Below are 60,948 nucleotides of genomic sequence, written 5' to 3' on the forward strand. Positions count from 1 at the left end.
TACTCACTTCAAAATTTGTTTTTTTTATAGCCTAGCCTAGGTATCAGTTTTTTTTATAGCCTAGATATCAGGTCCCAAAAATATAGATATTTTTTTTATAGTTTTTTTTTATAGCCTAGATATCAGGTCGCAAGAATATAGATATTTTTTTATAGATGTTTTTATAGCCTTGATATCAGGTTCCAAAAATATGGATATTTTTGTATAGATTTTTTACTGCCTTAGATATCATGTAAAAAAAATATAGATATTTGTACATACGGACACGGTCAAAATTTGCGATTTTCCAAGACTTTGGGTCGATTTCTACTTATCTAAAAATTTTATGAATAATAATCTGTTATATTTTATAATTAAAATGCAATAGCTTTTAAATATCGTCGCAACTATTGATTGCCTAAGGTAAATAGACGTAATGGCAGGCCCTAAAAGATATTAGTAGGACCGTAACTGAAAATATGAAGTCTTTAATCATACGCAAATACGCAATTCAGGTTGTTTCATTGTCTGAATTAATGTTTTACGTTCAACTATTTTATCAGAGTTGTCAGCAAGATCTTTCACTAATTAAAACAGCTTGTTAACAAGAGATGTACGAAAATTAAGCTTCAGAAATGAACTAATAATTTCTGCCAGGGAAAGGAGAATCCAGAACTGGAATTGGTTTCCCCTGAAACAGTTATGGAAAAAGTTCCAAAGCTGCCAGTAGCAGAATTTGACAAAATTCCAAAAGCTACCAACACTTTAGCAGTACAACTTATGTTTTGACAACTTTGCTTTGAGCGAAAAGTGTTTTATATGTAAAAATGGAATTTTCAGACAAAATCTGCCAACAAATTTGAAAACTGCCAAGTACCATTGCTACTTTGCTACCCCACTTTTTGCCTGGCGGCCATGAAAGCCTTTTTTACCCTTTGTTTCGGCATGTTCAAATTCGATGTTTAAATAGTTGAAGATGACGTCCTGAAATAGTCTTTTTTTTGGATGGCAAAATGTAATTACAAAAATTCGCAAAAGTTTTCTTGTATCAATTACAAAAACAAAAAAAAAAGAATTAAAATAAATGAATAAATGAATAAAATCAAAAAATAGAGATAAATCAAAACAAAAATAATAAAATTAAATAAAAAATAAAAATCAAATCAAAATAATAAGAAGATTTCACAGCATTTTGATTTTACTTTGTTCATTTTTCCCTTTTGTCATTCCAATTTAATATTGAAAAGCTACGTTAGACGTAAAATAACCTCGAGTCTTTTAGAATTTTGATTTTGTTGTGCCGTCTGATTGCATATAATCTTTAATTATGTCTCTTCAACAGAAGACACAACAAGTAGACCAATAATCTGAAATTATTCTGTCAGTAATAAAAATTGGATAATTTCTCCTAGTGAAAAAAAAGGAAGAACAGGAAGCAGATATTTAAAAAAAATATAGTAAAAACAGAATAACCTTCTGTTTTTAGGCTTCTGATTCACTTGTACCATCTTATTACATTTTATCTTTGATTATCTTATTTCATCTTCTGGCTCTTTTCGTCGTATCAATGCAAGACCGTATCTAGGTTGGAGGGGCTTACTGGGTTTGAACTCCACCACTGAAATTATTTATGACTGGTAAAAAAAGCAACAAAGCTTCATATAAAAATGTCTTTTATATATGTTTATTTATAATCCACTTATATATAAATATAAATAGTGGAGTAAACACAAACGAAAATCAACAGTAACATTTCGCAAAAAAAAACAATAAATCACCAAAAACAATTAGACAACCGTAACACTAAATAAATAAAATTAATGAAACAAACGAATCAAGCCATGATGAGGCGACAAACGTCAATACGCTGTTCCCGCAATCTTTTTGTGTAAACCAGTCAGCTTTTCAGTAATAATCGGGAGATGAAACTTATTTATTATTTTTCTACCAAAGAGGAAGATAAAGAAGATATTTACAAAAACGGAAATGCCTTTTTGAGGTTTGACTTATAACCCCCCCCCCCCCATCCTCAAAACAAAAATTTTGGATTCGGCCTTGCATATCTGTGTATGGCCATGTTCGCTTTCTATATTCAATTCGAGGAATAAACAAGAATGAACCAAATGTACCATAATGGTCGGTCAATCATAATGTATCGAAGCTGTACAAAAAAAGCCATCGTGGATTAGCAAAAAATAAAGTAGAATGGAAAGTCTAACTAGCAAGTTTTTTCTTCTATTTTTTTATAATATTTTTATTTTTGTTTTTATATTTTACTATTTTTTTTTATTTGTGTGTTTTTTATATTAATTTTTTATATTTTTTTATTTATGTATATATATATATATATATATATATATATATATATATATATATATATATATATATATATATATATATATATATATATATATATATATATATATATATATATATTTCTATTCATTTGTCCTCTATTTTTGCATTCTTTTTATGTGTTACTTTGTTGAAGAATATGAAAGAAAGATAAGGGGTATCTAGAGACGTATGTACGTATTTCAGCGCCCAGAGGTAATATCTGTCTCCCTCGAATTAACGAAGTAGTTCGGCCTATGTTTTGTGAAATAAATGGCGTTTGTGGTGTCTAAACGGTACCCAAACGGATCCAGTACCCGGGGACAAGTGAATCCATTTGCCTCCTGTTTTAGTTGCCCTTATCTGGCTAATTGTCTCAAGAATTTATCCATGGGAAGTATCCATGGCATTATCCAGCCTGGCGTCACTTTCTTCCGCTGGATTTGCTTTCTAAAATTGAACGCTTTAACTTTCGGGCCTTACCTGCTTTATATTATGATACTGCCTTTCTTTTCTTTTTTGTTCAATGTTTGTTCGAAATATTGAAGCTCATTTTCATCCATATTAGATAAAATGCATTTATATCTAATGCAGCGATGAAGAACACACTCCCTTTTCATCATAAAGACGCACTGGTTTGATTGGGCTCGTATGTAAAGCTTTTTAGCTTTTCGAGTTATGGACACACCTCAGATCCTTTATCAATTTTTACGAAAATTACTTTGGAAGCTTCATGTAGTGCCGTGAAGCTCACATGGAAGTTATGATGAACTTCTTTTTCATCATAAAGACAAACAACAGGTAGAAAAAAAGGAATTCTTTTTTGTGTTTATATCTAATATGTTGTTATCTATTTCAGATTCATGCTATTGCTGATGATTACATTAGGCGTGGAGAGTCACTTATGCAAGAGAAGCAGAAAGAACTTATGGGAAAATAGGATTTATTAGTACAAAGTGTTTTAACGTGATCGCAAAGAATAATAAAATTGATATTCTTATGTAGATGTAGATTTAGATGAATCTGGATGATAGATATACTCGATATTGTTACCTAGATATATATGCTCAGACTCTAAAATTGCCAGCCATCTTATTTTTTTCTTTCTTGTTTTGTCTTTCTTTTCATCTTTTTTCTTCATTTCTTTTCTCTTTTTGGCAAGAAACAGCAAGCTCTCATAGGTTTTATGCAGGGAATTTTATTTTCTTTTGGGAATACTTTCAAATATATTTTTTTTTTTCAGGATTTTCTGCAAGGAAGTTTCTTTTTTTTTGTTTGGAAGTTTTTTTTTTGTTTTGTTCAAATATATTTTGTTTTTTTTTCAGGATTTTCTGCAAGGAATTTTCTTTTTTTTTTGTTTGGAGCGCTTTCAAAAATTTTTGGGGTGCTTTTAGGAAAATAGGTATATTGGTGGAAAGGACTTTAACCTCATTGTTACGAGCAGTAAACGAGATATTTTTTGTTTAATTAAAAATATAGATGTTTGTAGCATGGACGCGTTTCGGAAGGCTGAAGAATATTTTTCAATTTACTCCACAGGAATTGTCAAAGGATAGCCTGGGGAACCCGTCTGACTTACCGTATATCTGAGCGGTATGAAAGTGTGCTTTGATCCGACTTTCTGGGGCTATAATAAAAGAAATGTTGAGAGGGATTGGTCACATTTTGTGGATAAAAGATAACATACTGCCGAAGAGAAAGAAAGGTTGAGATGGCTAGGCCACGCTCTGCGGATGAAGGATAACAGACCGCGAAAGATTGTCCTTTTTGGCCAACTGTCCTCTTATACAGAAAGCAGGTCGTCCTCGTCTGGGCTGGGAGGATGCCATTAATAAATATTAAAAAGAAATGGAAACTTCCTGAGAAGGTGTAAAGAGGGGGGCCTTGAATTGATTAGGTTGGAGGAGGAACGTGCGTAGCTGCATTGGCCTCAGGCGGCTTGGTGCTGCAGAGACTTATTAGTAGTAGTAGTAGTATATTGCCGAAGATTGAGCGTTTCGGCCATTGGTCCCGGGTCAGATGAAAGGCAGGTGGTCCTCGTGGTGTGGGAAGATGTCATAAGGATGTATTTAAAGGCAATTGAAACTTCACGGAAGGGGGTAAAGATGAGAGGCTTTGAATAGATTGGAGTAGAGGAGGAGCGTGAGCAGCTCTGGATGACTCAGGTGGGTTAGTATTGGGGTATATTTTTAGGAGAAGTCGTAGTAGCAATTAATAGCAGAGACAGTTTTGTTGTGAAAATTGCGAAGGCAAATTACTCATTTGTCAGAACTGTATGGGGGCATTTCTCTGACCCACCATAATTGGAAAACCCTCTACTTTTAAAAATCAGCAATATTCAGAAACAGTAAGAAAGACCTGGAAGGAACTTCATAGGAGGCAACTTAGAGTTTTTTGTTGAATTTCAAATTCTTGCTTATATCTTTAAGTTGGGAAACTAATATACTAAAGAAAAGCATATTAATCTGAACAGCAAGTTTTTTTTTCTTTTTTTTTTGCGTTAACAATCACTCAATTTATTCGATCAATAGATTCATAACAACAAAGACTTCAACATAGTCTCCCCCGTAAGGCTCTATGGCCAGGAAAAAAAGACAGAGGAGAAACAAAAATGAAACGCGCATAAAATAAACATTTGTAAGGGTTCCCAACTTTAAGAGACCCGACACAAGAGAGAAAATAAAAATATATAATCATCCACCTAAAAAAAAACCTTAACCCACACACTAGGTCTATCTAGGACTAACTTGGCCTAACTAGTCCAAAGTAGGATCAACGCGTGAATTACAATTTTATTATTTGAATCTAGCGTAAAAAATCGGGGGCTAGTCCCTCGACGTATTAGTAATCTGTCTGCCTATGAAGATACATAGGTAGGTTTATTGAACAACTTGACGACAAAGTTATGCATTATCATGTACCCTCCCCCCTGAAAGTCTTTATGGCGCAGCCATTGACTACTTGTCGAATACAAAATCAGAGTGAAGTGTAATACGCAATAAACAATACAAATAAATATTTCCAACTAGGCCCAAAGATATAAACCCCACGGGATTATTAAAAAACTGATTAATAAATAAAACATTAACAATGATAATAAATTAAACAGGTAAAAAATCCTCGAATAAATCAATATTTTTTTTACAATGTTTCTGGAGGCACCAAACGAGTAATACTTTTCAGATGACAAGGGCAGAAAATTCCAGACAACATGAGAAGCAGTCTGATTTTACTGATGGACTGAACTGAATTCGAGTATTGTTGGAATTACCAAGTTGGCATTTAGAATAATCAAAGACAAGAGATGGACTGGTTCTAAGGGCCACAGGAACATCAACGTAAAGTTGAAGAAAGACAAAATAATCTTTTTAGACAGTCTACCGTTATTGAATTAACGGTATTATGCCCCCTGTTAGGTCAAAGAGACTCGAATATTTTTTTCAAGAGAAGCTTTCAGGTAGATTTCAAATATCAATGGATTACTTTCCGTCAAAGAAAAATAGAGTTAGGTTTACAGGTAAGTTCCCTGGTATTACCCTTGAAGTTCCGTGGTAAAACGTTTGTTTAATTTTGTTGGTTTTGTCCTGTGACATATTTTTTATCAGACCAAATTATTGCTTAAGTAATATCACTTATTGTTTATCTAAGATGTAATATATTATTATATTGTATAATTTATATTGAATATTTTATATTACTTTATATATAATATATATTAACTTTTATTAAGCAATTAATGAAAATTCTATATCTGTAGATAAAGTTTATCTATGTGATATAACTATTTATCTATAAAGTTTATCTCGAAGAAACTGAAAATAACAACAAATTTAGCCCACCTTGATTTAGAGAAATACACTTTGTCCCCTTCCCGAAATTTTTGGGAATTGAAACTACTGAAATTTTTGTGAATACTCACACCACCTATCTCGATTATGTTACAGGAGGCAGGTGTTTACTTAATTAGCTAAGTAATATCACCTTTTCGAAACCTTATTGGCCCATTGTGGAAAATTTTAAGCGAGTAAAAAGAACGAAAGGTTAAATTTTGCCTAATTGGTTCTTCTCTATGCAATTTTTATCCAGTAGAAAGAACTGAAAGTTTTCGATTCAGAATATATTTTACAAGTTGTCCCTCTGTTTCTCTTTGAGTTGTTTCTTGCAGAAACATAGGAAATTTTAGAAAAAAAGGTTTGTACTCGTAACCATTATATGCATACATAAATGAAAGTATGTTTTAATCGACATGTGAATGTAATACATTGAAGTATCAAAGAGGTAACATCTTTGGGGATGGGAAGCGTGACTAAAACGGGTAAACAAGTGTGAGTGAACTTTGTGCAAACGTAACGCTCGGAAGATTCAGTAGGTAATTACGGATCGAAAATTAACTGAGATTATTATAGGCTAGATTTCATACCAATTCAATTATGTTGATAACATGATAATTTACTTGGTATTTTTTATTATTAATTTTCCTGTCGCGACCCTTTTTTGCAATAAATATAACATTGTTTTGTCAGCATCCAAATACGGGTTTTTCTTACGCAAACGTAACGCTTTGAAGATTCAGTAGGTAATTACAAAACGCATCAAAAATTGAGTGAGATTATTATAGGCTAAATTTAATACCAAGTCAATTATGTTGATAACATGCTCATTTACTTGGTAATTTTTATTATTAATTTTCCTGTCGCAACCTTTTTTTTGCAATAAATATAACATTATTTTATCAGCATCCAAATAAGTTTTTCTTTGCGCAAACGTAACGCTTGGGAGATTCAGTAGGTAATTACAAAGCGCATCGAATATTAAATGTGATTATTACAGGCTAGATTTTAATACCAATTCAATTATGTTGATAGCATGCTCATTTATTTGGTATTTTTCATCATTAATTTTCCTGTCGCAACCCTTTTTTGGCAATAAATATAACATTATTTTGTCAGCATCCAAATATGTTTTGTTTTTTTGCGCAAACCTAACGCTTGGAAGATTCTGTAGGTAATTACGAAGCGTATCAAAAATTGAGTGATATTATTATAGGCTAGATTTAATACCAATTCAATTATGTTGATAACATGCTCATTTAATTGGTATTTTTTATTATTAATTCTCCTGTCGTGACCTTTTTTTTGCAATAAATATAATATTGTTTTGATAGCATCCAAATATGTTTTTTTTTGCGCAAACCTAACTCTCTATCACCTAAAACTCTGAAACCTAACGATATCAGAATTGATACCAATTCAATTATGTTGATAACATGCTCATTTAATTGGTATTTTTTATTATTAATTCTCCTGTCGTGACCTTTTTTTTACAATAAATATAACATTTTTTTGTCAGCATCCAAATATCGTTTTTTTATTGCGTAGTTTTCACCTCTCTACATGCTTTTTTTCTTCCCAATGTGTGAAAAAACATTATCTATATCCTTACACAAATTTCGAGTTGGTTACTGCTATCTAGTAATCACTGTCATCAAATCATATCCTTGACCCTGGAATTTTTTCGAGTAAACAATAATTCATCTTATCATCTTAAGGAAATTTATAAATTGCTTCCTATTTTAAATATAGCATCAATCTACTTTTATACATGACAGGCCCTATAATGAAATTACTACTTTTATTTTCCTTCATTATTTCAGTATGGTCGATAGATGTACCTTTAAGTGTCCCAGGATTTGGAAATATACTTGGTAAAACTGGAAAGAGCTACCTCAAGGATGAAACCTTTTACTCGTTCAGAGGGATTAGGTATGCCAAAGCACCAACGAGTGAAACACGGTTTTTGGTAGGTTATGCTTTAATTTTTTTCGGATGTTTGATATAGCATTACGAATAAAGCTGCACACAAACTCAAACCATGGGGAGGGCTATTTTTTTTTTGGGGGGGGGGGGCAATATATGAATTTAAGATAAGAATATAATTACACTAGCTTTTGCAGGAAAGGTGTGAAAGTCCTATCTTAATCTTCCGTACACATTTTCCTTATTTCTGTTCGCCTTAAGTTTGAATCGGTTGTTCATTGTTCTTTTATTCGTTTTAAGCTTATTTATTTCATTTGTTCTAATTTCTGCTTGTTTTAAGTTTGAATTTTCTTATGACTTTATTTTTGCTCACATAGGTTCTAATGTCGCTCTATATTTTCTTTGAAAACCTTTTTAGATAATTTTTTTAATTTAACACTTAAAAACATTAGGCTTCAAATTTTAAGTCAAATGACCTCAGCCCTAATATCCTATGACCACTGGCTGGATGCCAAAACCGTGAAGAAAATAAGTATGGACCTATCCATGAGCCGTCCTAGCCGAGTGGTTAGCGCGCTTGACTTAAAATCCCTTGTCCTCGAGGAAGAGGATTCCAGTTCTGATATCGCTGGCTATGTGGCTCAGAATGGGGGTCAGTGGCGGGATTCAGTAAGCCCAGCCAGAGTCGACCCAACTCTAAATAGGTGCCTGAAAAAATGTGGGGAACGTAAACAGGAAGGGCGTGCAAAATCACAGGATGGCTGCTCCCCCTCCATTGCATTTCTTGGCTGAAGGGCCATGAAACGGAGATCCACCTCGCCGGTAGGGACTGTCAAGTCTAATTCCGTATTCTTCAACCTTTTTTATCCACAAGATCCTTTTTCAGGCAAAGAAATCCTCCTTTTAGGGCTGCTTTGGTTATTTATAAAAATTAACCTGGGTAAACATGAAAATTCTAAATAAATTATCTGGTATCCAGAATTTCATGGGGTTATTTTTGCCATAACTGCAACCTCTTTTGAGGGTACCAATTTGTATACCTTATGGTAGAAATTTGTTACAATGTTTCTATACTTCACAAATATTTCATGTTTGAAGCTAAAATAATAAATAAATCGTTCTTGGTTACATATTGTTTTTAAACATTTTTTTTATTTTCATACATGATGGACGAGAATGAATATTCTACCTCATTTTACTTACTTAATACCTTAATAGCTTGGATTAGCATGCACTTGGTAATTTTATTGCTGTTGCCATTCTTAATTACCACGAATTATCATCCCTTTGTTAAACATCCAGCGTTCATCCTATTTTTTTTTGGATTTGCTCATTTTTCTCAAGTTTTATTTTGCCGTATTACAATAATTTACTGTATATTAAAGTAATCTAAAAAATTTAATCCAAGGGGATTAATTCTAATTTTGCATTTTCAGTTGTAGCATGAAAGCTCTTGATGGAATCATAATCTTGCATTATAAAAATTCTCAAAGAAAAAAAAATATTAAATACCAATTAAATAATGTGCAATATTTCAAAAGTCAATTTGAATAGCTCTATACTATCATTACTTAAACTGATTCCAAATTCCCAAAAACGAGCAAACACACACAAAAAAAAACAACTTCCAACAAAGTAAATATGATTAGTTTGCCAAACATGAGTAGCTCTCTTGTTGCCAATTTGTGTAGCTCTAAACAATGATTTACAGGCGCAAATTGTAAATGCTCATAAAATAAGAAAGCATAAGTTACCAAAAAGGTTTACCGGTTACAAGTTTATCAGTTTACGAAACAAGAAATTGACCTCTTGGTTAGCCTCTTGTTAAGTCTAAGGTTTGCGAAACAAGAGGTTAGTCAAAACAATTTGACTAACCATATATTATGATTTACAGGAACACTTTCTATAGAAACACAGACACACTTGCTATAGAAACACAAAAACACAATCCATATTCTCAAAAATATGAGCAACAAAAGATGAGAAAAAACTCGAGCAGAAGAAAAAACGAGGATATGTCCAGCCAGTGAAAAAGTAAAACGCAGTGCAAATATTTTGGCCGAGACCTCTACTTAGCCGTTCTCAGCGCAAAGATAGAAAAATAATTAGAAAATATACAAAAAACACATTAAAATAAATAAAACCAAACCGTAAAAAACAACGACTAAAATGAAGTTATACCTTTCCATGTAACTTTGAAAGGGTAACCGAAAAAAGTCTAATACCTTTTTAAAAGCCAATCGCTTATCAAGTTGATTATACCCCCCTCACCCCCCAAAAAAGTATTTTTCTAAATTTAGAGTGAGGCTGGCAAAAATTCCATTGTAGGGCATATGCCACCAGACTTGACGCCACCGAATATGCTCCATAATATAAGTAAACACAAAAAAATCTGCTATCTTCTTCCAGTAGAGATCCTTACAAATTGTTATTGTATCATTCCATAGGATAGATCCTTGATAATATTCTTTTAAAACTACTATAACCAAGGCATCACTTTTCTGTCGAGCTCCAAGTTCTTTCTTTTTCATAAAACTAAGAGAATTAACTGCGATGCTTGTAGTTTGGTGGCCAAAATGACTTTATACTATGATTTGCTGAAACACATTCAACCCACTCCAAAATATAAATCAGCTTAAAGAAATACCTGCCACTTTTTTCCTGGAGAGATTCTTCCAAATTTCTCTAGAGGTGATCCGCAAACTGGCGAACTCAAAGCTCTTTATTTTTCCTAAAATTCAGAGCATTGATTGAGATACTAGTAGCTTAATAACCAAAATGACTGTATACAATGATTTGCTGCAAAATATAAGTCAGAGCGAGGAAATTCCTGCCACCTTTTTTCCGCAGAGTTTCTTGCAATATTGTAAGTATAGTAATGGTACCATTACTATGTATCTTTCTAAAATGGTATCTTTCTAAGTCGCGAAAAATAGCTAAAAGAAAAATCGCTAAAGAGCGAAAAATACCATTACTATCTTTTTCCCACAGAGTTTCTTGCAATATTGTGAGTATATCTTTCTAAAGATAAGCTTCGATTTGGCTACTTCATAGACCTTTATTTTCGCAAAAATCAGAGGATAGATTAAGATACTAGTAGTTTAATGACAAAATGGCTCTATACTGTAATTTCCTGAAACACATTCCACCCACTCCAAGATATAAGTCAAAGCAAAAAACCTACAATCTTTTTCTGCACAGGCTCTTGCAAAATTATAAGTCTATTTGCCAACAGGTGCACACTAATCTGGTGGGCGCAAAATTTCTTATTTTTCTTAAAATGCAGAGAATTGACTGAGATGCTGGTCGTTTAATGAGCAAAATGACTCTATAGACTATTATGATTTGCAGTATTATAATCGTGTCTTCCACGGTATTCTAGAGCCTGGACGATATTCTAGACAAACTCCAAGAATTAAGGCCCATTTTATTACTGAGGCTTCATTTTTTCTTTTTTAGCATTAGAGAACTACCTAAGATAGTCATAATTAGAACAAGAAAGAAATCTTTAATGATCCAAACAATGGTAAATAAAACGCAAACATCTGGATTTCCCAAATTCTACTTATAAATACAAACTAAATTCATAAGGCTATAATTATACAATTAAAAAACAGTTTTTATGATGGAAATAAAGAACGAAATTGTAGAATATGTCTGTTTTTTATACACATATCAAACTTAAATAATTGAACTAATGCCATATCGGTACGTAATAAGGCCTAAAATATTAACAATGAAAAAAAACTATTGAGAACTAATACATTGTAAACCCAAAAAATCATTCAAATTTTTCCTTCTGGAAGTAAGATTAGTACAATAAGTTTTACCAATTCGGCAATCCACGCTATTTAATAATTTTTTATTGGCTAAGTTTTCAACTTTTTTGATTGTTGGTTTTGTGAATTTAATTGAAATGGCTATTATCGTTGGTATTCCCTGTCTAAGTTTTGTTAAGCAATTTTTCTACTTTCTCTCGTTTTAATATATCAACGAGATGACGATTTTACTAGCACTATCAAACAGTTCGTGGTAACGAACTGTAGTAAGGAGCGACCCGGCTCAATAGTAAACGAAACTCTAAAAATCGGATGCTTAAAGATTTCGATGCTTAAAGATACATCAAAAGAATCGGATTTTTAAGCTGATTTTAAATATATAAGTTTCATCAAATTTAGTCTTTGTCATCAAAAGTTAAGAGCCAGAGAAAATTTATCTTATTTTGGAAAATAGGGGGAAACACCCCCTAAAAGTGATAGAATCTTAACAAAAATCACATCATCATATTCAGCGTATTAGAGAACCATATAGCAAAAAATTCGAGCTCCTATCTAAAAAATGTGGAATTTCGTATTTTTTGCCAGAAGACAAATCACAGGTGCGTGTTTATTTGTTTGTTTTCTTGTTGTTTTTTTCCCAGGGATCATCGTATCGACCAAGTGGTCCTAGAATGTCGCAAGAGGGTTCATTCTAATGGAAATGAAAAGTTCTAGTGCCCTTTTTAAGTGACCGAAAAATTGTAGGGCACTTAGGCCCCCTCCTACGCTCATTTTCTCCCCAAAGTCAACGGATTAAAATTTTGAGATAGCTATTTTGTTCCGTATAGTCGAAAACCATAATAACTATGTCTTTGGGGATGACTTACTCCCCCACAGTCCCTGGGGGCGGGGCTGCAAGTTACAAACTTTGACCAGTGTTTACATAAGTAATGGTTATTGGGAAGTGTACTGATGTTTTTAGGGGGGATTCTTTTGGTTTGGAGGGTTGAGGGGAGGGGGCTATGTGGGAGGATCTTTCCTTGAAGGAATATGTCATGGGGAAGAGAAACTCAATGAAAAGGGCACAGGATTTTCTAGCATCACTATAAAAAAAACAATGAAAAAATAAACATGAAAAAGTTTATTCAGTTGAAAGTAAGGAGTAGCATTAAAACTTAAAACGAACAGAGATTGTTAAGCATATGGGGGTTCTAAAATTACTTTAGCATAAAGAGCGAGGTATTTAGGAGGAGATAAATACATCGCTCTTTATGCTAAAGTATTTTTAGCAATTTCAACTACTTATTCTACGGCCTTTCTGATTCAGGGGTCATTCTCAAAGAATTGGGACAAAACTTAAGATCTAGTATAAAGAGCGAGGTATTAACGAGGGGACAAACCCCCTCATATACATAATAAAACATAAGAATATAAAAGTTTGTTACGTAAGTTAATTCTTAAGTTACGCATATTTTTTACTAATAAAAACGTTTCCTTAAAAATTAAAAGTTCTAGTCGCCTTTTTAAGTAACCGAAAAATTGGAGGGCAACTACACCTCCTTCCCTACCCCTTATTTCTCAAAATCGTTTGATCAAAATTAAGAGAAAGCCATTTAGCCAAAAAAAGAATTAGTATGCAAATTTCATTTTAATAATTTATGTGCGGAGAGCCAAAATCAAATATGCATTTATTCAAAAACGTTCAGAACTTGAATGAAAAAAACTAGTTTTATTTAACTGAAAGTAAGGAGCGACATTACAACTTAAACCGAACAGAAATTACTCCGTATATGAAATGGGTTTTCCCCTCCGCAATCCCTCGGTCTTTAAGCTAAAGTTTGACTCTTTGCCACAATTCTAATTTTTAAAACAATTGAAAACTTTAGCGTAAAGAGCGAGAGATTGCGGAGGGGAAAACCCATTTCATATACGGAGTAATTTCTGTTCGTTTTAAGTTTTAATGTCGCTCCTTACTTTCAGTTAAAAAAACTTTTTTTTTTATTTAATATAGATAAGATTCAGTTGAATCCATCTACAGAAATGAATTCTTGATATTTGATGTTCAGTAAAAAAAAAGAAAAAACCTGTTAAAAGTTGGCTGAAAACTGAAAAAAATGAAAAAAAACAAGTTTTTTTAAATGAAAATAAGGAGCAGCATTAAAACTTAAAACGAGCAGAAATTACTTCGTATATGAAAGGGGCTGCTTCCTCATCAAAGTCATGCTCTTTACGCTAAAGTTTGACTCTTTCTCTCAACTCTGCTTTTTAAAACAGTAAAAAACTTTAGCGTAAAGAGCGGAACATTGAGGAGGAAGAGCCCCTTTCATATACGGAGTAATTTCTGTTTGTTTTAAGTTTTAATGTTGCTCCTTACTTTCATTTAAAAAAACTTGTTTTTTCATTTAATTTCTGGACGTTTTTGAATTAATGTATGTTTTGATCTTGGCTCTCCGCAAATAAATGATTAAAACGAAATTTGCATATTAATCAATTGTAATTAATCGGAAGATTTTGAGAAAAAGGAGCGAGGGAGGAGGCCTAGTTGCCCTCCAATTTTTTGATTACTTAAAAAAGAAACTAGAACTTTTAATTTTTTACAAACGTTTTTATTGGTAAAAAATATACGTAACTTACGAATTAACGTTCAACGATGAACGTCAACATTCTCCAATTTTGGTCTTTCATGGTAACATCTATCTTATAAATGTTTTTACATTCAAGCCTCCTGTGCCCGCCGATCCCTTGCCTGATGGTGAAGTTTTTGATGCAAGAAAAAGTGGTCCTCAGTGCAATCAACTTGGAGTTGGCGAAGAAGATTGTTTACTTTTAAACGTTTATAGCCGTATGGTAAGGCAATTTTTACTTTTTCACTTTCCTGAAACGGTGTCTATAGGCACACTAATTACAATGATAACTGGTCAGTACTGACCACAATAATCGGCATACTGCATACTGGTCACTCCTTTAGCTTGTTTTTCAGGGGGAGTTTATTTACAGCTAACTAGGCCTGTTGTGGTAATAACAAAACCATATTATGTTGTGCTTTTCCCCAACTATCCGAATCACAACGCGTCTGGTGTTAAACATTAGACCATGAATTTATCCAATTTACCAGATCATGATTTTAGCCTATTTGATAAGCCCTTCCAGATCCGGTAGCTCAAGAAAATCTATTGGTTTTGAAAGAGATAGAAGATTAGATCAATATGTTGCATTGACAAGATGGACCATTATAGAGCAGGAGCCTTATGATCTGCTGCAGCCATTTAGTCAGCCAAGCATGGACATTAACGCCATGAGTCACGCAGGTCATTTAAATGGTTTTTCCTAAAGTTAGCCTCTGGTTCTTGGGCTGCTGATTTGTCATACCTAAAATAGCGGGTAGACGATTGCTAATTTCAAAACCAAAAGTAATCAAAAGTTGGGATAGCAGCTTGTTGATTCCCGTACCCTAGAAAAATCATTAATCAAAATAGATGACTTGATACTATGGCCATATGAGGTCAAGGAGCCATGGATGCCTTCTAGAAAAAAAAAATATTGATTTAGTCTATATTTTTCATTTCTGAGGTTGTGTATCAAGAAAAAATTGATGTAGTTTTGTTCATCTAATTGTATTAATTTCTGTTTCACCCTGGTAATGGTGGAGCATAAAATGATAAAGTGGTACATGGAGGTGTACCACTGGAGGTACACCTCTTGTATACATGGAGGTGCTATCATCGCACCCACATTTTCTTTAATGATTCTCCTCTGCACTAAATTTAACTACCGGCATCCTGGATTTTAAATACCTTTAAATTTCTTGGGTACCCAAATTAGCAAGCTGTTAATTTGATAAGTGATAAACTAGAAAGATTCTAATTTAGTAATTGCTAAATTCGTAACCTTGGCAAAGTAAATACAAAAAGGTTATTTTTCGAAATGGAACATTTTATTCTGTTTCATTTTTTTATGAAAGCGACAAAGCAAGGTAGTTTAGAAGGGGAGGGTCAATTACCCTTCTCCACTATCAAAAACTGGCAATCTGTATAAGAAATGAATTTGACCAAATTTAATTTTAAGAAGACAACTAGAAAGGGGATAGAAAAATAAAGTCAATGAAAAAAAGAGAACTATTTCCAGGATAGGAAATTTCATATTATACGGAAACCAAGGCGAAAAACGACAATTTTAACAATGAAAGCATAAACAACTCTTCAGCTGAAATTATAATTTAATACGTCTAAAACGCTAACTAAACATAAGAGTTAAAAATATTTGCTTTGTGTTACTTGTAGTGATATTGGACCGCCTCTTGTCCTTGAGGGCTCATATTCAAAATTCGTTGCTTACTTTTCTTATATTGTTCTTTTACCTTTATCTTAAATTCTACTTGGTAATTTCTTTCTTATCTGGTTCTTCGATTATTTATGGCATTAAACTCGGATAGATCTTCTAGAAAAATTAGTTCGCTCATGAAGGTGAAAAATGGCAATTTAGAAGAAAAAGCAAATAGTAATAATAAAGTCCTAAGGTAGAATTTAAATTCAAATACGCATCCAGCAAAACGTTTAAACAGCTGGTCTAGCGGAACTTGAGTTGTAATAGACCTCCCTCCTGCCCCTAGACTGCGTGTTCGATATCCCTTCTGCACATCTTTACCTTCTCTTTTGTCATTTATTTTACAATCTTATTTTTTTCTCCTTTTGTTCTTTAATTTTCATGGTTTTTTTCATCATGTTTTCCTTCTTGTTTAGTTGTTTATAATTTTATGGAAAGGAATTATCGATGACAGTGCAAGAAAAACCAGTACTCTTACTATGCAAAACAAACTGAGTAGTTTAGTAGTAAAAAAAAGAATATTTCTTGAACTTAAATCAAAATTTGAAATACACCTCAAACACAACCTACTCGTTATTAATCGTTTAAATGGTGGGCTTGGGCTCTATTCTTTTATTTACGTTTTTTGGTTCTTCCTCGTTTTTTCTTCTTATTCAGGTGAATTCAGTTAATTTTTATTTACACCCAAATAAGCCATTCACCTAAATTGCAAATGAAAGTTACGAACTGAAACCTATCCCAATCTAAATATGCCAGTTGTAATTTTTATACATGGCAGTAGGCTACTATTTTATCGGCAAATAAGTTCATTTGTTTGATTATTTTATGGACAGAAATTACTGAAAAAACTGCGAAAAAAGGGCGTTTTTTCATAATAGTAAAAGAAACTGAACTTTAAAATTGCTAAAAGATTAGTATTCTTTTGGTAGCATGTGAATTTGAAATACACCTCATTTACTTCCTAATCATTGATAAACATTTAAGCTGAACTTTTAAACATTTGAAGACAGTTAGAATCTATGTTCGACGCCTTTTGTTCTTGGTCTACATATTTGATACCTTCGATTTATTACTTTGTCTGGTCCTTTATTTTTTCCCTTTTTATTCCACTTATTCAGTTGTTATTCCACTTTTTTTATTCCATTAGTGTTTTTATTTGCCAAATGAGACTCTGCCTGTTGTGGGTTTTGTCCACGGAGGAGCTTGCTCTATTGGCTTAACATATTCTTTATTCTATTTTCCTTCACTCTATTTACCTCCTTTATTTCTTTATTCTATTTATTCCTTATTCTCTATTTTAATTCTCCATTGTTTCATTTGATTCAGGTCAGTTCGATGTTTATGCATTTGATTCAGGTAGTTCCACTTATTTAGTTTTTTAATTGCATTTATTATAATTCGTCTTTTTTTGTATTATTCGTATTTTTAGTTGCCAAATGAAACTCTGCCAGTTGTGGTTTTTGTCCACGGAGGAGCTTGCTCTATTGGCTTAACATATTCTTTATTCTATTTTCCTTTACTATTTATATTCCCTTTATTTTTTTTATTCTATTTACTCCTTATTCTCTATTTTTATATTCCATCGTTTCATTTGATTCAGGTCAGGTTCATATGTATTCATTTGACTCAGGTAGTTCCACTTATTCAGTTGCTGTTCATTCGTATTTTTAGTTGCCAAATGAAACTCATCCCAGTCCAAATCTACCAGTTATGGTTTTCATCCATGGCGGTGCTTTTTTTATCGGCCAAACTTACATTTATACTCCGTATGCATTTATGGACACTGAAGTAGTACTTGTCACTATACAGTACAGACTAGGGCCATTAGGTGAGTTGCCTGTAGGCTATTTACGGTTTGGTAAGCTATTATTATGACATTTAATAATAATGAATGCTCTAAGCAGCACTTCTAAAAGCACACAACTTCCTCTGAACTGATTAAAGCAAACATGAATTTTAATTCGGATGAATCTACATTTCTGGCCCTTGGGCAGAAAGGGGGTGAAGATGAAAATTGCCGTTAAATTGTTCCTGGCTTTCTTCCACTCGTACTATTGACCGATGTTTTCCAAGTTAAATGATTTTTACCAACATATACAAATATAACAGGATACGTCACTTACTTTTTTAAAGTGCTTTGTTCAAACTACATTATATTACTGCTACATACTGCATACATACTACATACTACGTACTGCATTGCTCTACTGCATCTATCTATATATATATAAATAAGTTGTCTGTGGATGTGTCTGTCTGTCGGGTGACGTCATGTTTGTGCGTTGACTGACGTCATGAAGTTAGTTGTCATTTTTGTTATGACGGTGACGTCATTAAAGATATTTAAGACATGCGTTCACGTAGAAATCCATTAATGTTTAACTTTAAAATGACTGATGAACTTACAATGGCAACAGCCGAGGAAGATGCTCAAAGAGTCTATGCCAAAAAACTTGCTGCTGATAGAGAAAGTAAGAAAAGAAAGCGTGCCGAGGAATCAAAAGAACAACAAGGAAACAGGCTTGAGGCTGATAGAGAAAGTAAGAAAAGAAAGCGTGCCGAGGAATCAAAAGAACAGCAAGGAAACAGGCTTGAGGCTGATAGAGAAAGAAAGAACAGAAAGCGTGCCGAGGAACTACCAGAGCAACGCGAAAGCAGACTTGCTGCTAAAAGAGAAAGTGAAAAAAGAAGGCGTGCCGAGGAACTACCAGAGCAACATGAAACCAGACTTGCTGCTAAAAGAGAAAGTGAAAAAAGAAGGCGTGCTGAGGAATCACAAGAACAGCAAGAAATCTGGCTTGCTGCTGATAGAGAAAGTAAGAAAACAAAGCTTGCCGAGGAATCAGAGCAACCTGAAAGTTATCGCCTGGCATTCAGGTACAGTCCAGTCGATGATTATAGCTTGAGTAGATTTTTTCAAATCGGGACAATGTCTAAAATTTGTCCCTATTACAAGGCCTTGAAATTCAATGGTGAAACAATGGGAATGTGTTGCGCCTCAGGAAAAGTTAAACTTCCTCTATTGGCTGCACCACCAGAGCCATTGAAGACTTTCCTTACTGGAACTACGTCAGAATCAAAGCGTTTTTTGTCAAAAATCAGAAAATACAACTCGTGTTTCCAAATGACGTCGTTTGGAGCCCAAATCGAAAATCCAGATCAATTTATGTCTACTTTCAAAGTAAAAGGGCAAATTTATCATAGAGCAGGGTCCCTTCTACCATTCTCAGGCGAGAATCATAAATTTTTACAATTGTACTTCATCAGTGATAGAAATTCTGAATTGAATGCACGTTGCGAAATTTCTCCCAACGTTGAAAGGACAATCGTTTCCCAATTGCAACATCTTTTCAACGAAAATAATAATTTAGTGCGTCTGTTCAAAACAGCCATCGATTTGATGCCTACTGATATGCATAAAATTGTTATTTCCGCTGACAAAACGCCTCCTGGCAAACATGTGCATAGATACAATGCTCCAACTGTCGACGAAGTGGCAATCGTTATGGTCGGTGATCAGTTTTTACCTCGAGATATTATTCTTCATAAGCGAAACGCTCAGTTGTTAAGAATTGCTGAAACTCATCGATGCTACGATGCCCTACAATATCCTATCATTTTTTGGGATGGAGCCGACGGCTATCACTTTAATATTAAATTGATGAATCCAGCCACTAACAAAGAAATGAATAAGAAATGCAGTGCAATGCATTATTATTCCTATAGACTAATGATTCGGCAGGATGAAGAAAATTATCTTTTAAAATGCCGTCAATTGTTTCACCAATTCGTCGTTGATATGTATGCTAAAATTGAATCAGAACGTTTGCTATATATCCGCCTGAATCAGACCAAGCTCCGCTCTGAACAATACATTCATTTGCGAGATGCAGTTATAAATGACGGTAATACCACAAACGTTGGAAGATTAACAATTTTACCTTCGTCATATGCTGGCAGTCCCTGTCATATGCATGAATATGCTCAAGATGCTACTGCGTATGTTCGTCTCTATGGTCGTCCAGATTTATTTATTACATTTACATGTAATCAATCTTGGGACGAGATACTGCAGCTTTTACTTCAAGGACAATCGGCGGTTCATAGACATGACATTACGGCCCGTGTCTTCCGGGAAAAGTTGAAATCACTGATAAACTACATAATAAATTTAGAAGTGTTTGGGTCAGTGCGATGCCGGATGTACTCAGTGGAATTGCAAAAACGAGGTTTGCCACACGCACATATACTAATCTGGTTACATAAAAAAATTATTGGCGAATTCTTTCATTTCCGATACATGAACGTAGTCCAGCTGTTGTTCACTTAGCGGTACATTTCCAGAATGGTCAACGTGTTTATTTCTCGGAAACCAACGTGCAACAAAGAACCCTGAATCCACCGGATACAAAGTTAACCGGTTTCTTTTCGCTTTGCAAAAATTATTCTTTTGCAAAAAAACTGCTGTATACTGAAGTGCCTTCGTATTACACGTGGAATACTAAAAATAAAGTATTTGAACGTCGAAAACAGGGTAAGTCAGTCGACGGCCAACCTACCATCTTCAAAGATACCACGATAGGAAGACTCTACACCGTTCACCCCAATCAACATGAATGCTTCTTTCTACGCCTGCTTTTGGTGAATGTACCCGGTCCGACATCCTTTGAGTATTTGAGAACTGTAAACGGTACTATACATGACACTTACCGTAGTGCATGCCAAGCTCTGAATTTATTGGAGAATGACCAACACTGGGATAACTGCATCAATGACGCGTGCAAAACGTCAACTCCAAGTCAAATTCGTGCACTGTTTGGCATCATTTTAACAACTTGCTCTCCATCAGCTCCTACAGAGCTATGGGAAAAATATAAGTCAAAAATGTCCGAAGATATACTCCATCGAAAACAGTTAGAGACGTATGATATGACTTTTGATTTTACATCAGAAATTTATAACTACACTTTAGTTATTATAGAAGATTTGTGCGTACGTATGGCAAACAAACCTCTTCAGGATTTGGGAATGCCTTCACCTAACCGCATCGCTACTGTTTCGACATGTGTAGAATTGGATCGTGAACAAAGTTACAGTACAAGTGATCTATTGTCGTATGTACAAAATAACATTTCCAAGTTAACGTCGGAACAAAAAGACATTTATGATACGATAATGCATTGTGTCGATAACAACGTTGGAGAAATTTTCTTTTTGGATGCGCCAGGAGGTACTGGTAAAACGATTGTGATAAAACTGATTCTGGCATCAATTTTATTTGGGATGAGTGCACAATGGCACACAAAAAATCGCTCGAGGCTCTGGATCAATGCTTGAAAGATTTGCGAGGGAAGTCGAAACCCCTTGGCAGCACATTAATATTGCTTGCGGGAGATTTCAGGCAAACATTACCTATAATACCTAGATCAACTCCTGCAGACGAAATGAATTCTTGCCTGAAAAATTCTACCTGCTGATTTCTGTAATTTAGTGACGTCCAAAAATGAATTGATTGAAAAAGTATTTCCGAATATTCTAAACAATTATAAAAATAATAAATGGCTAAGTGAAAGAGCGATTCTCGCACCCAAAAATATAGACGTCCACGAAATCAACAATATTGTTTTGACCAAGATTCGAGACCAGGTAGTCCTTTACAAGTCAGTCGACACAGTTTTGGAACCAAATGAAGCAGATTATCCATCTGAATTTTTAAATTCCGTGGATCTTTCAGGGTTTCCACCACACGTGCTACAACTAAAAATAGGCGTACCAATAATACTTTTAAGAAATATCAACCCACCAAAGCTTTGCAATGGCACGCGACTTGCCGTAAAAAAAAACAATGGAAAACCTAATAGAGGCCACAATCTTGACAGGGCCTATTGATGGTGAGGCTGTTCTTATTCCTCGCATTCCCATGATTCCAACGGATCTGCCTTTTCAATTTAAAAGATTGCAATTCCCAATTCGATTAGCATTTGCAATCACCATTAACAAAGCTCAAGGTCAATCATTAGAAAAATGTGGTATAGATCTTAATACTGATTGTTTTTCCCATGGACAATTGTACGTTGCATGTTCGAGGGTCGGTAAACCTGACAATCTATTTATATGCAGCGACAATTGGACAGCGAAGAATGTAGTATATTCGCAAGTTTTACGCAGTTAATTTGTATTGTATCTATCTATCTATCTATCTATACAAAAACGAGTTGTGTGTATGCATGTTTGTTTGTTTGTAAAAAGAGCGTTTGCATATGACGTCATTATTAGTGCATACGGCTTTGTGTATGCACGGACAATGGGAATGCCAAGAATGTTGTATACTCGCAATTTTTACGTAGTTTGAAACACATATATAAATCTATCTATATTCACAGATGGGACACAGGGACACAACTACAATGGCGCGTAACTAATATGGCGTGTAACGACTTACGCGCTTGGGGGGGCTTGGAGGGGCGCGAAGCGCCCCACCAACTAGGTGTTGGTGTAACTACCAACAGCTAGTTACTTATATTACTGATACTATAAAGGTTTTTATTTGTCAAAACACTAGCAAAAAGACAGCTTTTTAAACCTCACTAACATAAAGAATGGTAAAAAAAACAAAAAAGGTAAAAACAAACTAAAAAGAAAATAATAAAAAAAACTAAAAAAGCTAAAAAACTAAAAAACTAAAAAAGAAAAAAAAACTAAAAAAAGGTAAAAAATAAAAAAAAACTAAAAAGAAAAAAAAACTAAAAACTAATAAAAAAACTAAAAAACTATAAAACTAAAAACTGAAAAAGAAAAAAAAACTAAAAAAAGGAAAAAACTGAAAAATAAAGGAGAAAAAGAAAACTAAAAACCGGGACACAGGGAATATAAATGACGACCGGGACGCCATAGCATAAAGAAAGGAAACGATCAAAAATGAGGTTTTTAAAAAGGGGTTTTTTCTTCGGCATTTTCCTTGATTATATTATTTTGTTTGCGCTGAAAAAGAGCGACGGTTACTCTCTCGAAATATTCGCTTTCTGTTTTTCTTCTTTATTTTCGTTTGGTCTTTAAAAACCTCATTTTCGATCGTTTACTTTCTTTATGTTACAAGCAAAGACAACAAAAAGAGAAATAACATCACCACTTAATCAAGATTACTGAAAAGACAACATGAAAATAGGTTGATTGTTTAATATATAATGATATTCCTTCATGGAAGACTTAGCAATTTTGGATTAATTAACATAGGAAAAGAAAAAATCTTTAGAATGAAAACTGAAAAGCTAAGGTGTTCTTAATTTCAACTAAATATGCAATACTATTAATTTATTACATGCTACATTTCAAAACTACATTACTATCTACTACGTTATTACTTTATCAAATTACTGAAATTGCTATATTCCTAACGTTTTTATTTGTCAAAATATAAACAACAACAACAAAGTGAGAAATGAAATCATAATACAGCAATGATTACTGAAAAGAAGTAATGAAAGTAGACTGATTATTTAATATATAATGATATTTATTCCTGGAAAATTCAGTAATTTGAATTTATTAACGTCAAAAAAGAGAAATGTTTAAAATGAAAACTATATAAATAAACAGTTCTGGATTTCAACTAAACAATGTGACATTCTATTACTTTTTTACGTACTATATTGCAATACTACTACATTAATATATACTACACTATTACTTTATCATACTACTTAAATTAAAATGTTTAAAATTTTTTTTTTCGAAACATGAACAACAACAACCACAAAAAGAAGTAAATTCAAAATATAGCCAAGATTACTGAAAAGAACTAATGAAAGTAAACTGGTGGTTTAATATATAATGATTCTCATTCCTGGAAGTCTCATTAATTCTGAATTTATTAATGTTACTAAAGAGGAATTGTTTACAATTCCATATTTTGTTTTCAGTATGCTAGTGGGCTTCAGTGTGCTCAGTGTTCGCTTTTATGGCTATTCTGTCATATATCAAGCATCTGATAACACTGTTCAGAGCCCTAAATAAGGTAACATTTCCATAAAACCCCTTTTATTTTATGTACTTTGTTGTAAGAACGTCTTCAAGAGGGAGAATCACGTTAAACTTTGAAAGAAATAGACCCTCCCCCTGTCCTGAAAAAAATCTCGCCACCTAAACAATTCAAGAATTTAGCTAAAAAAAACAATTGCTAGTACTACTACTACTAACAACTCATCGGAGCACCAAGCGGTGCTCCTCCTCTTCCACCCCAACCTATTCAAAGCCCCTCCCAATAAAGCCCCTTCCCAGAAAGTTCCAATTTCCATTAAAACCTTTCTTACAACCTCCCCCCCCACCCCGTTCGGGGACGGCCTACTTTTTATTTCTTCCTAGATGGTTGGCAGAAAAGGACGGTCTTTAGCAATTTGTCAGGTTTCATCCGTAGAACGTGTCTTAGCCATCTAAACCTTTCTCAATATATCCCTTAAAATTGGGATCGACCCACAGTTTTGAATAGGTTAGAGTTTTAAAGTCAATTAAGAATAAAGACAAAAATGAAAAGAGATGACAAAGTTTGTTATGAAATCTTATCTCGCCATGATAGACAGGACATATTTTCTACGTATACGATAGTCTTGTAGTTATGTCGAGTTAGTGTTTATCAATTAATCTTTAGTAAACAACAGAAAACTGTAAATATAGCCACTTTTTTAAATCTTTATTTTGGTATCAAAATGTTTAAATTAGATTTGACATGGGCATTTCGACATGGCTGCCCAATTTAATCTATGCAAATATGGAAAGGATTTAACAAACATTTTTCGACATAAATTTTCCAAAATTGTGCAACGCAATTTAGTAAAAAGTTTTTGCTGTACAAAATCAATTTGTTTTTAACATTTTTAACTCATTCAAAATTAGAATTATTTAAAGAAACTACTGGGGTACCAAACCACCTGAGGCCATCAGGCTACACATGCTCCTTCTCCACCCTAATCTGTTCAAAAAAAACATTTTAACCCCTTCCATGTCTTTCAAATCCTTTGTTATGACCACTTACCTATTTGGGGACAACCTACCTTTTGTCTGGTCTCAGATGGATGGGGAAAAAGCACAATGCTTGAAATATTAAAAATTATAAAGACACAATTTCTTCTTATTGAAAATAAATACATTTACACGTGCGTAGAAGGTCAATTGGAAAGAGGGTCCTGATTAAAATACGTCCAGAGGAGGCCCAAATAAATTCCTTCTTAGAAAGAGTTTTCCTTCAAAATAGAATTTCCCTCGCTTATTCCAGGTACATCTTCTACCCTGAAAGTTGGACCAATTGATAGACATAATTATAATTTAATTATATATTCTCTTTTTTTCAAGATTTGAAATATTCATTACAATTTTAACCCAAATTCTTTTATTTAGACTCGCATAATCGGCAATACGCCAAAACATTAATAACATACAACAATAACTGATACACAGAGACAAAAAACAAGGAAAGGAAAAATTTTTAAGTTTTAAAATTTATACATCCAAGCTCTCAGGAAAGGTGATGGGAGAACTAGGAATCCAATGGGGAAGTAAAACTCTCTTTGACTTAGATTATGCTGATGGTCTATGTATCCCAGGTGTGAGCAAAATGAATGAACCTTTAGAGTTCATAGAGTTCAGGACTAAGTCACTAACCGTTGAAATAAGTGAAGATGAAATTGAAATAAGTTGATATAAGATGAGTTAGAAATAAGTGAAAATGAAAATTGGAATCCGTTCATGCCTCAGAATTGAAAGATTTTTAAAAGTGATAAAGAAACTTTGTCCATATCTTGCTTGTCATGGTACAATAAAGTCCTGATTTTTTTCTGGAATGACAGTTTTAGTCTATTGGGATGGTTCTATAAAAAGTATAAAGTTTTGACTAGATTGATGCATATTATTCTTTATGGTTGATTGTGTATGGCTATGCTGTTTGACCTATGTAATTGGATGGATGAGTAGGGTTAAGACCTCATTCAATTACTGATCTATATTAAGTACTAAAGTAGGAAAACAGTCTTCCTTTCTCCTTCTGTCTTTCTTTTTAGGTTTATATGTTTTTTGTTTTTTTTTATGGTGTATGTTTATTTGTGTGTTTAATCTGTTGCATTGGTATTTTTTTTTTCATTATAAAATTGTATTTTGAAAAGATGTGTATAAATCTTGACTGGAAATCAAGGGATGATTTTGACTTGTCCTTGAGCCAGGGTGCTCATATATATATATATATATATATATATATATATATATATATATATATATATATATATATATATATATATATATATATATATATATATATATATATATATATATATATATATATATATATATATATATATATATATATATATATATATATATATATATATATATATAGTTACGCGCCCTCAAGCCCCCCAGCGCGCGTAAGTCGTTACGCGCCATATTAGTTTCGTGCCATTGTAGTTGTTATATATATATATATATATATATATATATATATATATATATATATATATATATATATATATATATATATATATATATATATACATATATATATATATATATATATATATATATATATATATATATATATATATATATATATATATATATATATATATATATATATATATATATATATATATATATATATATATATATATATATATATATATATATATATATATATATTTAACTACGTAAAACTTACGAATATACAACATTCTTCGCTGTCCCATTGTCTCTGCATATAAATAGATTGTCAGGTGTACCGACTCTTGAACATGCAACATATAATTGTCCATGGGAAAAACAATCCGTATTCAGATCTATACTTCATTATTCTAATGATTGCCCTTGAGCTTTGTTGATGATGATTGCTAATCGAACATTTCCTGTGTCCCTGTCTTCATTTATATATCCCTCTGTGCCCTCCGGCGTCCCCGTTGTAGTTTTGTCCCTGTGTCCCAGTCGTCATTTATATTCCCTGTGTCCTGGTCGTCATTTGTGTCCCGGTGTCCCAGTTCATTTATATTCCCTGTGTCCCGGTGTCCTGGTCGTCATTTGTGTCCCTGTGTCCCGGTCTGTAATTTCTCTTTGAACATTCCCTGTGTCCCGGTCGTTATTTATGTATCACCCCTGTGCCCCCGGCGTCCCCGTTGTAGTTGTGTCCCTGTGTCCCGGTCGCCATTAATATTCCCTGTGTCCCGGTCGTTTTTTGTGTCCTGGTGTCCCAGTCTGTAATTTCTCTTTGAGTGTCCCGGTCGTCATTTATATTCCCTGTGTCCCAGTCGTTATTTGTGTCCCGGTCTGTAATTTCATCAGTTGACAAACATGACATCAGTCGACAAACAACTTCATGACGACATACAGCTCAATCCTTATAATGACGTCAGTCGACAAACATTATGTCAGTCGACACACAATTATGAAGTCAGTACACAGACAAACAACTTATTTATATATATATAGATAGATAGGTAAATGCATTTACATGTGCATAGAAGGCCAATTAAAAAGCGGGTCCTGATGAAAATTCGTCTAGAGGAGGCCCAAATAAATTCTTTCTTAGAAAGTGTTTTCTTTCAAAATGATATTTCCCCCGCTTATTCCAGGTATACCTTCTACCCTGAAGGTTGGACCAATTGATAGATATAATTATAATTTAATCATATATTCTTTTTTTCAAGATTTAAAATATTCTTTACAATTGTAACCCAAATTCTTTTATTTAAACTCACATAATCGGCAACACGCCGAAACATTGATAACATACAACAATAACTAATACACAAAGACAAAAAACAAGGAATGTATAAATTTTTAAGTTTAAAAATTTATACATCCAAGCTCTTAGGAGAAGTGTTGGGAGGACTGGGAATCCAATGGGGAAGTAAAACTCTCTTAAAATTAGATTATGCTGATGGTCTATGCATCCGAGGTGAAAGTTTGAGCAAAATGAATGAACTTTTGGATCTCATAGATTTCAAGACTAAGTCGCTAATCGTAGAAGTAAGTGAAGATGAAAAGGTGACGTTTGGTACTGAAAATTCGAATCCGTTCATACTTCAGAATTGAAAGATTTTGAAAAGTGATAAAGAAACTTTGTCCATATCTTGCTTGTCATGGTACAATAAAGTTCTGATTATTTTCTGGAATGACAATTATAGTCTAAAAAGTATATTATTCTTTATGGTTGATTGTGTATGGCTATGCTGTTTGACCTATGTAATTGGATGGATGAGTAGGGTTAAGGCCTCATTCAAGTACTGATCTATATTAATTATTAAAGTAGGATAACAGTCTTCCTTTCTTCTTCTATCTTTCTGTTTTGTTTATGTTTTTTTATGGTATGTGTTTATTTCTGTGTTTGTGCTGTTGCATTGGTATTTTTTTCCCTTATAACATTGTATGTTGAAAAGACATGTGTAATTCTTGACTGAGAATAAACTTGTAACTTGTTACTTGTAACTTGTTACTTACTTAAACTTGTAACTTGTTACTTACTTGTTACTTAGTTTACAAGTTACTTGTAAACTTGTAACTTGTTACTTGTAACTTACTTAAACTTGTAACTTGTAACATTTAACTTGTCCTTGAGCCAGGGTCCACAATGTGTAAAATATATTCGTGTATTATTGTTTGTATCAGATAGATCAATCAAAAGTTATTCTACCAAGATAGTTTTCAATTCTTTTTCAATGTATTTCTTCTTCATTCATTGAGTTTCTTCATTCTTCTTCTCCATTGAGTTTCTTCAATTCTTGCTTCTGCTTTGTGCAAAAAGGTTTCTTCTAGCAAGAATACAGGTAAGCTCTTTTTGGTAGTTAACGTAGGACAAAAGTCTAGAAGTAGGTAAGATATACACTAAGCTCCATGACCTTTTTTATAGAATTGGTTCTTAGATAGAATAGTTCATAGAACAGTAAAACATCCAAAAAGCATTTTTATTCACACGGGTTCGATATTTTCGCCATCTACTAATACAAATCGTTTGGCTTTATTTGAGTTTTTCAGTTTATTCTCAGCTTTTGTGGCTGACCAGGGTTAGAATATTAGGAGCTGCAGTGACGACAGATAGAATAGTTCATGGAAAAAATAAAACATCCAAAACACATTTTTGTTCACACGGGCTCGATATTTTCGCCATTTACTATTACAAATCGTTTGGCTTTATTTGAGTTTTCATTTCATTCTTGATGTTTGTGACTGAACAGGGTTATAATATTGGGAACTGCAGTGATGACAGGTAGAATAGTTGATAGAAAAAATAAAACCTCAAAAAGCATTTTTTTTTCACACGGTTCGATATCTTTGCCATCTACTCTTACAAATCGTTTTGCTTTGTTTGAGCTTTTCATTTCCTTCTCGGCGTTTGTGACTGACCAGGGTTAGAATATTGGGAGTTGCAGTGATGACAGTGGTCAAGTATGGTTAAGAAGTAAAGCTGCGCCGAAAAACAGAGGAGAATATGCTAGACGTTTTCCAGATAAATTGCTTACGGATTACTTCAGGTACCCAACTGACTGATCCTATCTCAAGCAATAATATGTATGAAAAATGAGGTTCAATTCTGCTTTCTAGGGTTATAATGAGAGAAAGGCTTGGTGGCTAGCACTCGTTTTGGGGATAAACGATGAAAGATTGCAAAAGACCTTCCTTGCAAGCGAACCATCCAGGGCCAAACCAAAAGCAGGTCATCCTGAATGGGCTAGGAGGATGTCGTAAAGAACGACTTCAATGAAATCACCACTTCTTGAGAGGATGTGAAGAGGAGGGATTTAAATAGATTGGGATAGAGGAAGAGCATGGGTAGCCCCGTTAGACTTAAGTGGTTTAGTGAGTGAGTGGGAGTGAGTTGTTATTAGTTGAGTTTTTGAATGAGACAGAGGAATGGTAAAACAGTATTTAAGGAACCCCCGAAGACCAATAGTTCTCTTATTCTTACTGAAATTGAAAGTAGCCATTTGCTAATTTACCAGCAGCAATATTAGATAGTTGGCAAGGAGCATGGGAATAACATTTTAAACCCGGAAATTGTGCGTTTTTTTGCTGCAAATCAGTAGTCCTTAATTATAAGGATAATTTTGGGATCAGTAGTGAGCTCCTTAAAGCATGTTAAAATAGTCTTTTCTTCCAAAACTTCTTTTATGAGATACAGTGTTTTGGAAATTTCGATGGGCTACAACTCACTGCTGTTGGCCACATCAGAAAACAATCGGATAAAATCATGACTGGTTGCAATATTGAACAGAGTTCAGATTTGGATAAAATAAGCTAAGATATGACTCAGCGCAAAAACAAGAGTGAATCAAGCTGCCCTTGGTCTTCCCCACCCCCAACAGTTTAGTAAGAAGAGTGACATGTGGTTCAATATTGGTAGCTGGATTGATTATGATGATGAAATAATGACCGAGATAAAACTCAGAATTGCTCAGTCAACCCGATAATCGAATAAAGCCCATTTGGAGGAGGAGAAAATATTCTTTGAGACTGAGGCTACGTCCCTTCAATAGCAATGTCCTCCCCACACTACACTACTCTAGTAAGTGCTGGAAAATGAATTAACAGCTCAAAAAGAGAATATTTGCTTTGGAAAATATGTGCCTAATGAAAATTTGAAATATAAGCTGGCAGTAGAGAGTTAGTAACCCTCAAATTCGCTATAGAACTGATCAGCCTCTCATATTTGCTGTTCTAAGGAAGAAGATGTGGAAATATTTAGGACATGTACTCTGCATGAAAGAAAACTGCCTTCCTCGGACAGCTTATGACTGGAAGCTCAGGCAACAGAAGAAGACGAGGTCGTCCAAAGAACATTTTGCTGTGAACTTTTGACCGAGATTTGAGGATAGCTGAGACTTCGTTAGTACCTGAATGGGAAGATGTCCGTGCTGCAGCATCGCTTTGGGGCGAGTGAAGAGGCTTTGTCGACACCCTATGCGCCACTAATGGCGCCGAAGGAATGGAGGTCTAAGGCAAGGTAATGTTTAGTTTTTGCGGGTCGGCAGCTTTCTTGTTTCGTTTTTTTTTAACATTCGTTATTTCTTAATCCAACCATAATTATTCTTTTTCTAGGATTTTTGTCACTTGACGTCGCTGACATGCCTGGAAACGCTGGCATCTACGACATGATAGAGAGTCTGCGATGGGTTCAAAAGCATATTGCTAGTTTTGGCGGTAATCCTGATGATGTAACCATCTTTGGAGAGAGCGCTGGTGGGGCCAGCGTAGGACTCCTTCTTCTTTGCCAGCAAGCAAGAGGTAAACAGCTAAAGATTAAACTGTCAAGTGGGAGAGAAGGGAAATTATCCGGAGGAGTTTTTCCCCGGGCTGGAATTGTCTAAAGAATATTTCCGTAGGGGGTTATTTTCCGCTCGAGAAATTCTTCATGAGGGAGTTTTCCGTGGGATAAATTCTCAAGGATCTATTTTCTGCGGGAGTAAATTTTTACTAAGGGGGGGGGGTTCGAGAGGAGAATTTCCACGAGGGAGATTTCTGGTATGATTTGAAAAACAAGTAGAAATCGTTTTTTTTAAACGAAAGTTTGCTAAGAAAATTTTTTAGCCATAATCAATAAATTTTTCTTGGGGAACCTTCAGCAAGAATGGACTATTCTAAGGGGAATTTTCCTGGCGAGGGTTGTATTTTATATGGGAGGAATTTCTCATGGAGGGATTTTTCGTAGGGGAGAAGGAATTTTTTATTGAGTGAGAGCCAGATTTCTTGGTATTATCTAAATAATGTTCAGAAATTAAACAAGAAAAAAGTTTTTTTTTTTTCAACTAAAAATAAGGAACAACAAAACTTAAAACGAACAGAAATGATTATGTATATGAGGGGGTTGTCCCCTCCTCAGTGCCTTGCTCTTTACGCTGAAGTTTTACTTTTCGTCCCAAATCTCTAAGAACGACGCTTGAAACGCAATTAATTAAATCTAATTAAGTGTAATTAAATATTAGTTAAATTGAAGTAAGCTTAATAAAAAATACTTAGTTTTTAAATACTAAAAACTGTAGCGTGATGAGCTAGGTCTTGAGTCGGAGGTCTTGATGTTGTTCCTCATTTTCAGTTGAAAAAAATTGTTTTTTTATTTAATTACCGTAAAAATGCGCTTGCGTATCGTTATAAACATTGTATTTTCTTCAGTTTTGGATACTATTAGCACAAGTCGCTCTTTACTTACGACCCACTGAGTCTCTCTTTACTTAAAGCTAGTTATGGTGAATCCTCTTATACAATAATAACACTAATACGGTTCACTCGTGGCACTCGTGCCACGAGCATGTGAATATGTGACACTCGTGGGGTAATAGAGATAAAACAAAGGAACTAAGATAGGCTCCAGTCCAGTTTGCGGCAATAGCTACAATCATGTAAAGAGCAACCCTTAGCCTACACTAACCGAAGGTATAAAGACCCGCTCTTTAATAAATCTTAAAATTAAAAAAAAATTCCCTTTGCAATTTATTTAGGAATACTAACTATTATCGATTTTAAGTTTAGAAGTGAAAAGAATTGAATAAAAAAAATAAAGGGATATTTTTGGAAAAGAGTTCTGAGACCCTTGAAAACGGCGATGGTTAAAAAAAAATGTCTTATGATAATCATAATGATAAAACACTCTCAACTAGAGCTTTCAGTCCTCCATGTCGAAAACTGAAGAACATCACATTTTAGTTTAGGCAGCATTGATACGACCTTTTTTTTTAATAAAAGAAACAAACAAAAGTGTGGTATGAAAAAATTGGGACACAACTAAATATAAACTTTTTTCTTGCATTCACCCGGAGGTTACGGCTGGTTCCGTAACCTCCCGGAGTTTCACTGGTCCCGGAGGTTGACCCGGAGACTAGACGGCTGCCATCAAAGCTTTTGATTTTCATCTTTTATAGCTCTCTGTATAGAAATCTAGGGTAAATACAAGGTACGAGCCAAAGAGGATATGTAACTCATAAGCACAGGCAAAAAACAAGAGATACCCCTCTCTATATGCCCTATATTAATATGATAAAAAAACAGTTGAGTCTTCGGATGCCTTTAGGCTACTTTTGATAACATTCTTCCTTGCTAGAAGCCTGATATACCGAGGATAGACGAGCACAAGCACCAGATTGATTGGTATCATTAAATTATTTCAGTTAGACGTCTGTAATACTTACTTTTTATTTGTGCTCATAAGAATGGAAACTGCCAATAGTGTTGACAAAAAACATCAATACTATCTAACTTTTGGTGTCTCTTTGCACTTTAACAACCTTTCTAGTTGTTTTTCTGTCAGAACCTGGTATAAGACACGTTTTATGCACTGGTATTTAACAATTAAATTAAATTGTCGTATAATTTGGCAAACCATTCAATTCGACAAAGTAAAAGTGAAAAGAGGTAATACATTTGCTCTGTCTTTTAACTATTTGGCTAATATGTAAAAAAATTACTTGCAGACATACTAAATTCAATGCTGATTATTCTAGTTTGGCTAGCATCAATTTTGGTTTTCATCTGTTTTCCAAAATCACGAGGAAACCCTCAGGTAGTAAATTTGAAGATTTGTCTTGCTTAATTTAAGACAAGATGGGTGCATCCACCATCCAAAAATTTCTGGGTCTCCCAAAAATTTCTCCAAAATTACCGCGGGCTCTTGGACATATGCCCAAAAATTAACGTCAATTGGCTGTTTTCTTTTTGGGCTACCGTTGATGAACATTTTTTTCTTGAAGATTTTGTGAGCCAATTTTTTTGGGGGGAATATCGGCAAAATAAGGAAAAATTCGAGATAGCAAGAGCACTGGAAGAGGAAAACGAAATTCGGAAGGGAAGAAAGTATCCCCTTTTGCTCTTCCGGAAAGTGGAAGATGAAAGGGAAATTTGGAAGGGAAGAGATTATCCCTTTTGCTCCCCCGGAAAGTGGAAGAGGAAAGGGAAATTTGAACGGGAAGAGAGTATCTCCTTTTACTCTTCTGGAAAGTGGAAGAGGAAAGGGAAATTTGAACGGGAAGAGAGTATCTCCTTTTACTCTTCTGAAAAGTGGAAGAGGAAAGGGAAATTGGGAAGGGAATAGAGCATCCCCTTTTGCTCTTCTGGAAAGGGAAAGAGGAACGGGAAATTCAGAAGCAAAGAGAGTATCCCCTTTTGCTCTTCCGGAAATTGGAATAGGAAGGGAAAAATCACAAGGGAAGAGAGTGTCCTCTTTTGCTCTTCCGGAAAGTGGAAGAGGAAAGGAAAATTAAAAAGGGAAGAGAGCATCCCCTTTTGCTCTTCTGGAAAGTGGAAGAGGAGAGGGAAATTCGGAAGGGAAGAGTATCCACTTTTACTCTTCTGAAAAGTGGAAGAGGAAAGGGAAATTCGGAAGGGGAGAGAGCATCCCCTTTTGCTCTTCCGGGAAGTGGAAGAGGAAAGGGAAATTTGGAAGGGAAGAAAGTATTCCCTTTTGCTCTTCTGGAAAGTGGAAGAGGAAAGGGAAATTCAGAAATGAAGAGAGTATCCCCTTTTGCTCCTCCGGAAAGTGGAAGAGGAAAGGGAAATTCGGGGAAAAATCAAATAATTTGAGAATAGCACAAACAGTGGAAGAACAAGACAGGATTCGGAAGGAAAGAGAGAATTCCTTTTTCTTCTTCCGGAAAACAGAAGAGGACAATGGAATTCAGGGAAGAGATAGCACAAGCACTGGTGGCGATTCTTCTTTTAGTTTCCTGCTATTGTAAAAATCATCACTTAAAATCTTGGTCATGTTGACCCTTGACAAAATACAAGCCACAAAAATTAGATATTTATATCTAGTCATACTAATTATTCTCTTATTTACAGGTCTATTCAGAAATGCTATTGCCCAAAGTGGCTCCGCCCTACTAGACTGGGCATATGATCCGGATCCCGTTACTGATACACTGATCATTGCTGAGCGTGTCAATTGCACTTCTGAGCTACCAGATGAAATAATTCGCTGCTTAAGAAATGTAGATGCAGATGCTCTCACATTGGCGTATCTACAATATGCGGTAAAGCATAATCTTATAGCAATAAAAAAAGCTTAATGCTTATTAGAGAGTTTTTTTTTTTTTAACACACTTTGAGATATTTTTCTTTGAGCATACTTGAGCTTGTCAATAGTTTCTAACGGCTTTTTAATCTCATCAATAGTTTATATACTTAAAGTACATAACGTTATAACTGTAATATACAAAAATAACGATTGTTGAAAATATATAAAAAATATGGAAAACAAAGTTATCAAATTTTTAGGCAAAAAATGTATTAAATAGTACAGCACATTTATACTAAATAGTACTGTACTGTACTAAATAGTACAATGTACTAAATAAGATAGATATTGTATTTTTAAGGCAAATATGCAGCCGTAAACACAGTACAATAATATAAACGAAAGGCACTAACAGCAATCATCATAAAACACTTAAATGAAACACTGCTTTAACTAGTACTAGTACTTTAACTTTAACAAGTACTAGTACTTAATACTTGAAAAAACGGTCACTGAAAAGAACACTTAACCTTCGGAAAAATACATAAATAAAACATTACATTTACTTTATACTGAGATTTCCTTTATTTTATCTTTTTTTTTTTTTATTTAACAAAATTTCCAGATACCTTTCTACTCTACAAATAATCTGAGGAGACGTACTATTTGAGATAATCAGAAAATTGCAACCCATATTTATTAAAACTATATAGATGGTAAAACCCATATAGCTTTTTTTTCTAAAACCTTTTAGCCCTTTATTTATTTATGTCTAGCTTAGCCTTTCTATTTTACAAATTATCCGTAAAACTATTGTTTCTATTATTTTTTTATTGTATGAAGCCCTAGTTCTTTTTGTTTATATTGATTTTTCTTTCCTTTTGATTTGTTTAAAAATCGCCCACAAAAGCATAAAAAGGACGGAGCATGAGAGAAAAAAAAATCCAAAAAACAAATAAACGGAGAACAAGCTTAAAAACCATGAGGTGTCCTGTCCATGACTAACCTATGGGCGTTAAATGGGTTTTGGCTGATTTTCCTTGATATTTGGCAATTATGCATGAATACCTTTTCATTTAAGTTATTGTCTAGTAGTGACAGTTAACAAAGGAATTCTTTTTTTTTTTTTTGGGGGGGGAGGGGGTACCTTCAATTCTTAGAGCTGTCCAAGCGTCTCCGGTACCTCATATCTACAGCCTCATTATTCCACTTGTATAAATAACGATTAATATTCATGTCTTCTGGGGGAGCAGGAGGGAAAATAATTTTGTTTGAATTTAAATAGCTAGAAACTTTGTTATTGATTAATTAAGCCAAATGTCTTAATTCTTCGGGGAATGAGGTCATTTAGACCAATTATAGAAAAGTTACCCCTATTCTGTTTCCTCCCCTGCAACAGCCACATGTATGGCTGTTGGTATTGTTGATACCCAAATACTTTTTATTTGGTATTTTTCCTTGTTTGATATGAAAAAATTGGGATTCAAATAGAACTAACAATATTTATTTAAGATGTTGATATTACTAATTTTGTTTTCTATGTGTAAATAGTGAATTCCCCTAAATAGAGACGCGAGAATCTGATTTGATTATTGACACGTGACGTTAGACGCCGATAGATCCAACATAATTTACTTTAATTGATTAATAATACTAAATATAATATTATAAGCCAGAGATTGATCAATTTTAGGGACGAAAATGACAATGAAATTGTTGGATAAAATTTAATCAATGTCATGTGTCATTAATCTTTTGCTCACCACTATTTATAGTCACAAGCATCGTCACAAAAAAGATCACCTTCTCCCTTTTCATCATTTAAAGTGTCGTTGGTTGTTTCAGTCATTGCAAGAAATATATTTTTTTGTCCTTTATCTAACTGATGTTTCTTTCATGGATCAGAGTCGCTGCTTTTTTGTTTTATTTACTCTCTTTCGTTTTTTTCTAACTTTCATTTTGTTTTCACTGATCAGTGTGACTGTTTTCTGATCTTTGACTCTCTTTCTTTCTTTTTCTTTCAACTCTCTTTCACTGATCAGTTTTACTTCTTTTTTCTTTTGCCCTCTTTCGGTTTTTTGACTTTGATCTTTCTTTTCTTGATGAGTGTCACTACTTTGTTTTCTTTGACTGTCTTTCTTTTTTTTCTTTTTGACTTTGATCTTTCTTTCACTGATGATTGTTGCTGTTTTGTTTTCTTTGACTTCCTTTATTTTTTCTTTTCTGACTCTCATCTTTCTTTTACTGGTGAGGATTGCAGCTTTTTTCTATGGCTCTCTTTAATTCTTTTTTTTTACTTTCATCTTGTTTACACAGATTAGGATTGTTGCTTTTTTTTTCTTTGTCTCTCTTTTCCTGTCATCTTTCTTCCACTAATCAGTGTCACTGCCTTTTTTCGTTTGACACTCTTTATTTTCTCTGTCAGTCATCTTTGTTTGACTGATCAACGCTTATTTTTTCCTTGACTCTCTTTCTTTTCTTATGACTTCAATTTTTTTTCACTGATAAGTATCAGTACTTTTTTCTTTGATTCTCTTTTTTCCCGACTTTAAGCCTTCTTTCACGGGTCATTGTCACTGCATCTTTTTTTCTTTGACTTAATTTTACTTTTTTTTTCTGGCTTTCATCTTTTTTTTCATCAATGTCATTTTTCTTTTTTCTTTGACTTTCTCTCTTTCTTTTTTTCTAATTTTCATCTTTCTTTCACTGATCAACGTCACTGCTATTTTTTTGCTTTGAATCTCTTTCTTTCTTTTTTTCTAACTGATATTTTTTTTACTGATTAATGACACTGCTATTTTTGCATAGTATGTGCATAGTATTCCCTATTCGTATGGAGAGATCTACACTAAACAAACAGACCAACAGTCTGTCAAACGATTTATTGTGCAGTCTGAACAGATGAACAGATGAACAGATGAAGCTTCAAAATTTTCTCTTCCTTTCTTTTTTTCTAACTGATATTTTTTTTACTGATTAATGACACTGCTATTTTTGCATAGTATGTGCATAGTATTCCCTATTCGTATGGAGAGATCTACACTAAACAAACAGACCAACAGTCTGTCAAACGATTTATTGTGCAGTCTGAACAGATGAACAGATGAACAGATGAAGCTTCAAAATTTAGCAATACTCCTGAAACTTATGTTTAGGCTATGGCAGAACGCAGATTCAATCATCCTGCTCATTATATACAACTCGACGATGGCAAGGCCATTTTTAACGATAGAGAGTTTATACAGAGAGCAAGAGAGGCAATTGAAATAAGAAAATTATTTTTGTTAATTTTTCAATAAATAGAGATACAGGTAATTTAAATATTGACCGAATATATAATATTCTCATTGAAAGCGAAAGTCGAGTTTTACGAAATCACCAAGGAATTAGATTAATTGCAAGATCTAGAAGAATTTCATAAGTAGTAGCAAACAATAGGATTATTTCATAATATAATAATTAATTTCATATTCATATTTAGTGTTCTCATTGAAGCGATTCTATTTAGCTTCTGTGGCACTTAGACACAGTAGCGACAATTGTAAATAAAGATGTTTGTTTTTTTATTTTTTTTTATTTTAGGTTATTTTAGGTTTTATCTTTGTTTCCTTAGCGTTGAAAATGCCTTGTTTCATAGATGCGAAATATCCATTTCCCTTTAATTTGTCTTTTCTTTCTACTGGCAGTAGTCTCGTTTGTTTTTTTCATCGTGAGGTTTCTCTTTGTTTATGTTTTTCTTTTTTCGTTGACTTCCTCTTTTTTTTCTGATATTCCTCTTTTTTCACATATTGATGTCACTGCTATTTTTTCCTTTGAATCCCTTTCTTTCTTGTTTTTGACTGGCCTTTCTTTCACTGATCAGTATCACTTTTTTGTGTAATGAAAAATCCTTGTTATCTTTTGGCTTCTTTATTTCTGTCATCAGAAGCGCATCTTTGGCTCTAGTCTTCATTGAAAAATGTGCCATCATTTTGTTTTTATTATGAATAAGGGAAGACTCGAAATACTGAGATGATACTCTGACCACAATGACCCACCCCTTTCCGCAAAATATATAATACTAATGATTACTGGAGTTATGGTTCCCTCTTAGACGTTGATTTTTTATATAGGATTTGACCATTTCTCTTTTATCTTTGAATATACTTCTTTGATAGTATCAAGATGTCTACCTTTGCTCTCCTCCATCCCTAGAATCCTGCTCTTTAGCTTCAGACTGGCTTTAGTAGGCACAATCCTTTCCTAAAAATAGAGAGTGGAGTCAATGACTACCTCCTAGCCATCATTGGCAAGAAGTACTTGATCCTCAGGACCCATAATTGCTAGAAAACTTCTTTTTCTTGCTCCAGACTGCTCTTCATATGATATCTTCGTGTGCTGTGGTTGGCGGGTCTAATATCCAGAGAGGCTGACCACCTCAAAAACTAGTTTGGGGGCAATTACTGGCTTCAGTCCATACAATATTGCCAGCTTATTCTACTAAACATCCTACATTATGATCAAACATTGGCTAGGGCGGCCAGTGGCTTGTTGGTGACCTAAATTAGGAGAAGCAGGGCCTTATTTGAGTCTAGAACTATCATGGGCACCACAAGAAGATAGCAAAAATATTACCAAAACGTTTCGTCGTTTTATTCTTTTGCATCAGACAAAATGTCAACGCTGTTATATATGAATGTTATAGTTTTAAGGTCATATTTTTAGCCTTAACATGGGTCCAAAATCAAATCAAAATGAGAAACTTAGGCCGAAGATTTTTCTTTTCTTGGAGCAATGTATCATCTAGTACAGGTCAAGGATACTGTCTTATTCGGAAAGTTGTTATCTGTCACATAAAAATAGTAGAATTCCTGCCAAAGGCAAAAAGTGTAAGTCAAAATCAAAATGGGCCGTTCTGCTATTCAAATATAAATATAAAACACTGTCATTTTTCAACAAAAAACAAAACCCTGAAATTTTCTTCGTCGTCTTTTTTAATGGTATGTTTCAAGATTTGGCAAATAAATTTTCTTTTATGGAAGACCAATGCACAATAATTTGCGATCATATATATTAAAATTGACTATAATAAAAATATAATATATTAGCATATTTTAAATTTTATGATGTTACATTTTTTTCTTATAGTAATTTTGATTTCGTTTTCCAGGCAGACAAAGGATGAACCATGGAAACAATTGATTACTTTTTTTCAATGACACAGAGCTGCACCTTTTTTTTATCTGTACCTTTTTCTGATCATTTTCATATTTTAAAAAAATGTTTGATGTCACCCTACTCCTATGTTCTAGCGAGAAGAGTTAAATGCTGGAAGAACTCCATTCGGTGGTACGTCGCCTGTTGTTCAAAAAGCAGGTTCAGACCCATTAATTACAGAAAGTCCACGGACTTTGATGGAAAGAGGGGAATTCTTAACAGATGTCAACGTTATTTTTGGTGCCAACAAGCACGAAGGAACTTTTATTACTGGAGGTAGGCCTCGTAATCTTTTTTATATTAAAAATTTTTGCAGATGTTTTAATTGTGTAAGTATGAGAATCTAGAGGAGATCTCAATATAAAGACTACCAATAACTACTAGGCCAAATATTTTTAGCAGGGAAGATATGCTATCCTATCTACGTTTTCTTATTCATGGCCCTACTATCCCACCCACAGTAGGGAATAGAGCAAATGACTGTATAGAATGGAGGATCACCGATTGTTTTTCCATTCTCCTTTGCTACATTCCAGTATATCCTGATTCTAGTTTCCTTTTTCCAGTTTCTTTTATTTTTTCCCTTTTCATTTCATCCTTTATCCTTTATTCATTTTCTAGTTTATATTTTTTCTTGTTTTTCCTTTTTCTAGTTTCCAAATTCATATTATCCATTAATAGGCGTAAACAGATCAAACCCATAAGCAGATGCCAAGGATTTTTGTGGAGGGTATAAAATTCTTTGGTTTGACTTTTACGCAAAATATATATATATATTAAGGCTTGCAGTTAAACATTGACTTATTATGAACTCACCAGTTTATTCTTCTTTTAATAGTATGGTCAGATACGCTGAAAAGACTGTCTCTCAACCTTTTAAAAAAGGATGCCTGGCTTGGAAAATATTGCTCAAATGTAATTTAAAAAAAGAAATTTAGTTTAGCTAGCCGTATTTCCTTTCTTTTACATTTTTTGTTTTCCTTTAATTTTTTCTTTTGTTTTCTCTTTTTTTCTTTTTCCTTTTCCCGCTTATTTTAATCTATTTGAACTATTCTTCACGTTGCTTGTCCCTACATTTTAGTACATGTATTACTCTTTTTCAAATATACAAATTACAGTTCAAATAGGGATAAATTCTTTTATTATATAGTGAAAACAATAACAAAAACTTTGAATATTTCGATCATCTGCTGATGACGGTCACTTTATATGTGATTAAAATATTCAGAGTATTTTGTTATTATTTTTCACTGCCTAATAAATGGGTTTATCCCTCATTTAATTTGTAGTGTCCACGACACTCTATTCTCTCTAATGTGAATTCTATTTCAAACGTGACCACATTCATTGATATAATGTGATAACATAAAATCGGTACAGCAAAATAGCACTACAAAATTATTGATACCTTCAACTTACAACTATTAACAATTATATTTTGTTCTTTTTTTCAGTCATATATGAAGGATATTTAGCACCCAATAACTTGGTAAATGACACAGAATATCTGAAAAGGGAATGTTTTTACGAAATACTCAACGCTCTAAGTAAGTCCTTTGAACTGCTTTTCTTACTTTACTGTATATCATTTCCTGGAATCTCATTACGGTGTAACATAATTTTTTTAATTTATTCTCCTTGTTATGATAAATTCCAAAACTAATTATTTATAATCCATATAAGTTTTCATAAGTGGGTAGCGGGAGGTAAGTATGGTAGCGGGTGCTATCGAAGTAGGTGCTATTCAAGCGGAAATGAGGAAAAGTAACTATAACAAATGCCCTACTTGGTGAAGCTGAAAACATTATACAATCCATTATAAAAAATAGCCGCACATTAAACAGTCATAAATATAATTGAAAATGCTTGCCTTTTGCTAAAATTGTTAGCAGTGAGCTGCCGCACCCGACACTAGTATAGTGTAAACAAGCGTTCGGGTGGGCGAAGGTAAATGTTGTATAAACTTGGCTTTTTTCAGCCAGATTCACAACTTGTGCTGCAATATATATTCCTACTTCAACCCCCACATCCTGCACAAAAATGGAGGAACGGCTATCTGCCATTACATTATTGAAAAAAGGGTTAAGAAAAAGTTTAGAAAATCAGTGAATCTTCTTTCTTTGGGAAAGGGGTTCTGGAAACTCTCAAATGTTCTTTGGTCAAAATTCTCGTGACGGCTTTTCCATCAATAGGGGGAGAAATTTGGAGTAATTTTTTTGCAAGGTATGGGGGACATCAAAACTTCAATTTGTATTGAAAATATCTATTTGTAATATATTATTTCCAGAGAATCAAAATATTAGTCTGAATCTGAAGCCTCGTAATAACAAGCTTCTATTGAATAGACCCAAATTAATTTCAGAAACCCGAGACTAATTAGGTTTCTTGTGGTTAGTACCTTGGTATATAAGCTTCTACTCTCTATATTGGATAGTATACTCGCATGTTCTTGTGCATAGCTTAGCATGCATGCATAGCTGTGCATGTGCTATGCATGTGCTTGTGCTTATGCTTACTACCATAACTAAAGTAATAAAGCCAATCACGAAGATTTATGCCGCCCTGTATAGAAATGGCCTTCGACATTCTGTTAAAACAACGTTATTTGATATTTATAATTCTCCATCTGGCTAAACTTTCAAGCTCCAGATCTAGCTCCAGTCTAGATCTAGCTCCAGATCTAGCTCCAGTCTAGATCTAGCTCCAGATCTAGCTCCAGTCTAGATCTAGCTCCAGATCTAGCTCCAGTCTAGATCTAGCAACAGATCTAGCTCCAGTCTAGATCTAGCTCCAGATCTAGCTCCAGTCTAGATCTAGCTCCAGATCCAGCTCCAGTCTACATCTAGTTCCAGATCTAGCTCCAGATCAACTTCCAGTTTCTTGAAATTACGAGACAATTTTTAGAAAGTGTGCCTTGATTTCTGCAACTCTTAGGCGACCCCTATCTCAATAAAAAGCGAAAATCTGGATGACGAATAAATAAGATAAATTGCCAAAATAGATTGCCTTATATGCCATAATAGCTATATTCAAATGTCATAGAATAGTACAGAAGTAAGTAAATGCTATTCTAGATCACTTTTTGGCCGAATACATCTTACGTATATTCAGAAGAGATAAGAACAATAAAATATCCATATACCTCACGGAAAGCTAAACTGTGTTAATGGGAAAATATTCTGCCCACAGGAAATACAAGTAATTGGGTTTCTTTATACGATTTTTTCCAAAGTTGGTCCCTATTAGTTAAAAACTTTGGGCTGCATTACGCAGGAAACTAATCTTTTAAAGACAGTTCTTTCTTATTTCCTTTTTTTCTTGATAATCAGATCGCTGAAGACTCTAGTACAAATAATTCAGTGTTTCGAAATCCCTAAGAGGCTGTTCAGAAATCCCTAGAAATCTTTGTTTCAAATACCAAATCCCGACGGTTCCCCAATTTTCTGGTTCTTCCTAAATTACTATCAAAGCTTTGACATATCTTACAACAGCAGAACTGTTACTCATATCAAAATATTTTCATCCCGAAATTCCTGATTGGCTTATTCTGGTATCAGATTTCGGAGACTGGACTATGTGAACACGAAACATCAGTCAATGAATCCGTCAAAATGTGACTGAAATTTTTAGCTTCAAGAATAGATTGTTGCTTGAAATATGCTCCGAGTAATGCTTAAAAGGGAATAAGTAGAACAAAACCTCAGGTACTGTTTTTATTCTCGTATTACGATGCAGTAAGATGTATAGGGTGTAGCAAGACGAATGAGAAAAATAAATTTCAATTCTATTTTATGTTATACATGATCGATCAGAATGCTTAACTGGTTTCTCTAGTGCATCAAGTTGAGTATTGTGATCAAAATACATAATAATTTTATTCTTTATTGCTATAAATAGAGAAAATATATTCTTAGTAAGAAGCAGAATCAAGTTGACTAATTTCAACACCTTCCTCCTTATCACCAATGACTCTTTAATGCGCAGCAGATGCGCAGCCTTGACTCTTTAATGCGCAGCAGATGTGCAGCCTTGACTCTTTAATGCGCAGCAGCTGCTTTTCTGGTACATTAATGATCCATGAACCTCCAATCCTCCTGAGCCATTGATGGCACATAGAACGTCAAACTGATGCTTCAGTTGCCAGCTCCTTTCACAGGGATAAGTAGCAAGCCTGCCATTTACTCTTGGGCGGCTGGACTAAAACCCTGATCCTGCTATTTTCATTAACCGAAGTCCCTTATAATCCAGAAGACTTGTGAAAATCTTTATAAATGTCTTGACAAAAAAAGTCACCTCTAAAAGATCTGAAAAATCTCTACTTTTAGAGGAATGCCCTTAGTGGTGAAATACTAACCGGATTTTATGGGCTGCTGCTCATCTCACCAAGATCAGGCCTTCGGTATCCAGATCAGTGCTCCTTGGGATCTAAAATCGGGGTAGGAGCTTTCTAATTTTAGGATCCGAACCTACCAAAGTTGGCATAGCAGGTTTTTATTTTAGATACACGTGGAAAACCAAAAGCGACAAATTTACAAAAAAAATAAAAAATAAATTTGCATTAATGGAGTATGAAGAATCGGAAAATATTCATTAACTTGATTTGGAATTACTGTCCGATACCACTTTTTGTTTTAGCATGCAGGTAGACACCATTCTTATATTTAATGATCAAAATACAAATTCTACTCTATTTAACTCATTCCCCCATTTCTAGCTGGAACGTATCCAACAGATTAAGGGTTAGATGACGTCATTATAATCTATTTTAACAGCCTAAAACGATCCTATTTAAATGATCAAACTACAAATTCTATTCCTTCTAACTCATTGTTCTGTTTTTAGCCGGAACGTTTCCAACAGATCAAGAGGTGGATGACGTCATTACAACCTATTTTAACGGCCTAGAAATGGGGAACTTCACTTCTATGGTACCTGGTTTTGTTGATGTAAGTATTTTGCAATTTCTGGCTATTTCATGTAAATTTGTTCTTGAGCCTAATATAAAGGCAAGCTAGGTGTCTGAGAGATTAAATGTCAGAGGGTAAGAAAATGGAATTGTCCACTTTTTCGGTTCTTTTAATTTTCTATTTGTTCTGTATTTACAGCTGGGTTGCCTTTATTCCAAAAAAAAAAATTCAAAACGGCCAAACCAGAGGCAATGTACATGAAACAAAAAGCTATGCAAAGAATGTGGTTAATTACCACTGTCTACCTCTATAATAAAAAGAAAATAGGCTTCGAAGACTAGGTGACGTTTCATGAACAACAGAGAAAAAAGTATTCTTTTAAAAGGAAAATATAGAGGAAAGTAAAAATTTAAAGAAAAATAAAAATTAGAATTTAAACTTATCCCTTTTAAAGGAAAATTTATCTCTTTTGCGATCTTGCTTATGACACACAAAAAGTAGGAGGGTTTCGAATGTGGAGAGAATAGTTCAAAAGAAAATATTTAAAGGAAGTAGGAATTTATTGGGAGGGAGAAAAGGTTGAATCTCTGAATAAATTGTAGGGAATCGATCAATGCTAGTGAATTACAATGATTTTCATTTATAATTTAAATAATTCTCAAGCAGGATATAATTTTGTGTTGAGAAATAATTCTAACTGAATCAACGATTAGCCCTAAAGTAGCCTACATTAAAAGTAACCTTAAGCAGCCTTATACCTAACGTTCAGCCTCGCAACTAGAGCAAAATCAGATGAGGGACTAGGGGATTTGACCACCCTCCCCAAAATATTTACACCCCTCGTAAAAACATATTTTTTTTTAAACCCTAAAAACTTTCCCGAACGAAAATCCTGAACGCGGCCCTGCTCATAAATCAAAAACATGGATTTCAAGAATGCTTTTGTAATTGAAATAAAAATTTACCCGGAGCTGTTTCCGTATAATGTCTCTCAAAAATAACTTTTCGTCATACCTACAAGAATTTGTGTTCACAATATTAAAATTTCACAATTTATTAGAGGGTAAAACTTTCATTTTTAAGCATTCCATCTGAGCAATCTCTCACTTTAGGATTTAAAACAGAGAAAATATCGTTTCTTTCTTGCCCAAAGGTCATCTATTACAATTTCATTCTGAAAGTATTGTCAATAACCATTTGGTAAGAAATTATCGAAGGAAGGTTCATCAATGCAGTGTATTTTCAACCATGCTTAGAACCTTCAACCTATATTGCTCTAGTTGTCCCTCATTTAAGAAAAGCTTAGCATACTGAAATTGATACTTATCTCAGAAGTATGAAAATGTCAGATACAACTTTCAAGTAAAAAAGGGATGATGTATGAAAATGGTATGTAGCTGAACAATGTGGTTTCGTTTTCATATAGCCTAATATTTGAAATTCTTTTTATGTTGGAATGTTTATTCATTTACTTTTCCATGACCCATAAGAAAAACAAAAGTTGAAAATAGTGTGGAGTTACGAAAAAACGGGAAAAAATAAGAAAATTACAAATGATAAAGCGTAAAATTCTAACAACGACTGTTTTGTAACTTAAAAAATTTAATATCATGTTAAAATATTACACTAAAAATTTACTAAAACCCATAAGAAAAACACCACTCAAACTTGATAAGCTAAGATTGTATTTGGCATAATGGTTATTTCTAACTACACAAAAGTCAAATTTACATTCTATAACACATGAAACTCGCAAAAATTTATGTCAACCAAATAAAATTTACTGCTGTCGAGAAACTGGTTGACAATGCTGTCGATGAACCGGATGACAACGCTGCAGTGATTTGGAACTTTTGAATGGCTAAATGAAACACAGGCTGGATTATCTCTTCTATCTTTAAGGGAGATAAGATATGTAGTTCCAAATATAAAATGTATTGGGTCCAAAGTGTTTCTATACGTTACTTAAAGTGTCGGGGCAGAAAAATAAAAACCACTTCTGCCCTCTTTTTTATAGTTCTAGGATGGGGATAGGATATGCTGGTTCAAATATAAAATAATATTGGATCCAAACTTGTTCTATATGTTCTTTAAGTGTCAGAGGCGACGGGGGAGCAAAATAAAAACCGTTTTTGCCCTTTTTTGTAGTTTTAAGATGGCTATAGGATCTGCAGGTTAAATTGTAAAATAATAATGGATCCAAAATTGTTCTATATGTTCTTTAAGTGTCATGTGTGACGGGGCAGCAAAATAAAAACCCTTTTTGCCCTCTTTTTTGTAGTTCTAGGATGGGGATAGGATATACAGGTCAAAATATAAAATAATAATGGACTCAAAATTGCTCTATGTGTTCTCAAAATGTCGGAGGCATTGGGGCAGCAAAATAAAAACCTTTATTGCCCTCTTTTTTTTTGTAGTTCTAGGATAAAAAAAAATTTTGTATGGGGATAGGATATATGATGTGCAGATCAAATATAAAATAACAATGGATCCAAACTTGTTCTATATGTTTAGTGTCAGGGACAACAGGGCAGCAAAATAAAACCCTTTTTGCCCCCTGGACCTATCTTAGGTTTATTCATACCTGGAAATTGCAATTTTCTGAGATAGTATTTGTTTTCAAAAATATGAAACTTTTAAGGCAGTGCTGCATTTTTGTCGTTGTTGCCAAGTCTAATCATGAAAATACATAAAAAAAACTTAATAGCTATGTTTGGCAACACTTTTTGTCCATATAAATTCTATCATTAAACAATTTATTGATCGAATAAACTGACGAAACCTTTAATGGACGTTTTTAACCTGTTTGACACTAGCGTAATTTTTGCTGATGTCTTTCTCACGGTACTTTTTTTAAAAGTCTAATACCCACTCCTAGCAAAACTGCAAGTGCAAATAGAGGTTTTTGAATCAACAATTGCGTATTATCCTAGAATTGAGGCCATTGAGAAGGAATCATGTTAAGGAAACAATTCTTTTTTCATCATATGCAGAAAAATTGTACTTAGCACATTTTGAAGGTTATACTTTATCCCCCCTAATGCACAAATACATATCCAAAATTATTATTTCCCATGTTTTTTTAGATTTCGTCATTGTTGTTTCAACTTATGAGTAAATGGGTTGAAACAAAAGTACCGCGTATCAAAATGCATGGAAAATATATATTTTGGGCTATATAATTTGCACATTGACTTAAAAGCAAAAGACAAGATTATCACAAATAAAATTAGTGTTACTGGCCCTAAAAACTCTATAAATTTAGAGGGGTAATCATACTCTGTCAATCAAAGTCAATTTGAGGCTAAATATAATTCTTGTAGATTATAACCTTAAAAGGTAAATAAATTTTATAGTTTTCTGATTTTTATTCATAACTTACTGATAATAGTTCAAGTTAAGCTTTTTGATGACAAATAAGACCTATGTAATGAGCCCAAGCAACTTAGGGTATATTATTGTTATTAAGTGGTACTTGAAATTTTCAAATTATTGTCAGAATATTACATTTCATCTTCGGGGAGAATCAGCAAACAAAAATTCTTTAAAGGCTCAAAGGGAAAGCTAAATATTTCTAGATTTTTTTTAAATCTTCCAATTGTACTTCACTCCCAATAACAAGCTTGTTGTTTTTTTGTTTTTTTTTAGATGGGGAGCACCATCTTTTTCAAACAAGGAGCTTTGGACTCAGCACGTTACTATTCTCGTTACAATCCAAATACCTACATGTATGCTTTCAATTACTATGGAAGGCTGTCAATTTTTTCTTTTCTTTATGGAAATCATCCATTCATTCCTAGAGGTAACATTTTGTAAAACTCTTTTTAATCTTAGGTAGCGTCTAAGTCTTTTATGTTTGTTAGTTGATAAATAATTCTGGTCATATATGACAATTGTCTAGCAGTAGTGATTTCACTTTGTTCAGAAGTATTGATATCAGCTTATGTGATATTATAGTATTAATACTTTTAACATTGGCTCAACTCTAGCTGCTATAATCTGGTGTTCTTTCATAATGGCTGGGGCTGCAGCTCTGGCTGGGGTCCCAGGGATAGAGAGAGAGAGAGAGAGAGAGAGAGAGAGAGAGAGAGAGAGAGAGAGAGAGAGAGAGAGAGAGAGAGAAAGAGAGAGAGAGAACTTGCAGCAGTCCAGATAGGCAAACAGTTTTAAGCAGAAAAAGGTCTTCTTTTAGATTAGAATTATATTAAATTAGAATGCCATTAATTCTTTTTTCTCTTTATTTAATTTATTTTGAAGTGTAAGTAAAATATTATAAATTAACTACGTGTTTTTCTTTTGTAGGAGTATCCCATGGAGATGACCTTGTTTATCTATTCCAATTTACATCGATATTTAATGAAACAGAAGAACACATGACAGAAAGAATGATTCAACTATGGACTAATTTTGGCATCTATGGGTAAGTTACTCATAAATCAAGCTCAACAATATAATTTAGCCATTTGGCCTTCTAAATATCGCAATGAGTCTTTTGAAATGGGATCCCCTTTTCAAGAGGATCTTGACTTTGTTGGAGGGGGCAGATGGAAGAGTCTAATTGTTTACGTCTCTAAAGTAATTACAATTATTGGTTCTACAAGCCCCTGCTTGACTAGAACTAGTGGGGTAGGCTTGTTCCTGGTGAAGTAATGACATAAAACAAAAGACAACATGTGTAAACAGGCTATCAAAACAACGTATTTGTACTATCTTAAGAACAGCTTGGGGATTAAGATGAAGCAGGTACTGGGAGACCAAGTAGACTTGAATTTTGTCTAGATGAAGTGGCAAAGGTGAATCAAAAAGGTTTATATTTCAATATATAAGAAGTTTAATAATGTTATTCTGTTTCAACTCATAGCTAAGTCGGCTCGCTTTTTTTTTTACATATCATCCCCCTCATAGACTCTATCCAAGCTTTTGATTACAACAGAATCATGTGAAAGTTTAATATTAATAATAGAATTAGTGTTTAGATTCGTGATTCTGGTAATAACGTGATGTGGCAATAATAATGAGCCAAGAATGAGCAAAAATACAGTCAAATAATCTTTCAAGCGTAAAACTATCACAAATCACTGTCAATAAATTAATGAAACTTAAAACGAAGAGAAATTAAAATAATTAGCCGAGTCAAACTAAAAACGAGCAAAAATTAACATGAGTAGAGCTGGATACCCCTATGGTTTCTCAAGACCAGAGCTCAATTTAAGCTTTACAAAAAAAAAAAAACAAATGACCGTGGATTATCAGTTTAATTGACATATACTGACATTTACTTCCTTAAGGTTTTGATAACTTTTCATTTATAAAATTAAGAAAGGTGAAAACATTTCAAGCATATTTTGTTTTCAGTAAAGCGCAGATTGTTCTCTGGTTTTGAGAAGGCATAGGGGTTCTCTGCGTTACTTCACTTCATACTCTTGTTACTCCTAATAAGGGCACGAAACACTCGTGCTGTAATTTGAGTGCAAGGGGATGACTTCTCCCTTCATATATATAGTCAACTTTCAGACTCGATTCTTATAGTTCACCATGTCAGAGTGAATATTGGAGGCAGATCTTTTCAAAATTAGAAAGTTTGGTAAAACAGTTCTAGTTTTGAACCAAAAAAATTGGAGCTTTGCAGCTTTAACTCAAACTCTTTATAGTAAATTGTTAATGGATAGCTTGTAGTAACTGGTAAATAGTTAAACTTACATAGTCAGATAAGTGAATTTTTTTTTGTTAAAAAAATTGTTAAAGTCAAATAAAGCTTGTGGTCCAAATGGTATTCAATCAGAGGTCCTTTAAAGGGCTATGATCCTAGAAATCTCAAGACTCTTCAAGGTTAACTTCTATCGTTGCAATTGAAAGTATGTCTGTGTGTTCTGTATGCATTGCTACATTGTTCATCCAATCCCCAGGAAACTTAAAAAAAACTTGCCCCCCTCCTCCAAGGCCCTTTTAATCTTATAAATACTTTTCGTATTTAATTAATATATCCAACACCGCCGACGGTGTTTTCTTACTAAATTTAAATACTTAAAGTTAAACAAACATTGTCAGTGTGCTTTTCAAGAGAAAATTTGTGGGGGAGGGGGTAATTGTCAGGGACTAGTGCTTCGAGGAGAATTTTAGTAGGGGTGGTGGGTCATTGTCCTAGGCAGGGACTTTTTGGGGTGAATTTTATAGGGGGATGTACTTTCCAGTGAGGAGTTTTCTTTACACTGTGGGGGTAATTTCAATTAAAAAATATGATCGTTATTGATACTCGAATGGAATGTTCTGTGGACGAAAGGAAAATTGAAAATTGTAGAAAAGGATGAGAAAACCCACAAGTGAAATATTTTCGGGTAAGGAGATGGAATGACGAAAGAAAAAGAAGAAATTTCAGCTAGATATTTAGCAGAGGTAGGGCCTCTGCCAAGCTATCTTGAGTGCATACAAAAGTAAAAAACGATACGGCATTAGATTCTACAGTCCCTACCGGCGGTGCTGATCAGTGTTTGATGGCCCTTCAGTCAGGAAGGAAGTGCAATGGGGGGCTGGGGGCCAACCATCCTGTGCTTTCACACACCCTTCCTTTTTACCTTCCCTAGATTTCTCCAGGTACCCATTTAGAGCTGGGTCGACTCTGGCTAAGCTTACAGAGTCACACCACTGACCCACGTCCCAAACTGAACAATTGGGTACACTGGGATTCAAACCCGCGTCCTCTCAGACAAAGGATTTTGAATCCAGCGCACCAATCCACTCGAACTAAGAAAGATAATAATAAAAACTAAGTTTCCAAAAAGAAGTCAACAAATAGAATGAAAAAAATGGAATAAATAAAGTAAGTGCTACAGAAGAAGGGGACCAAATCTTAAAAGGTAAATTAAATAACCATTTCTGCTGGGCCTGTGTGTTCAACCCAAAATTTCCTTATGCATTGGAGTACCCTTGGCATTCAAGTTATTCACAAAAGTTTTTTGGTGTATTTTTTGGTTCACTTTTCAGGGGTAAGTGCCTCTAGCCTAAATGTTGTACATTCGGTCCCTTTCGATCTTAGAACTTACGGGCATGAGTTACAATCCTTTCGGAGAAAGCCTTGTTGACCTTTTTTTCGGGCCCTTTTTTTATTAAATCAATATTATTTTTTAATTTATTTTGGTAAATTGGGATCTCCTTTGTCTAAAGGCATATAAGCACTAAAGGACAGGATTTTCAAGCCAATTGTAAGAATTTTTGGGTCCATTTTCAAGCTTTGAGTATTTTTAGTGAAACTTCCCTCCAATCTGATATCTTTTTTATTGTTCTTCTTTTCTGTTGTTATTTGTTGTTGTTATTGGTTGTTCTGTTGTTATTGTTGTTATTGTTGTTGTTATTGGTTGTTATTGGTTGTTATATTGTTATTGTTGTTGTTGTTATTGTTCTTAACTGTTGTTGTCTGTTGTATGTTCTGTTGTTATCTTCTTTTCTGTTGTTCTGTTGTTCTTTTCTGTTGTTATTCTGTCTGTTGCATATTGTTATCTGTTGTTATTGTTGTTATTTTCTGTTGTTATGCTGTTATTGACAAATACAAAGGGACTGTTTGATATACATATCCTTTTCTACAAAGACAAATTAACATTTAGTCCTTAGAGGTAGGCAGGGGGTAGCCCAAATCTTATGTCTTGCGATTTTTCATATAATATTAACTTGATTATTCACTTTATTTTCTGTTTTTTATGTTTCACTAAATCTATTCATCGTGTTTATATTTCGTTTTGAGTCTTGTTGGTTACAAGACTCTACTCCTCTCTGTTTTGGTATTTAATATTGCTCTTTACTTTTCGCTGACTTTTTTAATTTATAAGAAAACTTTTAAAATAGTTCAAATAATTTTTATGCATGGATGCCAACAAATTATCCTTATAATTAACCTATAATACTTAACCCGTCTGCCAACCTCGAAACTGCAAGGCACAAATTTCTTTTTACTACGCTAACGCAATGGCAGTCTTTAAAATTTAACAGGTATATTTTTTGAATATTTGAAGTATCAGAAAATACCCATATGATTAAATTTTACCCACCTACTAAATAAGTCTTTCTACCTATTTAAAGAGAAGAATTGAAACAATTAAAGTTGAATGCATACATCAATCAACTTATCAAACAGTTTGTGGTAATGAACTGTAGTAAGGAGAGACCCGGCTCAATAGTAAACGAAACTCTAAAAAACGGAATTTTGATACTAATAGGCACATCAAAAGACTAGATTTTTGTGCTGATTTTAAATATATAAGCTTCATCAAATTTAGTCTTACTCATCAAATGTTACGAGCCTGAGAAAATTTGCCTTATATTGAGAAATTGGGGGAAACTCCCCCTAAAAGTCATATAATCTTAACAAAAACCACACCATCACATTCATCAAATCAGAAAACTTTACTGTAGAAATTTCAAGCCCCTATCTACGAAAATGTGGAACTTGGTATTTTTTGCCAGAAGACCGATCACGGGTGCGTGTTTATTTATTTGTATGTATTTTTTTTCCAAGGGTAATTGTATCGACCAAGTGGCCCTAGAATGTCACTAGACGGCTCGTTCTAACGGTAATTAAAAATTCTAGTGCCCTTTTCAAGTGACCAAAAAAATTGGAGGGCACCTAGGCCCCCTCCCACGCTCATTTTTCCCAAAGTCAACAAATGAAAATTTTGTTCAGCATAATCGAAAGATATATAACTTTGTCTTTGGGGCTGACTTACCCCCCCCCCCCCACAGTCCCTGGGAGAGGGGTTGCAAGTTACAAACTTTGACCAGTGTTTATATACAGTAATGGTTATTGGGAAGTGTACAGACGTTTTCAGGGGGATTTTTTGGTTGGGAGATGGAGTTGAGGGGAGGGGGCTACATGAGAGGATCTTCCCTTGGTGGAATTTGTCAAGGGGGAAGAGGAACTCCATTAAGAGAGTACAGAATCTTTTAGCATTATTAAAAAAAAAAACAATGAAAAAATAATTATGAAAATGTTTTTTCAACTGAAAGTTAGGAGCTGCATTAAAAGTTAAAACGAACAGAGATTATCACGCATATGAGGGGTTCATCTCCTCCTAAATACTTTGCTCATTACGCTAAAGTATTTTTAGTAACTTCTACTATTTATTCTATGGCCTTTGTGATTCAGGGGTCATTCTTAATGAATTGGGACAAAATTAAAGCTTTAGTGTAAAGAGCGAAGCATTAACGAGGGGGCCAACCCCCTCGTATACATACTAAAAATATACGAATATAGAATTTCGTTACGCAACTTAATTCGTAAGCTACGTATATTTTTTACTAATAAAACCGTTCGTTAAAAATTAAATGTTCTGGTTGCCTTTTTAAGTAACCGAAAAATTGGAGGGCAACCAGGCCTCCTCCCCCACCCCTTTTTCTCAAAATTGTCTGATCAAAAATCAGGAAAAAGTTATTTAGCAAAAAAAAATTATACGCAAATTTCGTTTTAATTATTCATGTGCGGAGATCCAAAATAAATCATGCATTAATTCAAAAACGTGCATAATTTAAATAAAATAAACACGAGTTACTTTAACCGACAGTAAGGAGAGACGTTAAAATTTAAAACGAAAAGAAATTACTCCCTGTATGAAAAGGGCTGTTCACACCTCAACGACCCGCTCTTTACGCTAAAGTTGTTTGCTGTTTTATAAAGTAGAATTGAGAGAAAGAGTCAAACTTTAGCGTAAAGAACGGGGTGTTAAGGAGGGAACAGCCCCTTTCATTCACGGAGTAATTTCGGTTCGTTTTAAGTTTTAATGCTGCTCCTCACTTTTAGTTGAAAAAAGTTTTTTTTTGTTTTATTTCATAGAACTTAAAAGAGATAGCCATGCTTCACTACAGGTAGAGCCGTCTGCCAAAATTATCGCTCGTTGCGAGAAGATTATCGCTTGAAAGAGTCAAACTTTAGCGTAAAGAACGGGGTGTTAAGGAGGGAACAGCCCCTTTCATTCACGGAGTAATTTCGGTTCGTTTTAAGTTTTAATGCTGCTCCTCACTTTTAGTTCAAAAAAGTTTTTTTTTTGTTTTATTTCATAGAACTTAAAAGAGATAGCCATGCTTCACTACAGGTAGAGCCGTCTGCCAAAATTATCGCTCGTTGCGAGAAGATTATCGCTTGAAAGAGTCAAACTTTAGCGTAAAGAACGGGGTGTTAAGGAGGGAACAGCCCCTTTCATTCACGGAGTAATTTCGGTTTGTTTTAAGTTTTAATGCTGCTCCTCACTTTTCGTTGAAAAAAGTTTTATTTTGTTTTATTTCATAGAACTTAAAAGAGATAGCCATGCTTCACTACAGGTAGAGCCGTCTGCCAAAATTATCGCTCGTTGCGAGAAGATTATCGCTTGAAAGAGTCAAACTTTAGCGTAAAGAACGGGGTGTTAAGGAGGGAACAGCCCCTTTTATTCACGGAGTAATTTCGGTTCGTTTTAAGTTTTAATGCTGCTCCTCACTTTTAGTTGAAAAAAGTTTTTTTTTTGTTTTATTTCATAGAACTTAAAAGAGATAGCCATGCTTCACTACAGGTAGAGCCGTCTGCCAAAATTATGGCTCGTTGCGAGAAGATTATCGCTTGAAAGAGTCAAACTTTAGCGTAAAGAACGGGGTGTTAAGGAGGGAACAGCCCCTTTCATTCACGGAGTAATTTCGGTTCGTTTTAAGTTTTAATGCTGCTCCTCACTTTTAGTTGAAAAAAGTTTTTTTTTGTTTTATTTCATAGAACTTAAAAGAAATAGCCATGCTTCACTACAGGTAGAGCCGTCTGCCAAAATTATCGCTCGTTGCGAGAAGATTATCGCTTGAAAGAGTCAAACTTTAGCGTAAAGAACGGGGTGTTAAGGAGGGAACAGCCCCTTTCATTCACGGAGTAATTTCGGTTCGTTTTAAGTTTTAATGCTGCTCCTCACTTTTAGTTGAAAAAAGTTTTTTTTTTGTTTTATTTCATAGAACTTAAAAGAGATAGCCATGCTTCACTACAGGTAGAGCCGTCTGCCAAAATTATCGCTCGTTGCGAGAAGATTATCGCTTGAAAGAGTCAAACTTTAGCGTAAAGAACGGGGTGTTAAGGAGGGAACAGCCCCTTTCATTCACGGAGTAATTTCGGTTTGTTTTAAGTTTTAATGCTGCTCCTCACTTTTAGTTGAAAAAAGTTTTATTTTGTTTTATTTCATAGAACTTAAAAGAGATAGCCATGCTTCACTACAGGTAGAGCCGTCTGCCAAAATTATCGCTCGTTGCGAGAAGATTATCGCTTGAAAGAGTCAAACTTTAGCGTAAAGAACGGGGTGTTAAGGAGGGAAGAGCCCCTTTCATTCACGGAGTAATTTCGGTTCGTTTTAAGTTTTAATGCTGCTCCTCACTTTAAGTTGAAAAAAGTTTTATTTTGTTTTATTTCATAGAACTTAAAAGAGATAGCCATGCTTCACTACAGGTAGAGCCGTCTGCCAAAATTATGACTCGTTGCGAGAAGATTATCGCTTGAAAGAGTCAAACTTTAGCGTAAAGAACGGGGTGTTAAGGAGGGAACAGCCCCTTTCATTCACGGAGTAATTTCGGTTCGTTTTAAGTTTTAATGCTGCTCCTCACTTTTAGTTGAAAAAAGTTTTATTTTGTTTTATTTCATAGAACTTAAAAGAGATAGCCATGCTTCACTACAGGTAGAGCCGTCTGCCAAAATTATCGCTCGTTGCGAGAAGATTATCGCTTGAAAGAGTCAAACTTTAGCGTAAAGAACGGGGTGTTAAGGAGGGAACAGCCCCTTTCATTCACGGAGTAATTTCGGTTCGTTTTAAGTTTTAATGCTGCTCCTCACTTTTAGTTGAAAAAAGTTTTTTTTTGTTTTATTTCATAGAACTTAAAAGAGATAGCCATGCTTCACTACAGGTAGAGCCGTCTGCCAAAATTATCGCTCGTTGCGAGAAGATTATCGCTTGAAAGAGTCAAACTTTAGCGTAAAGAACGGGGTGTTAAAGAGGGAACAGCCCCTTTCATTCACGGAGTAATTTCGGTTCGTTTTAAGTTTTAATGCTGCTCCTCACTTTTAGTTGAAAAAAGTTTTATTTTGTTTTATTTCATAGAACTTAAAAGAGATAGCCATGCTTCACTACAGGTAGAGCCGTCTGCCAAAATTATCGCTCGTTGCGAGAAGATTATCGCTTGAAAGAGTCAAACTTTAGCGTAAAGAACGGGGTGTTAAGGAGGGAACAGCCCCTTTCATTCACGGAGTAATTTCGGTTCGTTTTAAGTTTTAATGCTGCTCCTCACTTTTAGTTGAAAAAAGTTTTTTTTTGTTTTATTTCATAGAACTTAAAAGAGATAGCCATGCTTCACTACAGGTAGAGCCGTCTGCCAAAATTATCGCTCGTTGCGAGAAGATTATCGCTTGAAAGAGTCAAACTTTAGCGTAAAGAACGGGGTGTTAAAGAGGGAACAGCCCCTTTCATTCACGGAGTAATTTCGGTTCGTTTTAAGTTTTAATGCTGCTCCTCACTTTTAGTTGAAAAAAGTTTTTTTTGTTTTATTTCATAGAACTTAAAAGAGATAGCCATGCTTCACTACAGGTAGAGCCGTCTGCCAAAATTATCGCTCGTTGCGAGAAGATTATCGCTTGAAAGAGTCAAACTTTAGCGTAAAGAACGGGGTGTTAAGGTGGGAACAGCCCCTTTCATTCACGTAGTAATTTCGGTTCGTTTTAAGTTTTAATGCTGCTCTTCACTTTTAGTTGAAAAAAGTTTTTTTTTTGTTTTATTTCATAGAACTTAAAAGAGATAGTCATGCTTCACTACAGGTAGAGCCGTCTGCCAAAATTATCGCTCGTTGCGAGAAGATTATCGCTCGTTGTGTAAAATACAGTTTCAAGAACATAAGTTGTTATGATTTTTTTTCAATTTTCTTTAATACCTCAAAGACCCGCTTTTTACGCTAAAGTTGTTTGTTGTTTTGTAAAGTAGAATTGAAGAAAGGTTCAAACTTTAGCGTAATGAACGGGGTGTTAAGGAGGGAACAGCCCCTTTCATACATGGAGTAATTTCGGTTCGTTTTAAGTTTTAATGCTGCTCCTCACTTTTGTTAAAAAAAAGTTTTTTTTGTTTATTTAATAGAACTTGAAAGAGATAGCCATGCTTCACTAGAGGTAGAGCCGTCTGCCAAAATTATCGCTCGTTGCGAGAAGATTATCGCTCGTTGTGTAAAATACAGTTTCAAGAACATAAGTTGTTATGTTTTTTTTTCTTTAATACCTCAAAGACCCGCTCTTTACGCTAAAGTTGTTTGCTGTTTTGTAAAGTAGAATTGAAGAAAGAGTCAAACTTTAGCGTAATGAACGAGGTGTTAAGGAGGGAACAGCCCCTTTCATACACGGAGTAATTTCGGTTCGTTTTAAGTTTTAATGTCGCTCCTCACTTTCAGTTAAAAAAAGTTGTTTTTTCTTTAATATATCTTCAGACAAATACATAAATATATTTTTAGTTTGTTACATGGCAGCTATTGCTCTTGGTGGTAGATTGACATGTCTGTTTTTAACTCGGCTGTGAATTCCCTGAAATCAGGTCTATAGTCTTTTAACTTGGTAAACGATAATTCTATTAAATGCTCATTTTTTACTTATAAAGGAAACTTTGCCTTTTAAAATTCATTCTGGTAAAAAAGTAACTTTACAATGTATAGTTCCGAATATAAACAACATTCTTCATGCACCATTTCTTAAATTGGGGCACTGGTGATTGTGGTGCAGTTTTCAAAATTAATTTTTTGTGTTTATTTGCGATCTATTTTAAGATTTTTGATCCTTTTGCAACTGTTATTAAGATATTTTTTTGTTTCAACACAATATGATAATACAATTAGACGTGAATAGCAAAAGTTGACCTTAATAACGTAAAATAACAAGGCATAGCCTTAAATGTAGAAGTTTATATATTAGTTCATCAGTTTTCATTTTTGGTAAAATGACCACATCTCATAAAGTTTAACGAAACAAAATCTAATAAAATATAAATGAAGCAAAAAAATAGAACTAATTACAGAGTCGTCATACATGAAAATTGTTACGAGAATAAAAAAATGTGTCACCAACCGCTTAATTATACAGGCTATATGTTGAATAGAATATATATATATATATATATATATATACATATATATATATATATATATATATATATATATATATATATATATATATATATATATATATACATTAAACATACACTTGTATTTTTAAATAAATTTGTTTATGCTGGAACAATGATCAAGTAATTTATCGACACAGATTTTAGTCTTCACCTGTTGTGTCACCTATTGTCATTGTCAAGGATTGTAACTATCAATTTAACCGTTAAAATATAATTAAAATAAACTTCATGAATATTACAAAGCAGGAATGTTATTACTTTAGCGTTCTCTTGTAGTTTTATATCTAATCCAGGACTACGTCTGATTCTATTAGGGGTGGGGCACTTTTGTCACAGCAATAAGTGTTGTCAATAAATTCAAAATTAGGAAGGGATATTTTATTTCTGAAAATCTATCTGTGGATTTCGTCATCTTTCGATTTTTTTCAATGAAAATACTCTCAAATCACAATTTGTCAATGAAAATATTAAATAAGGTTTTATAAAAAATCGAAAGGATGGGATAAAAAAAAATTGGTTAAAGATGCCTCCCCTTCCCAGTTCTTTTAATTAATTGTTATAATATAAAAATTTATCAAAATTCAAACCAATATTATGTAAAGATGTCAATTGATTCAGTTTTTCTTGACATTGAAAAATAATTAAGTAAATGATGAAGAAAATATTTACTAAAATAACCCAATAAGCTAATTTTCGTTGATTCATGTTTTTCTTTTTAGGAATCCCACGCCAGATGGTGTTCCAGTATTTCCAGATATCCCTAAATGGTTACCATTCAATGAACAAACCCAACATTATCTGGAAATTGATAATGAATTCGTAATGAGGCTTAATTATGAGGATACATTTACAGTGGCCGTTGATGAAGGCTTTGGAACATTAACCGAATCTGACCAATTCTATGAAGAAAATTTAATCCCTGTCAAAAGCTATTTGCGAAATTAATAAATTATTTCATTTTTTTCCCTGTTTTATAATTTTTTTTGCTATTAGCCACAAAAGAAGAAAATGAAGTTTTCTTCCATCACAAACAAATAAGCATTCAAATGGGGAAAATCCATTTATTGGACAGTGAAAAGATATACAAAAGTCTAGATATTTTGAATATATGTATAGCGATTATCATAAGCAGAATGTATTTCAGTATTTCTGCTCATGCCGATCGCTGTATATTTGGTCAAAATTTCCATACTTTTATATCTGTTATCACTGTCTATTAAGACCGTGATTAAGTTAACTCATGGAACTCGAAAATCCCATGTTAAATTGAAAATTTATATTTGAAAAGTACTCAAGTATTCATTGGCGGAAGATAACGCTTTTAATATCAGGCTGTAGCCTCTTGAAGATGCTACAAAATGTTTGCTAGGATTTTACTCTATTTCCTCTAATTGCTTAGAAATCTCAGAAAATGTCTAGCTCTTTTTCACAAGTGTACTCTATGAAGGATATTACTTTTAGAACAAAATCGGTACTATCATGATCATGAGCAGAAGACGATAACCTGTAAGATGATTGCAACCATTTTTCTAGTATTTTCCTGTTTTCGAACAGGAAAATGTCTGTTATAGCGCCAACCACTCAAGAAGT

General features: G+C 33.9%; 2 protein-coding genes across 2 annotated transcripts in view; both read left to right on the forward strand.

The window, feature by feature from the left end:
• LOC136037303 (ribosome-recycling factor, mitochondrial-like) overlaps positions 1-3,352 on the forward strand; it is a 29,334-nt gene extending 25,982 nt beyond the window's left edge. Inside the window, exon 5 of the mRNA XM_065719951.1 lies at positions 3,173-3,352. Within this exon, the coding sequence (XP_065576023.1) occupies positions 3,173-3,253 (81 nt within the window). The 3' untranslated portion in view covers positions 3,254-3,352. The remainder of the gene's footprint in view (positions 1-3,172) is intronic.
• Positions 3,353-7,890: 4,538 nt separating this feature from the next.
• LOC136037306 (carboxylesterase 4A-like) lies at positions 7,891-60,324 on the forward strand. The gene is made up of 11 exons (XM_065719957.1): positions 7,891-8,112; positions 14,549-14,674; positions 17,822-17,978; positions 31,217-31,402; positions 34,946-35,136; positions 40,412-40,592; positions 41,771-41,863; positions 45,159-45,262; positions 48,872-49,025; positions 49,526-49,643; positions 60,078-60,324. Exons 1-11 carry the CDS (start codon positions 7,915-7,917, stop codon positions 60,301-60,303), a joined length of 1,734 nt encoding a protein of 577 aa, XP_065576029.1. The 5' UTR covers positions 7,891-7,914; the 3' UTR covers positions 60,304-60,324.
• Positions 60,325-60,948: the final 624 nt, after the last annotated feature.

The sequence above is a fragment of the Artemia franciscana genome, chromosome 16 (genome assembly GCF_032884065.1).
Source record: "Artemia franciscana chromosome 16, ASM3288406v1, whole genome shotgun sequence".
Classification (NCBI taxonomy): Eukaryota; Metazoa; Arthropoda; class Branchiopoda; order Anostraca; family Artemiidae; genus Artemia; species Artemia franciscana.

Bases quoted from the DNA above. Each gene is read 5' to 3' on its own strand.
- LOC136037306 (XM_065719957.1), top strand. From the start codon at position 7,915: ATGACAGGCCCTATAATGAAATTACTACTTTTATTTTCCTTCATTATT. The intron at 17,979-31,216 runs GTGAGTTGCCTG...TTCTTTTTCTAG, and splicing joins GTACAGACTAGGGCCATTAG to GATTTTTGTCACTTGACGTC. The intron at 49,026-49,525 runs GTAACATTTTGT...TTTCTTTTGTAG, and splicing joins TCATCCATTCATTCCTAGAG to GAGTATCCCATGGAGATGAC.